At 41.2% G+C, this 63091-nt stretch overlaps 3 protein-coding genes across 4 annotated transcripts; all 3 read right to left on the bottom strand.

Annotated features, from left to right (window-relative positions):
- Positions 1-4270: 4270 nt before the first annotated feature.
- LOC309694836 (uncharacterized protein) lies at positions 4271-11612 on the bottom strand. Its single transcript, XM_082515079.1, has 6 exons — positions 11429-11612; positions 5813-8118; positions 5524-5729; positions 5288-5413; positions 5101-5205; positions 4271-4985 (listed from the first exon to the last, which is right to left on the bottom strand). Exons 2-6 carry the CDS (start codon positions 5931-5933, stop codon positions 4548-4550), a joined length of 996 nt encoding a protein of 331 aa, XP_082371205.1. The 5' UTR covers positions 5934-8118; positions 11429-11612; the 3' UTR covers positions 4271-4547.
- Positions 11613-23533: 11921 nt separating this feature from the next.
- Positions 23534-37892, bottom strand: LOC309695000 (uncharacterized protein). Its single transcript, XM_082515358.1, has 8 exons — positions 37797-37892; positions 31892-32097; positions 31656-31781; positions 31463-31567; positions 30983-31347; positions 23826-23967; positions 23681-23734; positions 23534-23600 (listed from the first exon to the last, which is right to left on the bottom strand). The coding sequence occupies exons 3-5, from the start codon at positions 31779-31781 to the stop codon at positions 31006-31008; spliced, it is 573 nt and encodes a 190-aa protein (XP_082371484.1). The 5' UTR covers positions 31892-32097; positions 37797-37892; the 3' UTR covers positions 23534-23600; positions 23681-23734; positions 23826-23967; positions 30983-31005.
- A 6590-nt stretch (positions 37893-44482) lies between these two features.
- Positions 44483-51827, bottom strand: LOC309695382 (uncharacterized protein). Of its 2 annotated transcripts, XM_082515992.1 has the most exons (6): positions 51610-51793; positions 46031-48336; positions 45742-45947; positions 45506-45631; positions 45313-45417; positions 44483-45197 (listed from the first exon to the last, which is right to left on the bottom strand). In XM_082515992.1, the coding sequence occupies exons 2-6, from the start codon at positions 46149-46151 to the stop codon at positions 44760-44762; spliced, it is 996 nt and encodes a 331-aa protein (XP_082372118.1). In that variant the 5' UTR covers positions 46152-48336; positions 51610-51793; the 3' UTR covers positions 44483-44759. The 2 variants fall into 2 exon arrangements, 1 of the variants encoding a protein (XP_082372118.1); XR_014273141.1 differs by lacking the exon at positions 46031-48336 and having other exon boundaries at positions 45313-45947; positions 51610-51827.
- Between the last annotated feature and the right edge of the window lie 11264 nt (positions 51828-63091).

Here is a 63091-nt window from a genome sequence, read left to right as displayed (position 1 = left end):
TTGAAGTGTTGATGATTGCTGTTGGTCATGGAATCTAGCTTAAAAATGCAAATAAGATAGCTAGCACATGTTTTCTTCAACTCTTGTTTTTTTTCTCTCAGAAGAAGAATGTGTATGATAGCACCCCCTGGTGATCACAAACCAAACACAGGTCGCTATGTTTGGTTTTTTTGGCAGAGTTGTACCAGTTTATCCTTAACAAGATCTAGTTCAAAATTCATTTGATCGGTATAAAAATGAATGTAGTCAATGTTCATAGCTCATCATCAAAATACTTGTAGATAAATCCGTGCACTGTTGAGATAAATCTGTGTCTGTGTCAATCCCACACATGTTTAATAGCCCACTCATTTAATAGCCTTTTGTGACCATGGCTACAGAAGTTTGACTCTTGCAAAAAATATAAATCGGCCCTTTCAGGTAACATTGACAGTTACCTAAGATTTACAGTTCTTCAGGCTGTTTGGAGCCTTTGAGTTCAGATTTGCTGAATCACTGAAGTGCACTCCTGTCCTGTGTATGTTAATTTTATACAACTTGCTCATGACAGCCCACATACAAATGACAGCACTTTTGTTAATATTACCATTTGACTTAAAAGCTACAGTTCACATATTATTAGGTTAATGTTTTAACAACCATTAGCATTTTAGCATAAACCCTGCTGGTAGCACACTAGATGGAGTAAGGTAATGTTAAGAAACATGGTAGTCAGTGATCCACAACCAGCTTATTGGCTCAAAACACCTTATCTAATTATAAACTGATACGCACCTACTGGCATGCCCCTTTAAATTTCTTCATAAATGTTATTTAATGTTATTATTACGGCAGCACGGTGGTTAGCACTGTTGCTGCACAGCAAGAAGGTCCTGAGTTCAATTCCACCATCACGCCAGGGTCTTTCTGTGTGGAGTTTGCAGGTTCTCCCCGTGTTTGCGTGGGTTCTCTCCAAAGACATGCAGCTTGTGGTGATAGGTTAATTGGTTAATCCGAATTGCCCATAGGTGTGAATGTGAGTGCGAATGGTTGTCTGTCCCTGTGTGTTGGCCCTGTGACAGACTGGCAACCTGTCCAGGATGTACCCCGCCTCTTTATCTTTAAAATAATAGCGCCACAAACAAAATTTTTTGCAGCACAAACCAGCACAAACATAGCACAAACCTGTGACATCAACTTTTGTTTGATTTGGGTGATGTGGGGGGCTGGTTGACCTTTTGACGTTTGCATTTTCATTAATATCTTTAAAACAGAGGCAGCACAAACGACAATTTTAGCAGCACAAACCAGCACAAACGTAGCACAAACTTTTGACGCCAGTTTTTTTTTTGATTCCATTAATGTGGGGGGCTGGTTGACCTCTGATGACCGCTAGAAATTTTTCTTGAATATCTTTAAAATGAAAACGGCAAAAAATAAACTTTTGCAGCATGCACAAACGTAGCACAAACGTTTGATACCACTTTTGTTGGATTTGAAGAAGGTGGGGGGGCCAACTTCACTCACATGCCGATCATGCAATAACCCAGCCCTCTGTGGTAGATCTCACTGACAATGAACATAATCGGGCCGCTGATGATCTGTTGGTGGAAAACATAAATTAAGAACCATCAAACCACTTTGTAAATAATGATGGAGCTTCCATAAGTGGATATTTGGAACTGAATGACACATTACCATGGGATGGTCTGCCAAATGTAGGTGAAAGTGAAGATTCTGTTGCAGTTGTTATTATTAGTGGGGATAACAGGGTGGATATTAGTGTGGTTGAACTAAACCCTGAAACACTGTTTACAGAAAAAGAGTCTGATCCACCTCATCACACATTGTCTCTCTCACCGGGGCTGACAGGAGAGGCCAATATTCCTGACCAAGCACCCCCTGAACCACGATCTTGTCCCGTAATACTGACTGTTAGAAGAGGTCATTGTCTTACTGATTTGATCAGTGCCATTCATCCGGCATGACTTTCAGTGTGAAGAATGGCAGGCTATAGCTAGAATGTTTGTTGTAGGGTGGAAACAAGCTGGTTACTTCCCAGTGAAGCTTGCAATACCCTTTCTGGAGGAGATACAGCTCGACAACCAGTAGTTTAAAAGATTCCTTTCTTTTGTATGTCTCACAAGAAGAGCGATCTGTTCTCCTGAAGGCTTTGGATGACTTCAATTCAGTGGATACAGATGAATTGCTGGAAGTACTTGATGCACATGAGTGCAAGCAGGTCCCTACCAAGGACACACTGCTCCCTGTTTTGGCACAGACAGGACAAAAAGTACTTATTGAGGCCCCAATGTTTGTAATCAAGTGCTGGCGTCCCATTGTGGGTTCTGTAGCTGGTTTACTCCCACCAGAAGGACTGCATCATTTCATTGAAGAAAAAAAACCAACTGTAAAAACAGTGAAGGAGCTTCTAGACTTTCCAGAGGAGATGACAGCTGCCCAGTCAACAGTTTCTCGTTACCTGAAAAGGTACATTGGAGAAATTGATTTCAATTATCTTCAGCTTTTCCTGCAGTTCTGTACAGGATCCAATCTGTTGGATAAAGCCATACTAATTGAGTTAATAGAAACTACAGATTTCCTCCACAGACCACAATCCCACACATGTGGATGTGTACTAAAGCTGCCACTTGGTTATCACAGCTATCCAGACTTTTGCAGTGAATTTTACAGCATTCTCGCAAGCTCTATGTGGGTGATGGATGTGGTGTAGGTCAGTGTTTTCCAACCTTGGTCCTCAAGGCACTCTGCCCTACACGTTTTAGGTTTTCCACCCTAACAGTTCATAAAAACACGGGTGTAGTTAACAGTAACATGAAGGAATGAATGTGAATGTTCAATAGACTGGGTGGTTAAGTTCTCTTAACAGTGCAGCCTTTTTTTTCCCCATCTGGTCAGTAAGTGCTTCCTTAGTCCCCCCCCCCCCCCAATTAAAATAGTAAGCTAAAGGGAATGTTCAGGTTTTTTGAAGTGGAGTTACCTGTAGTAGACAGCACTTAGCACTCTGACTTTGCAGAAGCAGCAGTGAGTGTTGGGGACAATATAAGGCAACAAATTGCTTGGGGAATGAGACCACAAAATAACACCAGTTGAAAATACATATACATATTTAAATAATATTTTCAGTGCTTCACCTGGTGGGAATCCTAAACATAGAAGTGCATCTGTTCCTGCTGCACACATTGTTACTGTGTTTCTGGTTAGTGCCAAAATAAATTACTAATTTTAACATTCTAATTCTAAAGCAATCTAGGATTGCTTTAATCTATTCCACAATAACAAAACTATATGCATCCCTGTCTGCAATTATTCGGGCTTGCAGTATAAAGAAAAAAAAGTCTACTGTTATAAAAACTGGTTAAAATATAAATAGTTGATAAAAGGTTTAAAAATCATATGCTTTGGTACAAATGTATTTCATTTACAGTTAAGAGTCCAATAATTAAAAGGGTTTCATGATTTAGAGTTATTTTCTGTGCACAATAAATATGTTGGGGTGTAACCTAAGCTTATTTACCCATCTAATGTCAGTTATCTCAATATTGTATTGTCATTGGTTGTTGTGCTGACGAGCCAGTCAATGTCATTCTTTTCTGCTATGGGGGCGGGACGAGTGGTAAGTTTGTGTGAATCTGTGGGAGCGGACACAGAAGCTAAGTCCGAAGAGAGAGATGTCGTAAGGCAAACGTGGTGTGGATTTTGCATCTAAGTGTATCATTGAGGTCGACTACCCGTGGTCCTGATATTACTTATTTGTGATCTGCAAGAGGTAAATGAGACTGTGTGCCTTGACATTTGTACTGTAACTATTCGTTATAGTGGTAAAATGGCGTGATATGTGATGCTAACTAGCGGCTTGCTAATTAGCGCAGCTTACCGCATTATGTGGTGTGATGCCATGCTGTATGTTTAGCTCTGTGATTTTCAGTCAAAGCATGCTAATGCTAAATCGTTATGTGATAGCATTTGGTATTGTAGCTCAAGTGTTTTAATATGTTTAGAAGCCGATGGACGCTCTGAAAGGAGAGGGAGAGAGAGGTTTCTGCCCGGATGGACCCTGCTGTTTTCTTACCCCTGACTGTCTACACTACTGGTGAACTAACTGCCCGTTTCTGATTGCCCCACTAACAAACTCATTGTAGTGTTGATGCATGTGTGTTCTAAGGTGCAACTAGAAAAATTTGCATTTCCTGCGAAAATGCTGTGTGGATGCCTTTACGCTGAGGATGTCTGCTGAAAAAAGCTGAAAAAGTTGAGAAAAAAAACAAAAAAAATATTGCCCGAGTGGGATTCGAACCTGGCCCTTCTGGTACTCAAGGGAGGTTCTCATCTCACTGCGCCACAGTCATTCTCTCAAAGAAGAGGTGGAGAGACTGACAATTGTGCTGAAATGAGCAGAAGAGGCTTAGAATTGTGCTGATAAGAGGTGGAAAGGCTGAAAATGTTTCAGAAGAGGTGAATAAGCAGAATTTGGGCAGAAAAGAGGTGAAAACTCTGAATATTTTGCTGAAAAGAGTTCAATCAGTAAAATTTCTTCTGAAAAGAGTTCAATCAGCAGAATTTTGCTGAAAAATGTTTTTTTCTGAAAACAGCAGAAAAAACTGAAAATTTTGCTGAAAAGAGTTGAATGAGCAGAATTCTGCTGAAAAGAGTTCAATGAGCAGAATTCTGCTTTGAATCATCTTTAGATTCATCTTGTGTGGGTCTGCTATCATGTGTCCCATCCTCTTCAGATGCTGCCACCATCTGTTTTCAGAGAAGACAACAATATGTTTGGTCATTTTTGATGGATTGATTGTGGAAGCACTGAAACTGAGGATGAATTTCACATCTCTTTGTGGCACAGGACACCCAGTTTTGTTTTTCATGGCTACCTTAGGAATCCTTTTACGTTCTTGTTCTTCCTCCTCTTCTGAATAGCCTTCAGATTCATCCTGTGTGGGTTTCCAGTCATCTGTCCCATCATCTTCAGATGAGCTCACAGACTGTTATTAGAACAGAAAAATATATATTTTACTCATTTTTCATGGATGTGTGGAAACAAAACACTTACATCTTTAACTGCAGGAGAAGAAACTCTGCTGGATTTTTCCTGCCCACCTTAGGAACCCATTCCCTCGCTTCATCCTCCTCCTCCTCTTCTGGATTGTCTTCTTGTGTGAGTTTCCCCACATCTGTCCTATCATTTTTGTAAAAGACCACCATCTGATTTTAGAAAAGTAAAAAGGTAAAAGATTAGTAATCAGTGAAAACACTAAAAACAAGCACAAGAACATACATTACATACTTTTCTCTTGCGCAACTGGTATGTCACTTTTTGTAGATGCTCCACCCCCTTTTTCAAATCCTGTTTAGTTTCTCTTATTGTGGCTCCGGCACTACAGGCAACCTCACCCTGACCTGGGCTCACCATCTGTTTATGGTACAAATTAAATATGTTTTGTTCATGATGGAGTAAATGATTATATATGAAAGAAGTGCAACCAATCAAAACTCTTACCAAGGGAATCAGGGCACACATACCTTGTTACTGCTACACTGGAAGAGCGTTCTGTCTAAAAGCTCCTCTGTTCCTGATGACTGCTGCTCTTCCTTGTCAGATCCTTCACTGTCCTCGTCCTGCACAGATCCTCTGTCCTCTCTCCTTTTCCTTTTATTTGCTGCATATGTTGCAATTGCATTGGTGGTCAGTGCTCGGCTCTGGAGTGTGTCCTCTGCAGGGTCCTCAGCTGTGCAAAGCAATATTACTAAATATGAATAAATGTAAGTGTATAGATAAATATATGACTTCACTTTAGCTTATTTAAATAACCTTGATAAAATCTTTTGGCTGTGATGGCATCATGGCACATAAATGTTGCCACTCTGTCGTAAGATTTACGTCCCAACTGTCGCTTGGCCTGAAAGAATAATGTTTTAAAAAGAAACCACATGAATAAAACCCATGACACTTTAACCTACTTCATTGTGTGTCAAAAAATAAAAATGAAAAGTTTTCTCACATACAGCGGGGAAAATAAGTATTTGACACATCAGCATTTTTATCAGTAAGGGGATTTCCAAGTGGACTATTGACACAACATTTCCACCAGATGTTGCCATCAAGCCAAATATTGAAGTCATACAATCAAATCAGAACATATAAGTATACAAGTTAAACCATAATAAATAAAGTGAAATGACACAGGGAATAAGTATTGAACACACTTTATTCAATACTTTGTAGAAAAGCCTTTGTTGGTGATTACAGCTTCTAGACGCCTCTTGTATGGATAGACCAGTCGTCTGCATTGCTCAGGAGTGATTCTGGCCCATTCTTCCACACAAACGGTCTTTAAATCTTGAAGGTTCCTTGGGCCTCTTTTATGAACTTTAATCTTCAGTTCTCTCCATAGATTTTCTATGGGATTTAGGTCAGGTGATTGACTGGGCCATTCAAGCAACTTGATTTTCTTTCTTTGAAACCACTTCATTGTTTCCTTGGCCTTGTGTTTGGGATCATTGTCTTGCTGAAATGTCCACCCTCTTTTCATTTTTAGCTTCCTGGTAGATGGCAGCAGATTTTTATCCAGAATGTCCCGGTACATCTCTCCATTCATCCTGCCTTCAATAATATGAAGTCTGCCAGTACCCCTTGCTGAAAAGCAGCCCCAAACCATGATGCTTCCACCCCCAAACTTGACTGTTGGTATGGTGTTCTTGGGGTGGTGAGCAGTGCCATTTCTTCTCCAAACATGGTGTGTAGAATGACTGCCAAAAAGTTCAATTTTGCTTTCATCTGACCATACTATAGTCGTCCAATAATCCACAGGCTTCTCCAAATGCTGTTGCGCAAATTTTAACCGAGCCTTGACATGCTTTTTGTTCAGCAATGGAGTCTTGCGTGGTGAGCGTGCATGGATGCCATGGCGGTTCAGTGCATTGCTTATAGTTTTCTTTGAAACAACAGTACCTGCTGATGCAAGGTCTTCCTGAAGTTCTGTCCGAGTGGTTCTTGGCTCTTGGAGAACCCTCCTGATTATTCTTTGGACTCCTCGGACAGGGATCTTGCGTGGAGCACCTGATCGTGGCAGGTTTATGGTGAACTGATGCACTTTCCATTTCCGGATAATGGCCCCCACAGTGCTCACAGGAACATTCAGCATTCTGGAAATGCACCTATAACCATTCCCATCAAAATGCTTTTCAACGATAAGATTACGAAGATCTTGAGAGAGTTCTTTGCTTTTACCCATCATGAAGTCTTTCCTGTGTGCCTTCTGGGTAATGAGGAGCCTTTATAGGCCATCAATTAGGACTAAAGCAGCTGATATCAATTAGTACTGATAGGGGACAGGATTTCTCTATCAATACTGACAGATTTCAGGTGATCTCCTGGCTTTCTATGTCATTTTGCCCCTTGTTATCTCCATGTATTCAATACTTATTCCCTGTGTCATTTCACTTTATTTATTGTGGTTTAACTTGTATACTTATATGTTCTGATTTGTTTGTATGACGTCAATATTTGGCTTGATGGCAACATCTGGTGGAAATGTTGTGTCAATGGTCCACTTGGAAATCCCCTTACTGATAAAAATGCTGATGTGTCAAATACTTATTTTCCCCGCTGTAAGTGCTACAGGAGGAACGTAGCATGTTGAAGGTGGGGGCAATCCCCAGATTCATCATCTCCCAGGCTGCCTTGAAAAATACCGGTAGTCTATGAAGAACACCTCCACTAGAACTGTGGAAAAAAGTCGGTGCCTCCGAACCGCCTTCAACATACTCTCTGATATGATTGTAACGCTGCAACCAGGTATACTCATTCTTGTACAGGGGGACAGCTGCTTGCCCATGATATCTTTGAGTTTTGTGCTGTTTAACCTAATACATGAAAAGACATGTTTATTCAGCTGAATAAAAAAATGTCTATGTATACTTAGATTTATATCGTTTTAGTACATACACGGATGATGCGGGCACCCTGCTTAGCTTTTTCTGCCATTTCAACCTCCTCAGTAGTCATGTTGATGATCACTCCCTTTCGGTGACCAGTTATGGCAATAATATATCCGCCCAACAGTCCAAAAAACAATTTCAATATTGTTCTGCTCTGGGGTTGCTTCTCGAGGTCATCTGTAAAAACACAAAGAGAACACTACATGTATTAATATGCTATGCTAACACATACACTGCATTTACATGTCCAGTCCCTTGTGCAGATTATAGAGGGATTTTACAAGCACCATGTCTCAAGGACCATGCAAGCACCACAAAGTATCAAACAAATTTTCCAGACCAACCATACAAAAAACCCAGTTTCCAATTACAAAACCCTGTAATGTGTCTTAAGATAGAAGATAGAAAGAGATAAAAGTCTCACGCCCCGTGCCGCCTCTACATATAGATAACAAATGCAAATGTGTTTGAGTAGTAGAAATGGCTGTTATAATGGCTGAGTGTGTGTGTGTGTGTGTGTGTGTGTGTGTGTGTGTGTGTGTGCGCGCGCGCGCGCGCGTCTGTGCGTCCAAAATATAACTCTAAATATTGAATGTAAATCTGTTCCAGATACCATAACTTGTAACTTGTTTTACTGAGGGTTAGTTATGCTCAGTTTCTGGCATGTTGAAAATAAATGAAACAAAGGAAAGAAAATGTGTAAGTTAACCAGTGTAATGAATCTGAGAATACAGGGAGTGCAGAATTATTAGGCAAGTTGTATTTTTGAGGAATAATTTTATTATTGAACAACAAACATGTTCTCAATGAACCCAAAAAATTCATTAATATCAAAGCTGAATGTTTTTGGAAGTAGTTTTTAGTTTGTTTTTAGTTTTAGCTATTTTAGGGGGATATCTGTGTGTGCAGGTGACTATTACTGTGCATAATTATTAGGCAACTTAACAAAAAACAAATATATACCCATTTCAATTATTTATTTTTACCAGTGACACCAATATAACATCTCCACATTCACAAATATACATTTCTGACATTCAAAAACAAAACAAAAACAAATCAGCGACCAACATAGCCACCTTTCTTTGCAAGGACACTCAAAAACCTGCCATCCATGGATTCTGTCAGTGTTTTGATCTGTTCACCATCAACATTGCGTGCAGCAGCAACCACAGCCTCCCAGACACTGTTCAGAGAGGTGTACTGTTTTCCCTCCTTGTAAATCTCACATTTGATGATGGACCACAGGTTCTCAATGGGGTTCAGATCAGGTGAACAAGGTGGCCATGTCATTAGTTTTTCTTCTTTTATACCCTTTCTTGCCAGCCACGCTGTGGAGTACTTGGACGCGTGTGATGGAGCATTGTCCTGCATGAAAATCATGTTTTTCTTGAAGGATGCAGACTTCTTCCTGTACCACTGCTTGAAGAAGGTGTCTTCCAGAAACTGGCAGTAGGACTGGGAGTTGAGCTTGACTCCATCCTCAACCCGAAAAGGCCCCTCAAGCTCATCTTTGATGATACCAGCCCAAACCAGTACTCCACCTCCACCTTGCTGGCGTCTGAGTCGGACTGGAGCTCTCTGCCCTTTACCAATCTAGCCACGGGCCCATCCATCTGGCCCATCAAGACTCACTTTCATTTCATCAGTCCATAAAACCTTAGAAAAACCAGTCTTGAGATATTTCTTGGCCCAGCCTTGACGTTTCAGCTTGTGTGTCTTGTTCAGTGGTGGTCGTCTTTCAGCCTTTCTTACCTTGGCCATGTCTCTGAGTACTGCACACCTTGCGCTTTTGGGCACTCCAGTGATGTTGCAGCTCTGAAATATGGCCAAACTGGTGGCAAGTGGCATCTTGGCAGCTGCACGCTTGACTTTTCTCAGTTCATGGGCAGTTATTTTGTGCCTTGGTTTTTCCACACGCTTCTTGCAACCCTGTTGACTATTTTGAATGAAACGCTTGATTGTTCGATGATCACGCTTCAGAAGCTTTGCAATTTTGAGACTGCTGCATCCCTCTGCAAGATATCTCACTATTCTTGACTTTTCTGAGCCTGTCAAGTCCTTCTTTTGATCCATTTTGCCAAAGGAAAGGACGTTGCCTAATAATTATGTACACCTGATATAGGGTGTTGATGTCATTAGACCACACCCCTTCTCATTACAGAGATGCACATCACCTAATATGCTTAATTGGTAGTAGGCTTTCGAGCCTATACAGCTTGGAGTAAGACAACATGCATGAAGAGGATGATGTAGACAAAATACTCATTTGCCTAATGATTCTGCACTCCCTGTAGAATAACAGTGATTCTAATAACAGGCCTCACAGAGTGTCTGACCTTGGTGTGTGTGTTTCTGTGTGTTGTGTATAATGTGACACAGTGGAGCTAATAATCTCAAAGAATATCTGACAAACAAAATGTATGTTTTCATTAAATCATAAAATAACTAGAGAAATAAATGGTAATTAACTGAGTTTTAAAGCATTCGAATTGGAAAGGGATTAAGTTACAATGGATGTTCTTGTGAAAATGTCCTAAAGACAAATCTAACTGAAGTAGAATCACATAAACTGAATGAAACATGAAGTGATTGAATATGAATTCTCTATGTTAAGAATAACAATGAAAATGTAATGAAGCATTCACAATTTTAAAAGCTACACATTGATAGATAAGGTGTGGGAAGATATGACGTCCAGTAGGAGAAGGGGGGGGGGGGGGGGGGTGAACAGGTGAGGTGAAGAAGAGATTTTGTGTTTTTCTTTTTTGTCTTCTGCAAGATGAGCAGCCCAAAAGATTGGATCGAAGAGGTTCACAGTTGAAAACCTGTCCAACCTGTGAATTCATTCCTTTTTGTCTGCTCATTGTTGCTGTGTTAGGCGGTTAATTTAGAAGGATTTTGATTTACATCCTTCCTCCAACCTCTCCTCACCAAAGAAAAGAACACACTTAGCATTAGCTTAGAGCATCTTAGTTAGATAAGTAGAGTTTAAGTAATCTGATTATTGTTTTGTGATTATTTTATTTTCCTTATTCTTATTTAATTAAATTTCCTGCAATTAAAGTTTAAATTGTGGACACCTTTTATGAAACAATAAAAGTAAAAGTCTTATTCTTTGTAAGTGCAAATACCTCTTACACTTTATTCTAGCCATAATAATGAAAATTATCTTTACAATCATCCCAGAAATAACAAGATCAAAATGTACAGGGCTCCATCTTAAGGCAGAGCTGCACATATTTCACTGCAATGGTGATGTGTTTTAGCTCTGGCTTCATGTGCATTACATTGACCAAGCTGCACATTATTCTTAAATTTAAACTGGACATTAGACAGAAAAGACATAAGCTCAGTTTCAGTGTGTGGGTCACTGTGATGTAAAGATCTGTAGGGGCTTTGTCTTAACCCAGATCTGAAGTCTGTATAATCCCTCTTAAGTAAAATGAACATTCAGTGTCATTGTGATCATTGCAGTGATCCATACCCAGTGCGGCAGCAATCTTCTGGGGAGCCTCATCAATGAACAAAGCATGTTTTTCTGCTTTGACAAGTCTTTCTAAAAAAAAATGTAAGCACAATACCTTAGACACTTTATTATTAACATCATGTCATTAAAGTAGGTAGAGGTATAGATGTGTATTATATACGTACTAGACTTAGATCTCCGCACATTCAGCTGGTGCACGACTACTTCACGGCCTACTTCCGATAACCATCTTGTGATTGCCTGGACATCATGTCTCTCTGACAACATTTGCACCATTGGGACGTGAGAGTTGTCCCTTCCTGTTAACACACCTTGATACAGGAAGATATTTCCAGACAAACCATTAGGCCTGAGAAGCTTTTTTACAACTGAGCCAGTCGCATCAAAGGCAACTATGGGGTGCTTTTCAATCTTGTACATCAGCATTTGAGTTTGACTCCAGTAGTGACAGAAGAACTTGTCTAATCCAATGTCCCAAATGCTTCCATTGTGAGGGGAACTGTATTTTAATGAGTGGAGAGACAGTATTGGGTTTTTATGAGCAACTTCTAGTTGATTTTGTTCATGTTTGGCTTTGCGCAGAGTTGTCAAATTTGGTAGATGGCTTGGCTCTGGATCACCAAAGTCCATCAGCTTTTCTGTCTCTGATGCTCTCCACACATGGGGCTGCAGTCTGCCTTCACAAAGTTCTTTTTTTACTTGTGCCCTCAGACTTCTGGACACGGCTCTCCTAGAAAAGCCAGTGTGCATGGATTCATCTGTGTTTGCCATTACACACTTCAGCACCATTGGGCAGTGATTTTCAGGTTCCTTTTCACATGTAATGTACAGCTGGCCACTACACTCTTTGCAAAAGCCTCTGATTTAATAAAACAAGATACAGTTCTGGGGTACACCTTGGCTCGTTTAAAAGTAATGGTGCATGTACTTGTAACCTCTTTCCAGATTCCCTGGTTTACAACATGAGTCCATGTACCTGGTTTCAAAATTGTGTATTCCCTTTTCTTGAAAGTATTCTTTTTGTATGTGACTTTATGTGGAATCATATGTATCCACTGTTCAAATGGGAGCTCCACATTGAAAGTCTTGCAGTCTTTGTTTTGAAAAGGAGAGCTGCTTTGTTCAAAATCATTATCATTGTCACTACTGTCTGTGTCAGTCAGTCTCTCTTCATCACTGTAATCCAGAGCAGCCCATACATTGTGTCTGTTTAATTTAACAAAAGTGTAAAGAGCTTTTGGTGTCATCTTTTCACCAAGTTGTTTGCATAGATTTTGCCATATGTCATCACTTGGAGTTGAAACTTTTCCATTTTTTATGACTGCTTCTTTAGAAGCACGAAGGACTTCAAATACTGCAATTTTGTCCACCACTGATTTCTTTGGCATCTGTCAAGCAAAAATTAAAAATGTGATATATTACTGCTATAATTTGATTATAACTTTAATTCTACATCTTTAAGTGGACATAAAATTACTTACTTTTATACACTGTTTTGACATAGTGAATTGAAGTGTTGATGATTGCTGTTGGTCATGGAATCTAGCTTAAAAATGCAAATAAGATAGCTAGCACATGTTTTCTTCAACTCTTGTTTTTTTTCTCTCAGAAGAAGAATGTGTATGATAGCACCCCCTGGTGATCACAAACCAAACACAGGTCGCTATGTTTGGTTTTTTTGGCAGAGTTGTACCAGTTTATCCTTAACAAGATCTAGTTCAAAATTCATTTGATCGGTATAAAAATGAATGTAGTCAATGTTCATAGCTCATCATCAAAATACTTGTAGATAAATCCGTGCACTGTTGAGATAAATCTGTGTCTGTGTCAATCCCACACATGTTTAATAGCCCACTCATTTAATAGCCTTTTGTGACCATGGCTACAGAAGTTTGACTCTTGCAAAAAATATAAATCGGCCCTTTCAGGTAACATTGACAGTTACCTAAGATTTACAGTTCTTCAGGCTGTTTGGAGCCTTTGAGTTCAGATTTGCTGAATCACTGAAGTGCACTCCTGTCCTGTGTATGTTAATTTTATACAACTTGCTCATGACAGCCCACATACAAATGACAGCACTTTTGTTAATATTACCATTTGACTTAAAAGCTACAGTTCACATATTATTAGGTTAATGTTTTAACAACCATTAGCATTTTAGCATAAACCCTGCTGGTAGCACACTAGATGGAGTAAGGTAATGTTAAGAAACATGGTAGTCAGTGATCCACAACCAGCTTATTGGCTCAAAACACCTTATCTAATTATAAACTGATACGCACCTACTGGCATGCCCCTTTAAATTTCTTCATAAATGTTATTTAATGTTATTATTACGGCAGCACGGTGGTTAGCACTGTTGCTGCACAGCAAGAAGGTCCTGAGTTCAATTCCACCATCACGCCAGGGTCTTTCTGTGTGGAGTTTGCAGGTTCTCCCCGTGTTTGCGTGGGTTCTCTCCAAAGACATGCAGCTTGTGGTGATAGGTTAATTGGTTAATCCGAATTGCCCATAGGTGTGAATGTGAGTGCGAATGGTTGTCTGTCCCTGTGTGTTGGCCCTGTGACAGACTGGCAACCTGTCCAGGATGTACCCCGCCTCTTTATCTTTAAAATAATAGCGCCACAAACAAAATTTTTTGCAGCACAAACCAGCACAAACATAGCACAAACCTGTGACATCAACTTTTGTTTGATTTGGGTGATGTGGGGGGCTGGTTGACCTTTTGACGTTTGCATTTTCATTAATATCTTTAAAACAGAGGCAGCACAAACGACAATTTTAGCAGCACAAACCAGCACAAACGTAGCACAAACTTTTGACGCCAGTTTTTTTTTTGATTCCATTAATGTGGGGGGCTGGTTGACCTCTGATGACCGCTAGAAATTTTTCTTGAATATCTTTAAAATGAAAACGGCAAAAAATAAACTTTTGCAGCATGCACAAACGTAGCACAAACGTTTGATACCACTTTTGTTGGATTTGAAGAAGGTGGGGGGGCCAACTTCACTCACATGCCGATCATGCAATAACCCAGCCCTCTGTGGTAGATCTCACTGACAATGAACATAATCGGGCCGCTGATGATCTGTTGGTGGAAAACATAAATTAAGAACCATCAAACCACTTTGTAAATAATGATGGAGCTTCCATAAGTGGATATTTGGAACTGAATGACACATTACCATGGGATGGTCTGCCAAATGTAGGTGAAAGTGAAGATTCTGTTGCAGTTGTTATTATTAGTGGGGATAACAGGGTGGATATTAGTGTGGTTGAACTAAACCCTGAAACACTGTTTACAGAAAAAGAGTCTGATCCACCTCATCACACATTGTCTCTCTCACCGGGGCTGACAGGAGAGGCCAATATTCCTGACCAAGCACCCCCTGAACCACGATCTTGTCCCGTAATACTGACTGTTAGAAGAGGTCATTGTCTTACTGATTTGATCAGTGCCATTCATCCGGCATGACTTTCAGTGTGAAGAATGGCAGGCTATAGCTAGAATGTTTGTTGTAGGGTGGAAACAAGCTGGTTACTTCCCAGTGAAGCTTGCAATACCCTTTCTGGAGGAGATACAGCTCGACAACCAGTAGTTTAAAAGATTCCTTTCTTTTGTATGTCTCACAAGAAGAGCGATCTGTTCTCCTGAAGGCTTTGGATGACTTCAATTCAGTGGATACAGATGAATTGCTGGAAGTACTTGATGCACATGAGTGCAAGCAGGTCCCTACCAAGGACACACTGCTCCCGTTGTTGCTGGGAGTTGGAACCCTATTAGTTAGGTTGCTTAATATTTCTGCTAAGTACTCTTTAAAATACCAGAATAGGGAGGATGGTGTAGGTTTAAGTTTATTAGATTGATCAGTATTGCTGAACTATGAAATATTTTTTTTTGCATACAGGTATAACAGAATAGCTTTAGTGTAGTTGTTGTTTTAAACTTGAGTATGAACTTATACAAAATGCAGCAAGATATTTAAAAAAAACAGTTTTGTTGATTAAAAAACACTATATCGGATTCATATCGGTATCGGCAGATATCCAAATTTATGATATCGGTATCGGACATAAAAAAGTGGTATCGTGCCATCTCTAGTTGAGACCCTCCGCAAGGTTCTCCAGGCACTCCAAGAACATGGAGTAAAATTGAGGCCGGAGAAATGTGACCTCTTCAAACAAGAAGTCCGATATGTGGGTCGGCTTGTGTCTGCTGAAGGAGTCAAAATAGACCCGGCAGACCTGGAGGCTGTCAAAACCCTGACATCTAAGACACCTCAAACAGTTGGTGATGTGAGGAAGCTGGCAGGCTTTCTAAGCTACTACCGCTCGTATATCCAGGATTTTTCCCGAATAGCTAAACCAATCTATGAACTCCTTCAGACCAAGCCAGGCAAAACTCAGTGTCCGAAATCTGTGAGAAACAGCAAACACCCACAGCTGTCCTCTCGAGAGCACGTTGAGTGGACCCTGAAACACCAGAGAGCGTTAGAACAGTTGGCGACCCTCCTCACCAACCCCCCTGTTCTGACATATCCCGATTTTAGCCTGCCTTTCACATTGCATACAGATGCATCTGACCAGGGCTTAGGAGCTGTCCTGTATCAGCGTCAACATGGGAAATTGAGAGTAATTGGCTATGGATCTAGGACTCTGACACAAGCAGAACGCAACTACCACCTGCATAGTGGAAAATTAGAGTTCCTTGCGTTGAAATGGGCTGTATGTGAAAAATTCCGTGACTACCTGTACTATGCCCCACACTTCACAGTTTATACAGATAACAACCCCCTAACCTATGTAATGAGTACCGCAAAGTTAAACGCAGTGGGACATAGGTGGGTTGGAGAGCTCTCGGATTTCCGGTTCGACATCAGATACAGGCCAGGAAAGTCAAATGTAGACGCAGACACTCTTTCGCGTCTCCCCTTGGATATAGAGAAATATGAAACTGCTTGCACAGAGGGATTTCCAGATGAGGCAGTGCAGGCAGTCTGGGATGGAAGCCAGGTGGCCAGACAGAAAGATGTTGCTTGGGTAGCTGTTACAGGAAAAATGATTGTTTCTTTACCTTCTTTTAAATGTACAAAGCATTGTTTGGATGCCCTTCGTCTATGGTTAGATTAGTTTAGAATTATCCTTTTAGACTTTCTCAGCAAAGACATACTGTTTTGGGACATATTGTTTTAGATTGTTTTATCTCTCACAGCTTTCTCCCAGCTCTCTGCTGACGAGACTAGCGCCACATATGGAGTTGTTTATTTTATCTGTTTTGTATTTTCTTATCCTGTTCTCACTGTCTTTCCTATAAAAAGTGCCAAGCCTCTGTACACGGTGTGAGTTGTTCTGAACAGCTTACCCGTGTGCACGTTAAAGCATAAAAAGTGATCTTGTCTCATTGTGTCTTTATTTCTCCTGGGTCTTTTACAGAGTTTTCCCCCAACAGTAGCCATGCTCAATATCTCTTCTCTGGACCCCCATCAGCAGCCTCATATCAACTCGCTGAGCATCAGCCATGATGATCTGGTTAAAGCTCAAAGAGAGGATCCAGCCATTGGCCAAATCCTCAAGCTGAAACTAGATGGAGCAAAACTGACAGATGAAATACGCAAGATGGTAAGAGGAACTGCCCATAAACTCCTCCATGAGTGGGGTAAGTTACATCTTGAAAATGACCTCTTGTATAGATGTACCAGTGACAGAAGACAATTAGTGCTTCCTGCCAAGTACAGGACTTTAGCATTAAGACATTTACATGACACGATGGGTCATGTTGGGACAGACCGAGTGCTACATCTCGCAAGGGACAGATTCTATTGGCCCTTTATGGCTAAGGACATTGAAGCCTATGTGACCCAGAAGTGTCCCTGTATCATGTCCAAGAAACCAGTAACACACGTCAGGGCTCCCATGGGTAGTATAAGATCGGACTACCCTTTAGAACTGGTGTGTATTGACTTTTTGCATTTGGAAGCCAGCCGTGGAGGGTATGAGTATATTCTCGTGGTAATTGACCATTTCACTAGATTTGCTCAAGCATACCCCACAAGGAACAAGAGTGGGAAAACAGCTGCTGAACGGATTTTCCAGGATTTCATACCCAGATTTGGATACCCATCCAAACTACATCACGACCAGGGTCGTGAATTTGAGAATGAACTGTTCAGGACACTACAGAAATTATCTGGTGTCGGACATTCCAGAACATCACCTTACCATCCTCAAAGTAACCCTTCAGAACGTCTCAACAGGACAATACTCCAAATGTTGAGAACATTAACAGAAAAGGAAAAAGTACAGTGGAAAGACCACCTCCCACATCTTGTACATGCGTACAACTGTACTCGACATGAGTCCACCGGCTACTCACCATTCTATCTCCTCTATGGACGACACCCGCATCTACCAGTCGATCTGCTGTTTGGATTGAAGGGGGAAAATGAAACATACTCACCTACAGGATATGCCAAGAAATGGGCCGAACGAATGTCGGAAGCTTATCGGATTGCTAGTGAAAATAGCAAGAAGTCTAGTGCAAGAGGCAAAATAACATATGATAAAAAGGCAAAAGGAGTCATGCTTCAGCCAGGAGACAGAGTTCTGGTCAGAAACCTCAGTGAGCAGGGAGGACCTGGCAAGTTGAGATCATATTGGGAGAGGACTATTTATATAGTAAAAGAGCAGCTAGCAGATAGCCCAGTTTACGTAGTCCATCCTGAAGCTGGAGACCCAAAAAGAACCCGAACATTGCATCGCAATCTACTGTTACTTGTAAATGACTTACCTGTTCAAGTCACTCCCCCCCTGGCAAAGCCTGCAATTGGAAAGACAACACGCAACAGACGAAGGATGGAAAGATCGGCAGATGCACAAAGACAAACAGACATGTGGGATATCTCTGACAGCGGTTCTGAGAGTGATTGCTCGGGGTACTGGCTAAGAGCACCTGTTGAAAGGACTGTGAGAAAGAACCTGGACCATGAGCAACACCCTGCATCTCAGTCATACCAGACCAAAGAACCTATTAGAGTGACAACAAACACAAAAAATGGACATTCACCTGTGCAGACGATGGAAGACATACTGACTATGCCTGAGCATTCACCATCCGTCAGCATTGAACAATTCGAAGAGGAAACTGGGAGAGAATGCTCACACCTGCCATGTTCTCTGAGAGAGGAGATGGAAGAAATGGAAGTGGGTAGTGACAACCTATCTGAATCCAGAGGGTCTGGTGAGGAGTGTGAAACTCATTTGCAGTCTAACGTACAGGTTCAACCACCGGGACATACTTGTACGGACATTAGAAGAGCTACCCGTCACAGGAAGCCACGACAGTTTCTGACTTATGAATCACTGGGTAAACCCTCAGTGCAGTCACATGCGGCAGTTAATCTAGTTGGGGAACGCACAGCACCACAGTTACCTGCCACAACCATACCATCATACACTGTATTTCCATACCCACCATTGGCAATTGTGCCGCCCGTGTGTATGTCACAGTCACCAATGTACTGCACCCCAATACCATACTCACCATACCAGTATCACGCATCACTGAACCCATCTGCATACACACCACCCCCACTGCTTGTTTCATAACTAGTTCTTGGACTGATTAGAGTTAATAAGAATTTGAGAAGCAAAAGTTAAAAATGTCATGATTTTGTGAATGTTGGGAGCCATTTTGTTTTTGTCAGGGAGTGTGTGATACCCACTAATGTGTGATCACATTTATGTGAATTAATTTAAGTAATTTCACTTTCAATGTAAGTGATATTTCCATTTGGAAATGCCCTAAATAACTACAGTAATTGTAACAGGAAACTTGGTAACTACCCTGGGATGTTTGTAGCGGACACTTCATTTTTATACCAATAGGTGGCAGTGTGAGACCATGGTTTGGCCTGTTGTTAGCAGCCTGAAGCGCATGTTCCGCGCTGTTTTCTCATAATGGCGGAGTATTCAGGAAACGGCAAGCCACGTCTCTCTGTCTGATCATTTCTTTCCTGTTTACAGGACACATATATAGCTGTCTACAGGTGCTGCCACCCGGTACCTGTAACACTGGCGTCTGAGTCGGACTGGAGCTCTCTGCCCTTTACCAATCCAGCCACGGGCCCATCCATCTGGCCCATCAAGACTCACTCTCATTTCATCAGTCCATAAAACCTTAGAAAAATCAGTCTTGAGATATTTCTTGGCCCAGTCTTGACGTTTCAGCTTGTGTGTCTTGTTCAGTGGTGGTCGTCTTTCAGCCTTTCTTACCTTGGCCATGTCTCTGAGTATTGCACACCTTGCGCTTTTGGGCACTCCAGTGATGTTGCAGCTCTGAAATATGGCCAAACTGGTGGCAAGTGGCATCTTGGCAGCTGCACGCTTGACTTTTCTCAGTTCATGGGCAGTTATGTTGCGCCTTGGTTTTTCCACACGCTTCTTGCGACCCTGTTGACTATTTTGAATGAAACGCTTGATTGTTCGATGATCACGCTTCAGAAGCTTTGCAATTTTGAGACTGCTGCATCCCTCTGCAAGATATCTCACTATTTTTGACTTTTCTGAGCCTGTCAAGTCCTTCTTTTGACCCATTTTGCCAAAGGAAAGGACGTTGCCTAATAATTATGCACAGCTGATATAGGGTGTTGATGTCATTAGACCACACCCCTTCTCATTACAGAGATGCACATCACCTAATATGCTTAATTGGTAGTAGGCTTTCGAGCCTATACAGCTTGGAGTAAGACAACATGCATGAAGAGGATGATGTGGACAAAATACTCATTTGCCTAATAATTCTGCACTCCCTGTATTGGCTTTCTTGTTGTCAACTCTTTCCTGAGGTCCTATAGGGCTTTTAACAGGTTTCAGACAAAACACTACATAGAATGCATATTAAATGCATACAAATGCAAGAAAAATGAGCACTATTTATAGAAGGAAATTCATTTGAAACAGCATGTAACAAATTCGTTTATGAGCCCTCAACTACAACAAGATAATGAATGCAAGATTATTATTTCACCTATATATGACAATCACTATTCAAAATAAGAAATTTTACCAGTGTCACCAGACATTGAAGGTGCTGGGTTCAACACTGTTTCTGTGGTTTCTCTGGGTTTATTGCACACCTTTGGGGCTAGGTACACAAAGAAAAGAATATACACACACAGATAGGAACAAATCCAAGGGGTCAAAATGTGGTCATAAATATTTTGTACTTGTAAATCAGTTTTGTATGTGTAAAAAGAATTTGTGTGTGTGTAAAAAAGATTTGTATTTGTGTGGTAGCGTTCTGGTCATAAGACAATGCATATACTTACCTACAACAGCTTGACCCAGTGCTGACAATGAGATATTGATCTTTCCAAGTCGACCATGTCGTAGCTGCCTCTCCAGAAGTTTCTTGTTGGTGACAGTGTTATAATGATGAGTTATATTTCTCATCAAAAACACATGTGTGGATGGACTCATATTACTTAAAAAGTAATTGCTTTTCCTCATGTTTGCAAAGAACTGTTCAACAACTTGACTGTTCAGCCAGCCTTTCAGCTCTGGGACAAGTTGAATTCTGCGGCATTGTCCTCAAAGGAAGAACTCTCCTGAGTCATCTGTGATGGGGTGCCTGATGATAGTGGTACAGTTGATTTGAAGATGTCTCTCTGTGTCTGGAAGAGATGCCATTTAGCTATGTTTTTATGAGGACATGATATTCGAGGCTTTGCACAAGCACAATGCCAGGTGTTCCTCAGAGCATTATAAGTCACAAATATTCTGCCAAGACGGCAGAAACTGTGTATTTCCGGCTCAAATACAGACAAACAGATCTGTGTTGAGGATCCACCAAAATCCACCCTCACACAAAGTGGAGCATATGCCATCTGGGCAGCTTTCTGTCTCTTTATGCATGTAGCAGCTTTGGCCTCTCCAAAAAATTTAAGGTCCACCATTTCCATCACGATGTGCTCTTGAAGAAAAACCTCCTTTACAGTTTCTCGGCAGTAATCTAGTGAGCGAAGGTGCTCACATAAACTGAAGCCTAGTCCGCTCCGCTGGGCCAGCAACTGGTATTGCTGACATTCCTCCAGCTCACATCTGATATTGTGAGACATCCCCCATGTTTTCCTCTGAACGTGAACTGGCACAGAGAACCCATGGCCAGTTCTCTGCACAGCAAATAACCCTGTAGTTTCATCTACACAAACACACTGCTCCGGCTCACTGAGCTGCAGCGGCGCTGGCTCCTCAGCTGGTGGCTCGCTGAGCTGCTCCGGCTCGCTGAGCTGCGCAGCTGGCGGCGCGGGCTTCTCCCGCTCTCCGAGCTCCTGCCCGCTGAGCTCCAGCTCCGGCTCCTGCTCGCTGAGGTGCTCCTGCTCCTCTTGCTGCCTCGCGGGCTCCTCCGGCTCGCCGAGCTCCTGCTCACGCAGGGCAGGTCCAGGTGGCGACATAGCAGCCGGTGAAGAAGATGGCAGAAGGGTGACTGCAGGCGGATGAGGTGACAGTGGCGCTACAGCTACAGATGGTGAAGCAGCAAGTGATGTGGAGAAAAACCCAAGTGAAATAAATAAATAATTAATTAAATGTGTCAATAATTAATTAATTACATGTGTCGTAAATATTTATGTAATTAATTATTTCTGATTTTAATTAATTATTGCCACATTTAATTAATTATTTAATGGTGTATTTAATTAATTCATTATGGCAGTCCTGGCGTTCCATAGGATCTTTGTTCCCTACAAGTGAGGAAACACTACACAATGTGTTACTCTTCTATCACTCCCAGTTTCAACATTTTGCCCATTTTCTTCTGAACAATTTGCCTGTTGTGCTCGAGTCAGGCTATGAGTGCATTATCACCCCAGGCTGTGTTTCAAAATAGCGCTCTTTGAGCAAAGTAAGTTTCTGGGGTGGCTGTAGCTCAGGTGGCAGAGCAGGTCAGCCACTAATCAGAAGGTCGGTGGTTCGATCCCAGGCTGCCTCCTGGCTGCATGCCAAATATACTTGGGCAAGATACTAACCCCATGTTTGCCTACTGGTGGTGGTCAGAGGGCCCGGTGGCGCCTGTGGCCGGCAGCCTCGCCTCTGTCAGTGCCCCCCAGGGCAGCTGTGGCTGCAATGTAGCTTGCCATTGCCAGTGTGTGAATGACTGAATGTAGTGTAAAGTACTTTGGGGTCCTTAAGGACTAGAAAAGCGCTATACAAATGCAGGCCATTTACCATTTAAAGTCGGGCAGGTGGGAGAACAAATCTGCAAACCGCTGCAAAATTGAGGTCACTTTTTCTTTTGTTAGATTAACAAGTTCAATGCGGCTCCCTATGTGGATGAGAGCAAGTGGTTCAGAAAATGTGGTAGATTGTGGTGCTTGGTCTTTCCCCCAGTGGTAGGACATCTATGTACATTCTGATTAAGTTATGAAGTTTATGTGAACTTATTAGCCTTGTGATTTTACAACTGAAATTTGTGTAGATATAGGACCAAATGGCATCAAATGGTTTGACTGTATAGTACAACATACCCCAAAACTTCAACATTTACATACTGAAAATATGTCTTAAGCTTGGACTTTTACTTCTTCAAGAAGCATGTCTCCTTTCTTAATTTGACTGATCTCACATATGGTGGAAATATATAATGTCAAGTCTGAGAGCACTTGTGATTCCAGAAAATAAACGTGACAGTAACTCATTGGACACAGTATTAGATGATCACTTTTTATTAACAACTCTTTTATGTAATAAAAAAGTGGGATCTTCAAAAACAAATACAATGCAAAAGCCCTCAAATAAGGCATTTCTTGGGCTTACTGGGAGCAATGGAATAAATTGCACCTTATTTTCAGAGTCCTTTTTCCCCCTTCACTCTTCATCTTCTCCAGAGGCTCCTGCTGTACTTTTTCTTTTCTCTCTCTTACTTTGGCTTCACTCTTCATCTTCTCCAGAGGTTCCTGCTGCACTTTTTCTTTTCTCTTTCCTACTTTGGCTTCACTCTTCATCTTCTTCAGAGGCTCCTGCTGTACTTTTTCTTTTCTCTCTCTTACTTTGGCTTCACTCTTCATCTTCTTAAGAGGCTCCTGCTGTACTTTTTCTTTTCTCTCTCCTACTTTGTCTTCACTCTTCATCTTCTCCAGAGACTCTTCTTGTATCTCTTTCTCCTCCAGTTGTTCTTTATTTTAAGAAAATAATCATTTACTTACTCATTAACTTAACATTGTTCATATTGTGCAATATAATGTTAATATTTACCTGAGGTTATTATTGCTGCAGATGACATTCCACTTTGGTCTTTCTTGTTGTTATCTAAGACCAAATGAGAAATAAATAAATACCACTTCACCTTAAAGTTCTTTGAACTTGTGTATTTTTACTACAGCTGCTGGTTTCCAGTTACCAGATCTGGGTATGGTGTCTTCAAAGAGAGTTGATTGATGAAAAGTGAGCCTCTTCAAGCATCTGGTTTGGTGAATCACCCTTTTTTCTGAACTCTTATTCACAGTCATTGCTTTGTCTTGGCTTACATAGGCCTGCTGCATCTGAAAAATGATGATTGACAAAGAAAAACAAGGTTACTTTAGCTCATCTAGATGTAATGTTCAGATTTGTTATGTAACAACTGGAATTTGGTGCTGTAATCGTAATGAGCTCATCGCCGTTTCTCTGTCCTGTACATATAACACACAGAAATGCAAGAAGACTATGGTGTGAAGACGTGTCTCCCGGGGCTCCGCAAAGCAATGACAAAAATATTGGTTTAAGACGCATCCGCATTTACTATATCAGCCCTGTAGGCTCTAAATAACCGTTCTTGCCGCCGAGCATCCGCTCGTTTATTTATTTTTTTTATTTTTTCACTCTCTGAGGTCGGGAAACCTACTTTTGACAACTTCTGGGAAAGGCCGTAGGAGCTTCTTTCCTGGTTGGCTGTGGTGACCGTAGCAGTTGCGTCCGGGCAATCAAGTTCTCCCACTAAAAGCCTCACCATTTGCTCTTCATTTTTCTTTTTGTACAATGGCAGATAAGAGGGAGCACCGTCGAAAACGGGGTCAAGCCGGCGCGGGTGGTTCTCAGAGCCCGGAGCTGGGCCGCGAATCCCAACGTGACGCGGCTATCACAGAGAGCAGCTACGAGCAGGGTGCGGGCGCACCGCTCGGTGAAGCCACATTTACCAGAGCATTGGAGGCTCTGAAACGGGACATCTGCGACAAGCTTGAATGCAAGATTGACACGGTTACCCATACACTGCGGTCAGAAATATCATCTGTGAAGGCTGAGTTTAAAGCTGCTATAACCACCCTACAGGCCACCGTTAATGCTCAAGGGACTACCATTAAAGATTTGGAGCTTTCAGCTACAACCTGCAGTGACGACCTGACTTCTCTTCAATCTGCTGTAAAGGTCCTAACGGAGGAGGTCAGACAACTCCAAGCTAAATGTGAGGATCTAGAAGGAAGATCAAGGCGTAACAATATTCGCCTTGTTGGCATCCCCGAGGGTTTGGAGTCTTCCAACCCTAGGGAGTTTATTTCCCATCTCCTGCAAGATCTTCTGAAACTGAATGAAGCACCCTTGTTAGATCGGGTTCACAGGTCCCTTGGGTCAAAGCCCAGAGAGGGAACGCCTCCTCGCCCACTTCTCATTAGAGTCCATTACTTCCATGTCAAGGAACAGCTGCTACGTCTTGCAGGGGCAAATTCTCCTCTACTTTACCAGGGCAGAAGGATTTCCATTTTTCCAGACTTTACACCTGCAGTGGCTAAAAAGCGTTCACAGTTTACTGGTGTCAAGCGCCTTCTGCATTCCTGTCCTGGGATCAAGTTCTGCCTGTTCTACCCTGCGGAACTGAGGGTGACACTTCCAGATGGAGTTATACGTAAGTTTACTGATCCTGCGTCTGCCACGGACTTTGCCAATAAGATCCTGGGGGGCCCAGCCTCTCAGGGTACATAAGTGTCTTAGTCCATGGGCTGATATGTCCATCTTGCTTAATTTCTTTGAAATAATTTTTTTTTTTTTTTTTTTTTTTTTTTAGGATGTGTCTCGTTCTAATATACTCTCATATAATCCTTGATTTGTCTTTGCCTTGTAATGCACGGAGCTTAAACTCAACTGGGACTTCGAATGGTTGGGAGGAAGTGCTCAGGGGTGTGTTTAGCGAGGGGTGCGCGCATCTTGTTAGGGAAGATGCTTCAGCATTTAGGGGGAAGTTTGGGTGTTTTTTGTTTTTATGTTGTACTGTTCTGTACACTGATTTTGTTTTTTGCGTGTTTTTCATTGGTCAGCTGTGGCTTTTCTCAACCTATGTTTTAATATGGCACCGCAATTAAATATTAATAATCAACAAGCAGGTTACTCATTTAAGTTCTGTAGCTGGAATTGTAAAGGCCTGAACCAACCTATTAAAAGGAGCAAGGTCCTTCATCATTTGCAATTTTTGGGCGCCCAGGTTGTGTTCTTACAAGAAACACACCTAAAAATTTCAGATCATTTTAGACTTCGCAAGGGGTGGGTGGGTCAACTCTATCACTCTACATTTAATTCCAAAGTTCGTGGTGCTGCTATTTTAATACACAAATCAGTGCCATTTGTTTCTTCTAAGGTTATAGTGGACCAGAATGGTAGATTCATTATTGTGAGTGGTAGTATTTGGAACACTAAATTTATTTTTGCCAATGTTTATGCTCCCAATTGGGACGATCCAAATTTTCTTAGTATTCTTTTCACTAAAATTTCTGATTTCTCTTCCCACTATTTGGTTCTTGGTGGCGATTTTAATTGCTGGCTCGGGCCGCTGGATCGATCCTCAAATAAGCCTGGTAGGCAATCCAACTCTTCCAAAATTATTAATACGTTCCTTAAAGAATTCTCTGTTATTGATGCCTGGCGTTTCCTCAACCCTACACGTAGAGAATACACCTTTTTCTCCCCTGTTCATCATACATACACTCGTATTGATTACTTCCTACTGGACAGTCGACTTACTTCACAGATTCGCTCTTGCTCTCATAGTGCTATTGTCATTTCAGATCATGCTCCGTTGACTCTAGATTTGGCAGTGGGCCAATGTTCTCCGCCAGCTCCATGGCGTTTGAATACACGCTCGCTGTCAGACGATAAGTTCACCACATTTCTGAATTCCAAGATAGACTTATTTATAGAGACAAATACTACACCCGGAATATCACCCTCTATTTTGTGGGAAACATTTAAGGCTTTTATCAGGGGACATATTATATCTTATGCTGGTTTTGAGGCAAACCAAAGGAAAGCAAAATTGTCCGAGCTCATAATACGCATATCGCAATTAGACGAGTTGTATGCCGTTTGCCCGGCACCAGAGGTCTATAATGATAGGCTGTCTTTGCAGACTGAGTTTGATCACCTGTCCTCTGCTCGGGCTGAAGAGATGTTGCTGAAATGTCAGTACTCCCAGTATGAATATGGGGATAAGGCCAGTAAACTGCTCTCTCATCAGCTCCGTAGTGCAGCAGCTGCACACTCCATTCCTCGGATTCAGACATTAAGTGGTGTCTCTATGGATCCTAGAATAATTAATGACCAATTTCGAGACTTTTATTCATCTCTCTATGCGTCTGAGTGTGCATTTAGTACGGAGGCTTTGGACTCATTTTTCAATCATCTTAAGCTCCCATCAATCGATCAGACACACAGCCTCCAGCTGGAGGGACCAGTAACTGTAGAAGAGATCATGCAAGCTATCAGCAAACTGCAGTGTTCTAAGTGTCCCGGACAGGACGGGTTTCCGGTTGAGTTCTATCGTAAATTCATGCCTAAACTGGCTCCGCTCATGATAAATATGTATAAGCACTCACTGGAAGTTGGATCCCTCCCACCCTCTCTACTGCAGGCATCTATATCCCTGATCCTAAAAAAGGATAAGGATCCACTACAATGTGGCTCATACCGTCCCATTTCTTTGTTAAATGTGGATTATAAAATCCTTGCTAAACTTCTAGCGAGGCGTGTAGAAGCAGTCTTACCATCTCTAATCAATCTGGACCAAACAGGCTTTATTAAAGGGAGATACGCCTTCTCTAACCTTAGACGTTTGTTTAATGTCCTTTACAATCCCTCAGACTCCAACAGCCCTGAGTTTGGGATCAGTTTAGATGCTGAGAAGGCTTTTGACAGGGTAGAGTGGGGATACCTCTTTTATGTTTTAGATAAATTCGGCTTTGGTAAAATATTCATCTCCTGGTTGAAACTTCTTTATACTTCCCCGCTTGCCGCTGTCAAAACAAATGGCACATGCTCTGACTTCTTTCCCCTGTTTAGGGGGACTAGGCAGGGCTGTCCTATGTCGCCATTGCTATTTGCAATCGTAATTGAGCCCCTAGCCATATCGCTAAGATCAAACCCAGGTATCACCGGGGTTTTTAGAAATGGTATAGAACAAAGAGTCTCCTTATATGCAGATGACTTGCTTCTTTATATCTCAGAGCCAGCATCCTCATTCCCTTTGGTACTTTCAATACTTGAACAGTTTAGCCTTATTTCTGGCTATAAACTGAATCTTGCTAATAGCGAACTGTTTCCCCTGAATGCTGCTGCACAGAAATATCAGTGCACAGCACTGCCTTTTCGAGTTGTATCAGACAACTTCACATATTTAGGGGTTAAAATTACAAGTCATTTTCATGCTCTTTTCAAGCTTAATTTCGACCCACTTGTGGAGAAAGTTAGGCAGGATTTGGACAGATGGTCTCTACTCCATCTGTCTGTAGCAGGGCGCATAAATACAATTAAAATGAATATCCTCCCCAGATTTTCTTTTCTTTTTCAGTGTGTCCCTGTATTTATTCCAATTTCCTTTTTTGTTAAATTAGACAAGATTCTATCTGGGTTCATCTGGAACAAAAAAAACCCCAGAATACGCAAGACATATCTTCAAAGACCGAAAAAGATGGGGGGGATGGCTTTACCAAACTTTATGTTCTATTATTGGGCATGTAATATTCGTATTCTCAGGTATTGGCTACAGGGGGAGGACACGAATAATGCCCCGGCCTGGCTCAGTTTGGAGACTTCTTCCTGTGTCTCAGCCTCTTTACCAGCCCTGATTTATGCCCAAAAGCAGCCTCCGAGTGCAGGTTCTTATAATAACTCTATTGTCAAAGTTACCTTGAAAATATGGTATCAATTTCGTCGTTACTTTAAGTTGACCTTTTTTCCCCTTCAATCACCCATTGTGAAAAATCCCTCTTTTCAGCCTTCGTTAGCTGATGGTGCTTTTTATTTGTGGGCCTCTTTGGGTATTAGGTCTTTTTCTGATCTGTACATTCAGAATACATTTGCCTCCTTTGAACAGCTCTCATTGAAATTTGGCCTTCCAAAAAGTCACTTTTTTCGCTATTTACAAATCCGGAGTTTTGTTAAGGAGAAATCCTCTCAGTTTCCATCTAGACCTTCTTATCATGACTTTGATAACCTTCTATCGCCTCCCCCTTCATTACAGGGCCTGATCTCCTGTTTGTATGGGAGAATATGCTCCTTTGGCAATTCTTCAATCTCGGCTATTAAATTGGCATGGGAGCAGGATCTGGGGTGTGTGATTCAGGATGACTCTTGGGATAAAATTCTTTACCGGGTCCATGGCTCCTCATTCTGTGCCAAACACGGGCTGATTCAATGTAAGATTCTGCACCGTATACATTGGACTAAGGCCAGACTAGCTCAAATATACCCCAATCTTAGCCCTGATTGCGACCGTTGTCATCAAACACCTGCCTCTTTAATGCATATGTTTTGGTCATGTTCATCCCTCAAACAATACTGGATTAATATTTTCTTGATTTTATCTAAGATCACCCAGCTAACCCTCCAACCTGTGCCCTTAACTGCTTTGTTTGGGGTTCTTCCTGATTCAGTTGCCTTGCCGACGCCTCAAGCGGATCTGGTAGCATTTTTCACCTTATTGGCAAGACGCAGAATATTGTTATGTTGGAAGTCCCCTTCCGTCCCATCCTGGGAAATCTGGATCAGAGACGTTTTGCACTTTAGCAAACTCGAAAAGATTAAATTCACCCTACGCGGGTCTACGGCCAAATTTTTTAAGACCTGGCAACCCTTTTTTGACCATGTTCAGACTTTGCGGTCTCGCAATGCTCCCAATTAGCCAGCTCAGACTCTATCATATTTTATTTTTTTCTTATCTTATGTTTAAGTAAGAGGCCTAAGTTTAAGTATATGGATTCTATTGTGCCTGCGCCCTAGTATTTATTTAACTACTTTATACATATTTTGTTTTCTCTAACAGAATTGACTTATCCCTATCACTAAGCTGACCACTTATCATCTGTGGTTTTTTTTTTTTTTTTTTTTTTTTTTTTTTGTGTGTTTTGGTTTTTATGTGTCTGTGTGGGGGTGTGGGTTCTGGATACTCTCCACATCTCCTTTGTACACTCAGGAACTGTTGTCTTGTACCCTTGGGTTTGTTACTAGTATTATTAGATTGGACTTTTTCCTTTTTCTGTTTGTACACCCACTGGTACTGCTATAATCATGAGGTGGGAATGTATGTTTTATATTGCTTTATGTTCTTTAAAAAGAAAACGGCATATTGTTCAATTTATCTTTTGTAAAAGTCGATGCAAAAACTTTAATAAAAAAAAAAAAAAAAGAAATGCAAGAACAAGAAAAAAATTATAAACCAGTTTCATGTTGGTATTGATTGTTTTAGAAACAAATCAAACTGCAAGGAATGAACTTTAGCCCCCTATTTGTGAGTAAAAGCATTTTGTAATAGTGCACCACTATAAGTGCCTGTGCTGATTTGTTAGCAAATAGTTTTTGGACCGTCCAAGTCCTCAGAACTCACTGCTGGTATTATACATACACGAGCACGATCATTAGATTTACTGCAGCTTTCTACTCCTCCTCATGACCTCACTAAAATGGACTGCAGCTAACTCACCTCTTCCTCAAACACATCTTTTCTGAATTGTCTTTGAATTTATCTGGTGGAGGTTTCCCATCATGTTCCATCCTCTTCGAATAAGCTGAGTTCTTCTTCTTCTTCTGGCTCCTCCCTTTAGGGGTCACTACAGTGGATCATCTGCCTCCATCTTATTCTATCCATAGCCGCCTCCTCGTTCATACCAACCCTATCTATATCCTCCATCACTATATCCTTGAACTCCCTCTAAGGGCTTGCTCTTTCCCTCCTGCCTGGCAACTCCATATGGAACAATATATTCACTATGCCTCTTCTACATATGTCCAAATCATGTCAGCTTTGCCTCTCTAACTTTGTCTCCAAACCGCTCAACATGAGCTGTCTCTCTGATGCACTCATTTCTAATCTTCTCCATTCTGGTCACTCCCAAACAAAATCTTAGCATCTTGAGCCCTGCCATCCCCTGCCTGGCCTTTTGCACTGCTTGTTGCTTTGGATGCTTGACTCCAGGTATTTAAACTCATGTACCTTCAATACCTTTACTCCTTGCATATTTCATATGAGCTGACCATCTGACGCAGAAGAATACAAAGACATATTTTGTTGAATGCACTGAAACAGAGGACAAATTTTACCTTTTCCATGGCCACTTTGTGAATCATTTGTCCCAAATGTTCTGCTTCATCCTTTGAATCATCTTTAGATTCATCTTGTGTGGGTCTGCTATCATGTGTCCCATCCTCTTCAGATGCTGCCACCATCTGTTTTCAGAGAAGACAACAATATGTTTGGTCATTTTTGATGGATTGATTGTGGAAGCACTGAAACTGAGGATGAATTTCACATCTCTTTGTGGCACAGGACACCCAGTTTTGTTTTTCATGGCTACCTTAGGAATCCTTTTACGTTCTTGTTCTTCCTCCTCTTCTGAATAGCCTTCAGATTCATCCTGTGTGGGTTTCCAGTCATCTGTCCCATCATCTTCAGATGAGCTCACAGACTGTTATTAGAACAGAAAAATATATATTTTACTCATTTTTCATGGATGTGTGGAAACAAAACACTTACATCTTTAACTGCAGGAGAAGAAACTCTGCTGGATTTTTCCTGCCCACCTTAGGAACCCATTCCCTCGCTTCATCCTCCTCCTCCTCTTCTGGATTGTCTTCTTGTGTGAGTTTCCCCACATCTGTCCTATCATTTTTGTAAAAGACCACCATCTGATTTTAGAAAAGTAAAAGTAAAAAGGTAAAAGATTAGTAATCAGTGAAAACACTAAAAACAAGCACAAGAACATACATTACATACTTTTCTCTTGCGCAACTGGTATGTCACTTTTTGTAGATGCTCCACCCCCTTTTTCAAATCCTGTTTAGTTTCTCTTATTGTGGCTCCGGCACTACAGGCAACCTCACCCTGACCTGGGCTCACCATCTGTTTATGGTACAAATTAAATATGTTTTGTTCATGATGGAGTAAATGATTATATATGAAAGAAGTGCAACCAATCAAAACTCTTACCAAGGGAATCAGGGCACACATACCTTGTTACTGCTACACTGGAAGAGCGTTCTGTCTAAAAGCTCCTCTGTTCCTGATGACTGCTGCTCTTCCTTGTCAGATCCTTCACTGTCCTCGTCCTGCACAGATCCTCTGTCCTCTCTCCTTTTCCTTTTATTTGCTGCATATGTTGCAATTGCATTGGTGGTCAGTGCTCGGCTCTGGAGTGTGTCCTCTGCAGGGTCCTCAGCTGTGCAAAGCAATATTACTAAATATGAATAAATGTAAGTGTATAGATAAATATATGACTTCACTTTAGCTTATTTAAATAACCTTGATAAAATCTTTTGGCTGTGATGGCATCATGGCACATAAATGTTGCCACTCTGTCATAAGATTTACGTCCCAACTGTCGCTTGGCCTGAAAGAATAATGTTTTAAAAAGAAACCACATGAATAAAACCCATGACACTTTAACCTACTTCATTGTGTGTCAAAAAATAAAAATGAAAAGTTTTCTCACATACAGCGGGGAAAATAAGTATTTGACACATCAGCATTTTTATCAGTAAGGGGATTTCCAAGTGGACTATTGACACAACATTTCCACCAGATGTTGCCATCAAGCCAAATATTGAAGTCATACAATCAAATCAGAACATATAAGTATACAAGTTAAACCATAATAAATAAAGTGAAATGACACAGGGAATAAGTATTGAACACACTTTATTCAATACTTTGTAGAAAAGCCTTTGTTGGTGATTACAGCTTCTAGACGCCTCTTGTATGGATAGACCAGTCGTCTGCATTGCTCAGGAGTGATTCTGGCCCATTCTTCCACACAAACGGTCTTTAAATCTTGAAGGTTCCTTGGGCCTCTTTTGAACTTTAATCTTCAGTTCTCTCCATAGATTTTCTATGGGATTTAGGTCAGGTGATTGACTGGGCCATTCAAGCAACTTGATTTTCTTTCTTTGAAACCACTTCATTGTTTCCTTGGCCTTGTGTTTGGGATCATTGTCTTGCTGAAATGTCCACCCTCTTTTCATTTTTAGCTTCCTGGTAGATGGCAGCAGATTTTTATCCAGAATGTCCCGGTACATCTCTCCATTCATCCTGCCTTCAATAATATGAAGTCTGCCAGTACCCCTTGCTGAAAAGCAGCCCCAAACCATGATGCTTCCACCCCCAAACTTGACTGTTGGTATGGTGTTCTTGGGGTGGTGAGCAGTGCCATTTCTTCTCCAAACATGGTGTGTAGAATGACTGCCAAAAAGTTCAATTTTGCTTTCATCTGACCATACTATAGTCGTCCAATAATCCACAGGCTTCTCCAAATGCTGTTGCGCAAATTTTAACCGAGCCTTGACATGCTTTTTGTTCAGCAATGGAGTCTTGCGTGGTGAGCGTGCATGGATGCCATGGCGGTTCAGTGCATTGCTTATAGTTTTCTTTGAAACAACAGTACCTGCTGATGCAAGGTCTTCCTGAAGTTCTGTCCGAGTGGTTCTTGGCTCTTGGAGAACCCTCCTGATTATTCTTTGGACTCCTCGGACAGGGATCTTGCGTGGAGCACCTGATCGTGGCAGGTTTATGGTGAACTGATGCACTTTCCATTTCCGGATAATGGCCCCCACAGTGCTCACAGGAACATTCAGCATTCTGGAAATGCACCTATAACCATTCCCATCAAAATGCTTTTCAACGATAAGATTACGAAGATCTTGAGAGAGTTCTTTGCTTTTACCCATCATGAAGTCTTTCCTGTGTGCCTTCTGGGTAATGAGGAGCCTTTATAGGCCATCAATTAGGACTAAAGCAGCTGATATCAATTAGTACTGATAGGGGACAGGATTTCTCTATCAATACTGACAGATTTCAGGTGATCTCCTGGCTTTCTATGTCATTTTGCCCCTTGTTATCTCCATGTATTCAATACTTATTCCCTGTGTCATTTCACTTTATTTATTGTGGTTTAACTTGTATACTTATATGTTCTGATTTGTTTGTATGACGTCAATATTTGGCTTGATGGCAACATCTGGTGGAAATGTTGTGTCAATGGTCCACTTGGAAATCCCCTTACTGATAAAAATGCTGATGTGTCAAATACTTATTTTCCCCGCTGTAAGTGCTACAGGAGGAACGTAGCATGTTGAAGGTGGGGGCAATCCCCAGATTCATCATCTCCCAGGCTGCCTTGAAAAATACCGGTAGTCTATGAAGAACACCTCCACTAGAACTGTGGAAAAAAGTCGGTGCCTCCGAACCGCCTTCAACATACTCTCTGATATGATTGTAACGCTGCAACCAGGTATACTCATTCTTGTACAGGGGGACAGCTGCTTGCCCATGATATCTTTGAGTTTTGTGCTGTTTAACCTAATACATGAAAAGACATGTTTATTCAGCTGAATAAAAAAATGTCTATGTATACTTAGATTTATATCGTTTTAGTACATACACGGATGATGCGGGCACCCTGCTTAGCTTTTTCTGCCATTTCAACCTCCTCAGTAGTCATGTTGATGATCACTCCCTTTCGGTGACCAGTTATGGCAATAATATATCCGCCCAACAGTCCAAAAAACAATTTCAATATTGTTCTGCTCTGGGGTTGCTTCTCGAGGTCATCTGTAAAAACACAAAGAGAACACTACATGTATTAATATGCTATGCTAACACATACACTGCATTTACATGTCCAGTCCCTTGTGCAGATTATAGAGGGATTTTACAAGCACCATGTCTCAAGGACCATGCAAGCACCACAAAGTATCAAACAAATTTTCCAGACCAACCATACAAAAAACCCAGTTTCCAATTACAAAACCCTGTAATGTGTCTTAAGATAGAAGATAGAAAGAGATAAAAGTCTCACGCCCCGTGCCGCCTCTACATATAGATAACAAATGCAAATGTGTTTGAGTAGTAGAAATGGCTGTTATAATGGCTGAGTGTGTGTGTGTGTGTGTGTGTGTGTGTGTGTGTGTGTGTGTGTGTGTGTGTGCGCGCGCGCGCGTCTGTGCGTCCAAAATATAACTCTAAATATTGAATGTAAATCTGTTCCAGATACCATAACTTGTAACTTGTTTTACTGAGGGTTAGTTATGCTCAGTTTCTGGCATGTTGAAAATAAATGAAACAAAGGAAAGAAAATGTGTAAGTTAACCAGTGTAATGAATCTGAGAATACAGGGAGTGCAGAATTATTAGGCAAGTTGTATTTTTGAGGAATAATTTTATTATTGAACAACAAACATGTTCTCAATGAACCCAAAAAATTCATTAATATCAAAGCTGAATGTTTTTGGAAGTAGTTTTTAGTTTGTTTTTAGTTTTAGCTATTTTAGGGGGATATCTGTGTGTGCAGGTGACTATTACTGTGCATAATTATTAGGCAACTTAACAAAAAACAAATATATACCCATTTCAATTATTTATTTTTACCAGTGACACCAATATAACATCTCCACATTCACAAATATACATTTCTGACATTCAAAAACAAAACAAAAACAAATCAGCGACCAACATAGCCACCTTTCTTTGCAAGGACACTCAAAAACCTGCCATCCATGGATTCTGTCAGTGTTTTGATCTGTTCACCATCAACATTGCGTGCAGCAGCAACCACAGCCTCCCAGACACTGTTCAGAGAGGTGTACTGTTTTCCCTCCTTGTAAATCTCACATTTGATGATGGACCACAGGTTCTCAATGGGGTTCAGATCAGGTGAACAAGGTGGCCATGTCATTAGTTTTTCTTCTTTTATACCCTTTCTTGCCAGCCACGCTGTGGAGTACTTGGACGCGTGTGATGGAGCATTGTCCTGCATGAAAATCATGTTTTTCTTGAAGGATGCAGACTTCTTCCTGTACCACTGCTTGAAGAAGGTGTCTTCCAGAAACTGGCAGTAGGACTGGGAGTTGAGCTTGACTCCATCCTCAACCCGAAAAGGCCCCTCAAGCTCATCTTTGATGATACCAGCCCAAACCAGTACTCCACCTCCACCTTGCTGGCGTCTGAGTCGGACTGGAGCTCTCTGCCCTTTACCAATCTAGCCACGGGCCCATCCATCTGGCCCATCAAGACTCACTTTCATTTCATCAGTCCATAAAACCTTAGAAAAACCAGTCTTGAGATATTTCTTGGCCCAGCCTTGACGTTTCAGCTTGTGTGTCTTGTTCAGTGGTGGTCGTCTTTCAGCCTTTCTTACCTTGGCCATGTCTCTGAGTACTGCACACCTTGCGCTTTTGGGCACTCCAGTGATGTTGCAGCTCTGAAATATGGCCAAACTGGTGGCAAGTGGCATCTTGGCAGCTGCACGCTTGACTTTTCTCAGTTCATGGGCAGTTATTTTGTGCCTTGGTTTTTCCACACGCTTCTTGCAACCCTGTTGACTATTTTGAATGAAACGCTTGATTGTTCGATGATCACGCTTCAGAAGCTTTGCAATTTTGAGACTGCTGCATCCCTCTGCAAGATATCTCACTATTCTTGACTTTTCTGAGCCTGTCAAGTCCTTCTTTTGATCCATTTTGCCAAAGGAAAGGACGTTGCCTAATAATTATGTACACCTGATATAGGGTGTTGATGTCATTAGACCACACCCCTTCTCATTACAGAGATGCACATCACCTAATATGCTTAATTGGTAGTAGGCTTTCGAGCCTATACAGCTTGGAGTAAGACAACATGCATGAAGAGGATGATGTAGACAAAATACTCATTTGCCTAATGATTCTGCACTCCCTGTAGAATAACAGTGATTCTAATAACAGGCCTCACAGAGTGTCTGACCTTGGTGTGTGTGTTTCTGTGTGTTGTGTATAATGTGACACAGTGGAGCTAATAATCTCAAAGAATATCTGACAAACAAAATGTATGTTTTCATTAAATCATAAAATAACTAGAGAAATAAATGGTAATTAACTGAGTTTTAAAGCATTCGAATTGGAAAGGGATTAAGTTACAATGGATGTTCTTGTGAAAATGTCCTAAAGACAAATCTAACTGAAGTAGAATCACATAAACTGAATGAAACATGAAGTGATTGAATATGAATTCTCTATGTTAAGAATAACAATGAAAATGTAATGAAGCATTCACAATTTTAAAAGCTACACATTGATAGATAAGGTGTGGGAAGATATGACGTCCAGTAGGAGAAGGGGGGGGGGGGGGTGAACAGGTGAGGTGAAGAAGAGATTTTGTGTTTTTCTTTTTTGTCTTCTGCAAGATGAGCAGCCCAAAAGATTGGATCGAAGAGGTTCACAGTTGAAAACCTGTCCAACCTGTGAATTCATTCCTTTTTGTCTGCTCATTGTTGCTGTGTTAGGCGGTTAATTTAGAAGGATTTTGATTTACATCCTTCCTCCAACCTCTCCTCACCAAAGAAAAGAACACACTTAGCATTAGCTTAGAGCATCTTAGTTAGATAAGTAGAGTTTAAGTAATCTGATTATTGTTTTGTGATTATTTTATTTTCCTTATTCTTATTTAATTAAATTTCCTGCAATTAAAGTTTAAATTGTGGACACCTTTTATGAAACAATAAAAGTAAAAGTCTTATTCTTTGTAAGTGCAAATACCTCTTACACTTTATTCTAGCCATAATAATGAAAATTATCTTTACAATCATCCCAGAAATAACAAGATCAAAATGTACAGGGCTCCATCTTAAGGCAGAGCTGCACATATTTCACTGCAATGGTGATGTGTTTTAGCTCTGGCTTCATGTGCATTACATTGACCAAGCTGCACATTATTCTTAAATTTAAACTGGACATTAGACAGAAAAGACATAAGCTCAGTTTCAGTGTGTGGGTCACTGTGATGTAAAGATCTGTAGGGGCTTTGTCTTAACCCAGATCTGAAGTCTGTATAATCCCTCTTAAGTAAAATGAACATTCAGTGTCATTGTGATCATTGCAGTGATCCATACCCAGTGCGGCAGCAATCTTCTGGGGAGCCTCATCAATGAACAAAGCATGTTTTTCTGCTTTGACAAGTCTTTCTAAAAAAAAATGTAAGCACAATACCTTAGACACTTTATTATTAACATCATGTCATTAAAGTAGGTAGAGGTATAGATGTGTATTATATACGTACTAGACTTAGATCTCCGCACATTCAGCTGGTGCACGACTACTTCACGGCCTACTTCCGATAACCATCTTGTGATTGCCTGGACATCATGTCTCTCTGACAACATTTGCACCATTGGGACGTGAGAGTTGTCCCTTCCTGTTAACACACCTTGATACAGGAAGATATTTCCAGACAAACCATTAGGCCTGAGAAGCTTTTTTACAACTGAGCCAGTCGCATCAAAGGCAACTATGGGGTGCTTTTCAATCTTGTACATCAGCATTTGAGTTTGACTCCAGTAGTGACAGAAGAACTTGTCTAATCCAATGTCCCAAATGCTTCCATTGTGAGGGGAACTGTATTTTAATGAGTGGAGAGACAGTATTGGGTTTTTATGAGCAACTTCTAGTTGATTTTGTTCATGTTTGGCTTTGCGCAGAGTTGTCAAATTTGGTAGATGGCTTGGCTCTGGATCACCAAAGTCCATCAGCTTTTCTGTCTCTGATGCTCTCCACACATGGGGCTGCAGTCTGCCTTCACAAAGTTCTTTTTTTACTTGTGCCCTCAGACTTCTGGACACGGCTCTCCTAGAAAAGCCAGTGTGCATGGATTCATCTGTGTTTGCCATTACACACTTCAGCACCATTGGGCAGTGATTTTCAGGTTCCTTTTCACATGTAATGTACAGCTGGCCACTACACTCTTTGCAAAAGCCTCTGATTTAATAAAACAAGATACAGTTCTGGGGTACACCTTGGCTCGTTTAAAAGTAATGGTGCATGTACTTGTAACCTCTTTCCAGATTCCCTGGTTTACAACATGAGTCCATGTACCTGGTTTCAAAATTGTGTATTCCCTTTTCTTGAAAGTATTCTTTTTGTATGTGACTTTATGTGGAATCATATGTATCCACTGTTCAAATGGGAGCTCCACATTGAAAGTCTTGCAGTCTTTGTTTTGAAAAGGAGAGCTGCTTTGTTCAAAATCATTATCATTGTCACTACTGTCTGTGTCAGTCAGTCTCTCTTCATCACTGTAATCCAGAGCAGCCCATACATTGTGTCTGTTTAATTTAACAAAAGTGTAAAGAGCTTTTGGTGTCATCTTTTCACCAAGTTGTTTGCATAGATTTTGCCATATGTCATCACTTGGAGTTGAAACTTTTCCATTTTTTATGACTGCTTCTTTAGAAGCACGAAGGACTTCAAATACTGCAATTTTGTCCACCACTGATTTCTTTGGCATCTGTCAAGCAAAAATTAAAAATGTGATATATTACTGCTATAATTTGATTATAACTTTAATTCTACATCTTTAAGTGGACATAAAATTACTTACTTTTATACACTGTTTTGACATAGTGAATTGAAGTGTTGATGATTGCTGTTGGTCATGGAATCTAGCTTAAAAATGCAAATAAGATAGCTAGCACATGTTTTCTTCAACTCTTGTTTTTTTTCTCTCAGAAGAAGAATGTGTATGATAGCACCCCCTGGTGATCACAAACCAAACACAGGTCGCTATGTTTGGTTTTTTTGGCAGAGTTGTACCAGTTTATCCTTAACAAGATCTAGTTCAAAATTCATTTGATCGGTATAAAAATGAATGTAGTCAATGTTCATAGCTCATCATCAAAATACTTGTAGATAAATCCGTGCACTGTTGAGATAAATCTGTGTCTGTGTCAATCCCACACATGTTTAATAGCCCACTCATTTAATAGCCTTTTGTGACCATGGCTACAGAAGTTTGACTCTTGCAAAAAATATAAATCGGCCCTTTCAGGTAACATTGACAGTTACCTAAGATTTACAGTTCTTCAGGCTGTTTGGAGCCTTTGAGTTCAGATTTGCTGAATCACTGAAGTGCACTCCTGTCCTGTGTATGTTAATTTTATACAACTTGCTCATGACAGCCCACATACAAATGACAGCACTTTTGTTAATATTACCATTTGACTTAAAAGCTACAGTTCACATATTATTAGGTTAATGTTTTAACAACCATTAGCATTTTAGCATAAACCCTGCTGGTAGCACACTAGATGGAGTAAGGTAATGTTAAGAAACATGGTAGTCAGTGATCCACAACCAGCTTATTGGCTCAAAACACCTTATCTAATTATAAACTGATACGCACCTACTGGCATGCCCCTTTAAATTTCTTCATAAATGTTATTTAATGTTATTATTACGGCAGCACGGTGGTTAGCACTGTTGCTGCACAGCAAGAAGGTCCTGAGTTCAATTCCACCATCACGCCAGGGTCTTTCTGTGTGGAGTTTGCAGGTTCTCCCCGTGTTTGCGTGGGTTCTCTCCAAAGACATGCAGCTTGTGGTGATAGGTTAATTGGTTAATCCGAATTGCCCATAGGTGTGAATGTGAGTGCGAATGGTTGTCTGTCCCTGTGTGTTGGCCCTGTGACAGACTGGCAACCTGTCCAGGATGTACCCCGCCTCTTTATCTTTAAAATAATAGCGCCACAAACAAAATTTTTTGCAGCACAAACCAGCACAAACATAGCACAAACCTGTGACATCAACTTTTGTTTGATTTGGGTGATGTGGGGGGCTGGTTGACCTTTTGACGTTTGCATTTTCATTAATATCTTTAAAACAGAGGCAGCACAAACGACAATTTTAGCAGCACAAACCAGCACAAACGTAGCACAAACTTTTGACGCCAGTTTTTTTTTGATTCCATTAATGTGGGGGGCTGGTTGACCTCTGATGACCGCTAGAAATTTTTCTTGAATATCTTTAAAATGAAAACGGCAAAAAATAAACTTTTGCAGCATGCACAAACGTAGCACAAACGTTTGATACCACTTTTGTTGGATTTGAAGAAGGTGGGGGGGCCAACTTCACTCACATGCCGATCATGCAATAACCCAGCCCTCTGTGGTAGATCTCACTGACAATGAACATAATCGGGCCGCTGATGATCTGTTGGTGGAAAACATAAATTAAGAACCATCAAACCACTTTGTAAATAATGATGGAGCTTCCATAAGTGGATATTTGGAACTGAATGACACATTACCATGGGATGGTCTGCCAAATGTAGGTGAAAGTGAAGATTCTGTTGCAGTTGTTATTATTAGTGGGGATAACAGGGTGGATATTAGTGTGGTTGAACTAAACCCTGAAACACTGTTTACAGAAAAAGAGTCTGATCCACCTCATCACACATTGTCTCTCTCACCGGGGCTGACAGGAGAGGCCAATATTCCTGACCAAGCACCCCCTGAACCACGATCTTGTCCCGTAATACTGACTGTTAGAAGAGGTCATTGTCTTACTGATTTGATCAGTGCCATTCATCCGGCATGACTTTCAGTGTGAAGAATGGCAGGCTATAGCTAGAATGTTTGTTGTAGGGTGGAAACAAGCTGGTTACTTCCCAGTGAAGCTTGCAATACCCTTTCTGGAGGAGATACAGCTCGACAACCAGTAGTTTAAAAGATTCCTTTCTTTTGTATGTCTCACAAGAAGAGCGATCTTTTTGTAAAAGACCACCATCTGATTTTAGAAAAGTAAAAGTAAAAAGGTAAAAGATTAGTAATCAGTGAAAACACTAAAAACAAGCACAAGAACATACATTACATACTTTTCTCTTGCGCAACTGGTATGTCACTTTTTGTAGATGCTCCACCCCCTTTTTCAAATCCTGTTTAGTTTCTCTTATTGTGGCTCCGGCACTACAGGCAACCTCACCCTGACCTGGGCTCACCATCTGTTTATGGTACAAATTAAATATGTTTTGTTCATGATGGAGTAAATGATTATATATGAAAGAAGTGCAACCAATCAAAACTCTTACCAAGGGAATCAGGGCACACATACCTTGTTACTGCTACACTGGAAGAGCGTTCTGTCTAAAAGCTCCTCTGTTCCTGATGACTGCTGCTCTTCCTTGTCAGATCCTTCACTGTCCTCGTCCTGCACAGATCCTCTGTCCTCTCTCCTTTTCCTTTTATTTGCTGCATATGTTGCAATTGCATTGGTGGTCAGTGCTCGGCTCTGGAGTGTGTCCTCTGCAGGGTCCTCAGCTGTGCAAAGCAATATTACTAAATATGAATAAATGTAAGTGTATAGATAAATATATGACTTCACTTTAGCTTATTTAAATAACCTTGATAAAATCTTTTGGCTGTGATGGCATCATGGCACATAAATGTTGCCACTCTGTCGTAAGATTTACGTCCCAACTGTCGCTTGGCCTGAAAGAATAATGTTTTAAAAAGAAACCACATGAATAAAACCCATGACACTTTAACCTACTTCATTGTGTGTCAAAAAATAAAAATGAAAAGTTTTCTCACATACAGCGGGGAAAATAAGTATTTGACACATCAGCATTTTTATCAGTAAGGGGATTTCCAAGTGGACTATTGACACAACATCTGTTCTCCTGAAGGCTTTGGATGACTTCAATTCAGTGGATACAGATGAATTGCTGGAAGTACTTGATGCACATGAGTGCAAGCAGGTCCCTACCAAGGACACACTGCTCCCTGTTTTGGCACAGATAGGACAAAAAGTACTTATTGAGGCCCCAATGTTTGTAATCAAGTGCTGGCGTCCCATTGTGGGTTCTGTAGCTGGTTTACTCCCACCAGAAGGACTGCATCATTTCATTGAAGAAAAAAAACCAACTGTAAAAACAGTGAAGGAGCTTCTAGACTTTCCAGAGGAGATGACAGCTGCCCAGTCAACAGTTTCTCGTTACCTGAAAAGGTACATTGGAGAAATTGATTTCAATTATCTTCAGCTTTTCCTGCAGTTCTGTACAGGATCCAATCTGTTGGATAAAGCCATACTAATTGAGTTAATAGAAACTACAGATTTCCTCCACAGACCACAATCCCACACATGTGGATGTGTACTAAAGCTGCCACTTGGTTATCACAGCTATCCAGACTTTTGCAGTGAATTTTACAGCATTCTCGCAAGCTCTATGTGGGTGATGGATGTGGTGTAGGTCAGTGTTTTCCAACCTTGGTCCTCAAGGCACTCTGCCCTACACGTTTTAGGTTTTCCACCCTAACAGTTCATAAAAACACGGGTGTAGTTAACAGTAACATGAAGGAATGAATGTGAATATTCAATAGACTGGGTGGTTAAGTTCTCTTAACAGTGCAGCCTTTTTTTTCCCCATCTGGTCAGTAAGTGCTTCCTTAGTCTCCCCCCCCCCCCCAATTAAAATAGTAAGCTAAAGGGAATGTTCAGGTTTTTTGAAGTGGAGTTACCTGTAGTAGACAGCACTTAGCACTCTGACTTTGCAGAAGCAGCAGTGAGTGTTGGGGACAATATAAGGCAACAAATTGCTTGGGGAATGAGACCACAAAATAACACCAGTTGAAAATACATATACATATTTAAATAATATTTTCAGTGCTTCACCTGGTGGGAATCCTAAACATAGAAGTGCATCTGTTCCTGCTGCACACATTGTTACTGTGTTTCTGGTTAGTGCCAAAATAAATTACTAATTTTAACATTCTAATTCTAAAGCAATCTAGGATTGCTTTAATCTATTCCACAATAACAAAACTATATGCATCCCTGTCTGCAATTATTCGGGCTTGCAGTATAAAGAAAAAAAAGTCTACTGTTATAAAAACTGGTTAAAATATAAATAGTTGATAAAAGGTTTAAAAATCATATGCTTTGGTACAAATGTATTTCATTTACAGTTAAGAGTCCAATAATTAAAAGGGTTTCATGATTTAGAGTTATTTTCTGTGCACAATAAATATGTTGGGGTGTAACCTAAGCTTATTTACCCATCTAATGTCAGTTATCTCAATATTGTATTGTCATTGGTTGTTGTGCTGACGAGCCAGTCAATGTCATTCTTTTCTGCTATGGGGGCGGGACGAGTGGTAAGTTTGTGTGAATCTGTGGGAGCGGACACAGAAGCTAAGTCCGAAGAGAGAGATGTCGTAAGGCAAACGTGGTGTGGATTTTGCATCTAAGTGTATCATTGAGGTCGACTACCCGTGGTCCTGATATTACTTATTTGTGATCTGCAAGAGGTAAATGAGACTGTGTGCCTTGACATTTGTACTGTAACTATTCGTTATAGTGGTAAAATGGCGTGATATGTGATGCTAACTAGCGGCTTGCTAATTAGCGCAGCTTACCGCATTATGTGGTGTGATGCCATGCTGTATGTTTAGCTCTGTGATTTTCAGTCAAAGCATGCTAATGCTAAATCGTTATGTGATAGCATTTGGTATTGTAGCTCAAGTGTTTTAATATGTTTAGAAGCCGATGGACGCTCTGAAAGGAGAGGGAGAGAGAGGTTTCTGCCCGGATGGACCCTGCTGTTTTCTTACCCCTGACTGTCTACACTACTGGTGAACTAACTGCCCGTTTCTGATTGCCCCACTAACAAACTCATTGTAGTGTTGATGCATGTGTGTTCTAAGGTGCAACTAGAAAAATTTGCATTTCCTGCGAAAATGCTGTGTGGATGCCTTTACGCTGAGGATGTCTGCTGAAAAAAGCTGAAAAAGTTGAGAAAAAAAACAAAAAAAATATTGCCCGAGTGGGATTCGAACCTGGCCCTTCTGGTACTCAAGGGAGGTTCTCATCTCACTGCGCCACAGTCATTCTCTCAAAGAAGAGGTGGAGAGACTGACAATTGTGCTGAAATGAGCAGAAGAGGCTTAGAATTGTGCTGATAAGAGGTGGAAAGGCTGAAAATGTTTCAGAAGAGGTGAATAAGCAGAATTTGGGCAGAAAAGAGGTGAAAACTCTGAATATTTTGCTGAAAAGAGTTCAATCAGTAAAATTTCTTCTGAAAAGAGTTCAATCAGCAGAATTTTGCTGAAAAATGTTTTTTTCTGAAAACAGCAGAAAAAACTGAAAATTTTGCTGAAAAGAGTTGAATGAGCAGAATTCTGCTGAAAAGAGTTCAATGAGCAGAATTCTGCTTTGAATCATCTTTAGATTCATCTTGTGTGGGTCTGCTATCATGTGTCCCATCCTCTTCAGATGCTGCCACCATCTGTTTTCAGAGAAGACAACAATATGTTTGGTCATTTTTGATGGATTGATTGTGGAAGCACTGAAACTGAGGATGAATTTCACATCTCTTTGTGGCACAGGACACCCAGTTTTGTTTTTCATGGCTACCTTAGGAATCCTTTTACGTTCTTGTTCTTCCTCCTCTTCTGAATAGCCTTCAGATTCATCCTGTGTGGGTTTCCAGTCATCTGTCCCATCATCTTCAGATGAGCTCACAGACTGTTATTAGAACAGAAAAATATATATTTTACTCATTTTTCATGGATGTGTGGAAACAAAACACTTACATCTTTAACTGCAGGAGAAGAAACTCTGCTGGATTTTTCCTGCCCACCTTAGGAACCCATTCCCTCGCTTCATCCTCCTCCTCCTCTTCTGGATTGTCTTCTTGTGTGAGTTTCCCCACATCTGTCCTATCATTTTTGTAAAAGACCACCATCTGATTTTAGAAAAGTAAAAGTAAAAAGGTAAAAGATTAGTAATCAGTGAAAACACTAAAAACAAGCACAAGAACATACATTACATACTTTTCTCTTGCGCAACTGGTATGTCACTTTTTGTAGATGCTCCACCCCCTTTTTCAAATCCTGTTTAGTTTCTCTTATTGTGGCTCCGGCACTACAGGCAACCTCACCCTGACCTGGGCTCACCATCTGTTTATGGTACAAATTAAATATGTTTTGTTCATGATGGAGTAAATGATTATATATGAAAGAAGTGCAACCAATCAAAACTCTTACCAAGGGAATCAGGGCACACATACCTTGTTACTGCTACACTGGAAGAGCGTTCTGTCTAAAAGCTCCTCTGTTCCTGATGACTGCTGCTCTTCCTTGTCAGATCCTTCACTGTCCTCGTCCTGCACAGATCCTCTGTCCTCTCTCCTTTTCCTTTTATTTGCTGCATATGTTGCAATTGCATTGGTGGTCAGTGCTCGGCTCTGGAGTGTGTCCTCTGCAGGGTCCTCAGCTGTGCAAAGCAATATTACTAAATATGAATAAATGTAAGTGTATAGATAAATATATGACTTCACTTTAGCTTATTTAAATAACCTTGATAAAATCTTTTGGCTGTGATGGCATCATGGCACATAAATGTTGCCACTCTGTCGTAAGATTTACGTCCCAACTGTCGCTTGGCCTGAAAGAATAATGTTTTAAAAAGAAACCACATGAATAAAACCCATGACACTTTAACCTACTTCATTGTGTGTCAAAAAATAAAAATGAAAAGTTTTCTCACATACAGCGGGGAAAATAAGTATTTGACACATCAGCATTTTTATCAGTAAGGGGATTTCCAAGTGGACTATTGACACAACATTTCCACCAGATGTTGCCATCAAGCCAAATATTGAAGTCATACAATCAAATCAGAACATATAAGTATACAAGTTAAACCATAATAAATAAAGTGAAATGACACAGGGAATAAGTATTGAACACACTTTATTCAATACTTTGTAGAAAAGCCTTTGTTGGTGATTACAGCTTCTAGACGCCTCTTGTATGGATAGACCAGTCGTCTGCATTGCTCAGGAGTGATTCTGGCCCATTCTTCCACACAAACGGTCTTTAAATCTTGAAGGTTCCTTGGGCCTCTTTTATGAACTTTAATCTTCAGTTCTCTCCATAGATTTTCTATGGGATTTAGGTCAGGTGATTGACTGGGCCATTCAAGCAACTTGATTTTCTTTCTTTGAAACCACTTCATTGTTTCCTTGGCCTTGTGTTTGGGATCATTGTCTTGCTGAAATGTCCACCCTCTTTTCATTTTTAGCTTCCTGGTAGATGGCAGCAGATTTTTATCCAGAATGTCCCGGTACATCTCTCCATTCATCCTGCCTTCAATAATATGAAGTCTGCCAGTACCCCTTGCTGAAAAGCAGCCCCAAACCATGATGCTTCCACCCCCAAACTTGACTGTTGGTATGGTGTTCTTGGGGTGGTGAGCAGTGCCATTTCTTCTCCAAACATGGTGTGTAGAATGACTGCCAAAAAGTTCAATTTTGCTTTCATCTGACCATACTATAGTCGTCCAATAATCCACAGGCTTCTCCAAATGCTGTTGCGCAAATTTTAACCGAGCCTTGACATGCTTTTTGTTCAGCAATGGAGTCTTGCGTGGTGAGCGTGCATGGATGCCATGGCGGTTCAGTGCATTGCTTATAGTTTTCTTTGAAACAACAGTACCTGCTGATGCAAGGTCTTCCTGAAGTTCTGTCCGAGTGGTTCTTGGCTCTTGGAGAACCCTCCTGATTATTCTTTGGACTCCTCGGACAGGGATCTTGCGTGGAGCACCTGATCGTGGCAGGTTTATGGTGAACTGATGCACTTTCCATTTCCGGATAATGGCCCCCACAGTGCTCACAGGAACATTCAGCATTCTGGAAATGCACCTATAACCATTCCCATCAAAATGCTTTTCAACGATAAGATTACGAAGATCTTGAGAGAGTTCTTTGCTTTTACCCATCATGAAGTCTTTCCTGTGTGCCTTCTGGGTAATGAGGAGCCTTTATAGGCCATCAATTAGGACTAAAGCAGCTGATATCAATTAGTACTGATAGGGGACAGGATTTCTCTATCAATACTGACAGATTTCAGGTGATCTCCTGGCTTTCTATGTCATTTTGCCCCTTGTTATCTCCATGTATTCAATACTTATTCCCTGTGTCATTTCACTTTATTTATTGTGGTTTAACTTGTATACTTATATGTTCTGATTTGTTTGTATGACGTCAATATTTGGCTTGATGGCAACATCTGGTGGAAATGTTGTGTCAATGGTCCACTTGGAAATCCCCTTACTGATAAAAATGCTGATGTGTCAAATACTTATTTTCCCCGCTGTAAGTGCTACAGGAGGAACGTAGCATGTTGAAGGTGGGGGCAATCCCCAGATTCATCATCTCCCAGGCTGCCTTGAAAAATACCGGTAGTCTATGAAGAACACCTCCACTAGAACTGTGGAAAAAAGTCGGTGCCTCCGAACCGCCTTCAACATACTCTCTGATATGATTGTAACGCTGCAACCAGGTATACTCATTCTTGTACAGGGGGACAGCTGCTTGCCCATGATATCTTTGAGTTTTGTGCTGTTTAACCTAATACATGAAAAGACATGTTTATTCAGCTGAATAAAAAAATGTCTATGTATACTTAGATTTATATCGTTTTAGTACATACACGGATGATGCGGGCACCCTGCTTAGCTTTTTCTGCCATTTCAACCTCCTCAGTAGTCATGTTGATGATCACTCCCTTTCGGTGACCAGTTATGGCAATAATATATCCGCCCAACAGTCCAAAAAACAATTTCAATATTGTTCTGCTCTGGGGTTGCTTCTCGAGGTCATCTGTAAAAACACAAAGAGAACACTACATGTATTAATATGCTATGCTAACACATACACTGCATTTACATGTCCAGTCCCTTGTGCAGATTATAGAGGGATTTTACAAGCACCATGTCTCAAGGACCATGCAAGCACCACAAAGTATCAAACAAATTTTCCAGACCAACCATACAAAAAACCCAGTTTCCAATTACAAAACCCTGTAATGTGTCTTAAGATAGAAGATAGAAAGAGATAAAAGTCTCACGCCCCGTGCCGCCTCTACATATAGATAACAAATGCAAATGTGTTTGAGTAGTAGAAATGGCTGTTATAATGGCTGAGTGTGTGTGTGTGTGTGTGTGTGCGCGTCTGTGCGTCCAAAATATAACTCTAAATATTGAATGTAAATCTGTTCCAGATACCATAACTTGTAACTTGTTTTACTGAGGGTTAGTTATGCTCAGTTTCTGGCATGTTGAAAATAAATGAAACAAAGGAAAGAAAATGTGTAAGTTAACCAGTGTAATGAATCTGAGAATACAGGGAGTGCAGAATTATTAGGCAAGTTGTATTTTTGAGGAATAATTTTATTATTGAACAACAAACATGTTCTCAATGAACCCAAAAAATTCATTAATATCAAAGCTGAATGTTTTTGGAAGTAGTTTTTAGTTTGTTTTTAGTTTTAGCTATTTTAGGGGGATATCTGTGTGTGCAGGTGACTATTACTGTGCATAATTATTAGGCAACTTAACAAAAAACAAATATATACCCATTTCAATTATTTATTTTTACCAGTGACACCAATATAACATCTCCACATTCACAAATATACATTTCTGACATTCAAAAACAAAACAAAAACAAATCAGCGACCAACATAGCCACCTTTCTTTGCAAGGACACTCAAAAACCTGCCATCCATGGATTCTGTCAGTGTTTTGATCTGTTCACCATCAACATTGCGTGCAGCAGCAACCACAGCCTCCCAGACACTGTTCAGAGAGGTGTACTGTTTTCCCTCCTTGTAAATCTCACATTTGATGATGGACCACAGGTTCTCAATGGGGTTCAGATCAGGTGAACAAGGTGGCCATGTCATTAGTTTTTCTTCTTTTATACCCTTTCTTGCCAGCCACGCTGTGGAGTACTTGGACGCGTGTGATGGAGCATTGTCCTGCATGAAAATCATGTTTTTCTTGAAGGATGCAGACTTCTTCCTGTACCACTGCTTGAAGAAGGTGTCTTCCAGAAACTGGCAGTAGGACTGGGAGTTGAGCTTGACTCCATCCTCAACCCGAAAAGGCCCCACAAGCTCATCTTTGATGATACCAGCCCAAACCAGTACTCCACCTCCACCTTGCTGGCGTCTGAGTCGGACTGGAGCTCTCTGCCCTTTACCAATCTAGCCACGGGCCCATCCATCTGGCCCATCAAGACTCACTTTCATTTCATCAGTCCATAAAACCTTAGAAAAACCAGTCTTGAGATATTTCTTGGCCCAGCCTTGACGTTTCAGCTTGTGTGTCTTGTTCAGTGGTGGTCGTCTTTCAGCCTTTCTTACCTTGGCCATGTCTCTGAGTACTGCACACCTTGCGCTTTTGGGCACTCCAGTGATGTTGCAGCTCTGAAATATGGCCAAACTGGTGGCAAGTGGCATCTTGGCAGCTGCACGCTTGACTTTTCTCAGTTCATGGGCAGTTATTTTGTGCCTTGGTTTTTCCACACGCTTCTTGCAACCCTGTTGACTATTTTGAATGAAACGCTTGATTGTTCGATGATCACGCTTCAGAAGCTTTGCAATTTTGAGACTGCTGCATCCCTCTGCAAGATATCTCACTATTCTTGACTTTTCTGAGCCTGTCAAGTCCTTCTTTTGATCCATTTTGCCAAAGGAAAGGACGTTGCCTAATAATTATGTACACCTGATATAGGGTGTTGATGTCATTAGACCACACCCCTTCTCATTACAGAGATGCACATCACCTAATATGCTTAATTGGTAGTAGGCTTTCGAGCCTATACAGCTTGGAGTAAGACAACATGCATGAAGAGGATGATGTAGACAAAATACTCATTTGCCTAATGATTCTGCACTCCCTGTAGAATAACAGTGATTCTAATAACAGGCCTCACAGAGTGTCTGACCTTGGTGTGTGTGTTTCTGTGTGTTGTGTATAATGTGACACAGTGGAGCTAATAATCTCAAAGAATATCTGACAAACAAAATGTATGTTTTCATTAAATCATAAAATAACTAGAGAAATAAATGGTAATTAACTGAGTTTTAAAGCATTCGAATTGGAAAGGGATTAAGTTACAATGGATGTTCTTGTGAAAATGTCCTAAAGACAAATCTAACTGAAGTAGAATCACATAAACTGAATGAAACATGAAGTGATTGAATATGAATTCTCTATGTTAAGAATAACAATGAAAATGTAATGAAGCATTCACAATTTTAAAAGCTACACATTGATAGATAAGGTGTGGGAAGATATGACGTCCAGTAGGAGAAGGGGGGGGGGGGGTGAACAGGTGAGGTGAAGAAGAGATTTTGTGTTTTTCTTTTTTGTCTTCTGCAAGATGAGCAGCCCAAAAGATTGGATCGAAGAGGTTCACAGTTGAAAACCTGTCCAACCTGTGAATTCATTCCTTTTTGTCTGCTCATTGTTGCTGTGTTAGGCGGTTAATTTAGAAGGATTTTGATTTACATCCTTCCTCCAACCTCTCCTCACCAAAGAAAAGAACACACTTAGCATTAGCTTAGAGCATCTTAGTTAGATAAGTAGAGTTTAAGTAATCTGATTATTGTTTTGTGATTATTTTATTTTCCTTATTCTTATTTAATTAAATTTCCTGCAATTAAAGTTTAAATTGTGGACACCTTTTATGAAACAATAAAAGTAAAAGTCTTATTCTTTGTAAGTGCAAATACCTCTTACACTTTATTCTAGCCATAATAATGAAAATTATCTTTACAATCATCCCAGAAATAACAAGATCAAAATGTACAGGGCTCCATCTTAAGGCAGAGCTGCACATATTTCACTGCAATGGTGATGTGTTTTAGCTCTGGCTTCATGTGCATTACATTGACCAAGCTGCACATTATTCTTAAATTTAAACTGGACATTAGACAGAAAAGACATAAGCTCAGTTTCAGTGTGTGGGTCACTGTGATGTAAAGATCTGTAGGGGCTTTGTCTTAACCCAGATCTGAAGTCTGTATAATCCCTCTTAAGTAAAATGAACATTCAGTGTCATTGTGATCATTGCAGTGATCCATACCCAGTGCGGCAGCAATCTTCTGGGGAGCCTCATCAATGAACAAAGCATGTTTTTCTGCTTTGACAAGTCTTTCTAAAAAAAAATGTAAGCACAATACCTTAGACACTTTATTATTAACATCATGTCATTAAAGTAGGTAGAGGTATAGATGTGTATTATATACGTACTAGACTTAGATCTCCGCACATTCAGCTGGTGCACGACTACTTCACGGCCTACTTCCGATAACCATCTTGTGATTGCCTGGACATCATGTCTCTCTGACAACATTTGCACCATTGGGACGTGAGAGTTGTCCCTTCCTGTTAACACACCTTGATACAGGAAGATATTTCCAGACAAACCATTAGGCCTGAGAAGCTTTTTTACAACTGAGCCAGTCGCATCAAAGGCAACTATGGGGTGCTTTTCAATCTTGTACATCAGCATTTGAGTTTGACTCCAGTAGTGACAGAAGAACTTGTCTAATCCAATGTCCCAAATGCTTCCATTGTGAGGGGAACTGTATTTTAATGAGTGGAGAGACAGTATTGGGTTTTTATGAGCAACTTCTAGTTGATTTTGTTCATGTTTGGCTTTGCGCAGAGTTGTCAAATTTGGTAGATGGCTTGGCTCTGGATCACCAAAGTCCATCAGCTTTTCTGTCTCTGATGCTCTCCACACATGGGGCTGCAGTCTGCCTTCACAAAGTTCTTTTTTTACTTGTGCCCTCAGACTTCTGGACACGGCTCTCCTAGAAAAGCCAGTGTGCATGGATTCATCTGTGTTTGCCATTACACACTTCAGCACCATTGGGCAGTGATTTTCAGGTTCCTTTTCACATGTAATGTACAGCTGGCCACTACACTCTTTGCAAAAGCCTCTGATTTAATAAAACAAGATACAGTTCTGGGGTACACCTTGGCTCGTTTAAAAGTAATGGTGCATGTACTTGTAACCTCTTTCCAGATTCCCTGGTTTACAACATGAGTCCATGTACCTGGTTTCAAAATTGTGTATTCCCTTTTCTTGAAAGTATTCTTTTTGTATGTGACTTTATGTGGAATCATATGTATCCACTGTTCAAATGGGAGCTCCACATTGAAAGTCTTGCAGTCTTTGTTTTGAAAAGGAGAGCTGCTTTGTTCAAAATCATTATCATTGTCACTACTGTCTGTGTCAGTCAGTCTCTCTTCATCACTGTAATCCAGAGCAGCCCATACATTGTGTCTGTTTAATTTAACAAAAGTGTAAAGAGCTTTTGGTGTCATCTTTTCACCAAGTTGTTTGCATAGATTTTGCCATATGTCATCACTTGGAGTTGAAACTTTTCCATTTTTTATGACTGCTTCTTTAGAAGCACGAAGGACTTCAAATACTGCAATTTTGTCCACCACTGATTTCTTTGGCATCTGTCAAGCAAAAATTAAAAATGTGATATATTACTGCTATAATTTGATTATAACTTTAATTCTACATCTTTAAGTGGACATAAAATTACTTACTTTTATACACTGTTTTGACATAGTGAATTGAAGTGTTGATGATTGCTGTTGGTCATGGAATCTAGCTTAAAAATGCAAATAAGATAGCTAGCACATGTTTTCTTCAACTCTTGTTTTTTTTCTCTCAGAAGAAGAATGTGTATGATAGCACCCCCTGGTGATCACAAACCAAACACAGGTCGCTATGTTTGGTTTTTTTGGCAGAGTTGTACCAGTTTATCCTTAACAAGATCTAGTTCAAAATTCATTTGATCGGTATAAAAATGAATGTAGTCAATGTTCATAGCTCATCATCAAAATACTTGTAGATAAATCCGTGCACTGTTGAGATAAATCTGTGTCTGTGTCAATCCCACACATGTTTAATAGCCCACTCATTTAATAGCCTTTTGTGACCATGGCTACAGAAGTTTGACTCTTGCAAAAAATATAAATCGGCCCTTTCAGGTAACATTGACAGTTACCTAAGATTTACAGTTCTTCAGGCTGTTTGGAGCCTTTGAGTTCAGATTTGCTGAATCACTGAAGTGCACTCCTGTCCTGTGTATGTTAATTTTATACAACTTGCTCATGACAGCCCACATACAAATGACAGCACTTTTGTTAATATTACCATTTGACTTAAAAGCTACAGTTCACATATTATTAGGTTAATGTTTTAACAACCATTAGCATTTTAGCATAAACCCTGCTGGTAGCACACTAGATGGAGTAAGGTAATGTTAAGAAACATGGTAGTCAGTGATCCACAACCAGCTTATTGGCTCAAAACACCTTATCTAATTATAAACTGATACGCACCTACTGGCATGCCCCTTTAAATTTCTTCATAAATGTTATTTAATGTTATTATTACGGCAGCACGGTGGTTAGCACTGTTGCTGCACAGCAAGAAGGTCCTGAGTTCAATTCCACCATCACGCCAGGGTCTTTCTGTGTGGAGTTTGCAGGTTCTCCCCGTGTTTGCGTGGGTTCTCTCCAAAGACATGCAGCTTGTGGTGATAGGTTAATTGGTTAATCCGAATTGCCCATAGGTGTGAATGTGAGTGCGAATGGTTGTCTGTCCCTGTGTGTTGGCCCTGTGACAGACTGGCAACCTGTCCAGGATGTACCCCGCCTCTTTATCTTTAAAATAATAGCGCCACAAACAAAATTTTTTGCAGCACAAACCAGCACAAACATAGCACAAACCTGTGACATCAACTTTTGTTTGATTTGGGTGATGTGGGGGGCTGGTTGACCTTTTGACGTTTGCATTTTCATTAATATCTTTAAAACAGAGGCAGCACAAACGACAATTTTAGCAGCACAAACCAGCACAAACGTAGCACAAACTTTTGACGCCAGTTTTTTTTTTGATTCCATTAATGTGGGGGGCTGGTTGACCTCTGATGACCGCTAGAAATTTTTCTTGAATATCTTTAAAATGAAAACGGCAAAAAATAAACTTTTGCAGCATGCACAAACGTAGCACAAACGTTTGATACCACTTTTGTTGGATTTGAAGAAGGTGGGGGGGCCAACTTCACTCACATGCCGATCATGCAATAACCCAGCCCTCTGTGGTAGATCTCACTGACAATGAACATAATCGGGCCGCTGATGATCTGTTGGTGGAAAACATAAATTAAGAACCATCAAACCACTTTGTAAATAATGATGGAGCTTCCATAAGTGGATATTTGGAACTGAATGACACATTACCATGGGATGGTCTGCCAAATGTAGGTGAAAGTGAAGATTCTGTTGCAGTTGTTATTATTAGTGGGGATAACAGGGTGGATATTAGTGTGGTTGAACTAAACCCTGAAACACTGTTTACAGAAAAAGAGTCTGATCCACCTCATCACACATTGTCTCTCTCACCGGGGCTGACAGGAGAGGCCAATATTCCTGACCAAGCACCCCCTGAACCACGATCTTGTCCCGTAATACTGACTGTTAGAAGAGGTCATTGTCTTACTGATTTGATCAGTGCCATTCATCCGGCATGACTTTCAGTGTGAAGAATGGCAGGCTATAGCTAGAATGTTTGTTGTAGGGTGGAAACAAGCTGGTTACTTCCCAGTGAAGCTTGCAATACCCTTTCTGGAGGAGATACAGCTCGACAACCAGTAGTTTAAAAGATTCCTTTCTTTTGTATGTCTCACAAGAAGAGCGATCTGTTCTCCTGAAGGCTTTGGATGACTTCAATTCAGTGGATACAGATGAATTGCTGGAAGTACTTGATGCACATGAGTGCAAGCAGGTCCCTACCAAGGACACACTGCTCCCGTTGTTGCTGGGAGTTGGAACCCTATTAGTTAGGTTGCTTAATATTTCTGCTAAGTACTCTTTAAAATACCAGAATAGGGAGGATGGTGTAGGTTTAAGTTTATTAGATTGATCAGTATTGCTGAACTATGAAATATTTTTTTTTGCATACAGGTATAACAGAATAGCTTTAGTGTAGTTGTTGTTTTAAACTTGAGTATGAACTTATACAAAATGCAGCAAGATATTTAAAAAAAACAGTTTTGTTGATTAAAAAACACTATATCGGATTCATATCGGTATCGGCAGATATCCAAATTTATGATATCGGTATCGGACATAAAAAAGTGGTATCGTGCCATCTCTAGTTGAGACCCTCCGCAAGGTTCTCCAGGCACTCCAAGAACATGGAGTAAAATTGAGGCCGGAGAAATGTGACCTCTTCAAACAAGAAGTCCGATATGTGGGTCGGCTTGTGTCTGCTGAAGGAGTCAAAATAGACCCGGCAGACCTGGAGGCTGTCAAAACCCTGACATCTAAGACACCTCAAACAGTTGGTGATGTGAGGAAGCTGGCAGGCTTTCTAAGCTACTACCGCTCGTATATCCAGGATTTTTCCCGAATAGCTAAACCAATCTATGAACTCCTTCAGACCAAGCCAGGCAAAACTCAGTGTCCGAAATCTGTGAGAAACAGCAAACACCCACAGCTGTCCTCTCGAGAGCACGTTGAGTGGACCCTGAAACACCAGAGAGCGTTAGAACAGTTGGCGACCCTCCTCACCAACCCCCCTGTTCTGACATATCCCGATTTTAGCCTGCCTTTCACATTGCATACAGATGCATCTGACCAGGGCTTAGGAGCTGTCCTGTATCAGCGTCAACATGGGAAATTGAGAGTAATTGGCTATGGATCTAGGACTCTGACACAAGCAGAACGCAACTACCACCTGCATAGTGGAAAATTAGAGTTCCTTGCGTTGAAATGGGCTGTATGTGAAAAATTCCGTGACTACCTGTACTATGCCCCACACTTCACAGTTTATACAGATAACAACCCCCTAACCTATGTAATGAGTACCGCAAAGTTAAACGCAGTGGGACATAGGTGGGTTGGAGAGCTCTCGGATTTCCGGTTCGACATCAGATACAGGCCAGGAAAGTCAAATGTAGACGCAGACACTCTTTCGCGTCTCCCCTTGGATATAGAGAAATATGAAACTGCTTGCACAGAGGGATTTCCAGATGAGGCAGTGCAGGCAGTCTGGGATGGAAGCCAGGTGGCCAGACAGAAAGATGTTGCTTGGGTAGCTGTTACAGGAAAAATGATTGTTTCTTTACCTTCTTTTAAATGTACAAAGCATTGTTTGGATGCCCTTCGTCTATGGTTAGATTAGTTTAGAATTATCCTTTTAGACTTTCTCAGCAAAGACATACTGTTTTGGGACATATTGTTTTAGATTGTTTTATCTCTCACAGCTTTCTCCCAGCTCTCTGCTGACGAGACTAGCGCCACATATGGAGTTGTTTATTTTATCTGTTTTGTATTTTCTTATCCTGTTCTCACTGTCTTTCCTATAAAAAGTGCCAAGCCTCTGTACACGGTGTGAGTTGTTCTGAACAGCTTACCCGTGTGCACGTTAAAGCATAAAAAGTGATCTTGTCTCATTGTGTCTTTATTTCTCCTGGGTCTTTTACAGAGTTTTCCCCCAACAGTAGCCATGCTCAATATCTCTTCTCTGGACCCCCATCAGCAGCCTCATATCAACTCGCTGAGCATCAGCCATGATGATCTGGTTAAAGCTCAAAGAGAGGATCCAGCCATTGGCCAAATCCTCAAGCTGAAACTAGATGGAGCAAAACTGACAGATGAAATACGCAAGATGGTAAGAGGAACTGCCCATAAACTCCTCCATGAGTGGGGTAAGTTACATCTTGAAAATGACCTCTTGTATAGATGTACCAGTGACAGAAGACAATTAGTGCTTCCTGCCAAGTACAGGACTTTAGCATTAAGACATTTACATGACACGATGGGTCATGTTGGGACAGACCGAGTGCTACATCTCGCAAGGGACAGATTCTATTGGCCCTTTATGGCTAAGGACATTGAAGCCTATGTGACCCAGAAGTGTCCCTGTATCATGTCCAAGAAACCAGTAACACACGTCAGGGCTCCCATGGGTAGTATAAGATCGGACTACCCTTTAGAACTGGTGTGTATTGACTTTTTGCATTTGGAAGCCAGCCGTGGAGGGTATGAGTATATTCTCGTGGTAATTGACCATTTCACTAGATTTGCTCAAGCATACCCCACAAGGAACAAGAGTGGGAAAACAGCTGCTGAACGGATTTTCCAGGATTTCATACCCAGATTTGGATACCCATCCAAACTACATCACGACCAGGGTCGTGAATTTGAGAATGAACTGTTCAGGACACTACAGAAATTATCTGGTGTCGGACATTCCAGAACATCACCTTACCATCCTCAAAGTAACCCTTCAGAACGTCTCAACAGGACAATACTCCAAATGTTGAGAACATTAACAGAAAAGGAAAAAGTACAGTGGAAAGACCACCTCCCACATCTTGTACATGCGTACAACTGTACTCGACATGAGTCCACCGGCTACTCACCATTCTATCTCCTCTATGGACGACACCCGCATCTACCAGTCGATCTGCTGTTTGGATTGAAGGGGGAAAATGAAACATACTCACCTACAGGATATGCCAAGAAATGGGCCGAACGAATGTCGGAAGCTTATCGGATTGCTAGTGAAAATAGCAAGAAGTCTAGTGCAAGAGGCAAAATAACATATGATAAAAAGGCAAAAGGAGTCATGCTTCAGCCAGGAGACAGAGTTCTGGTCAGAAACCTCAGTGAGCAGGGAGGACCTGGCAAGTTGAGATCATATTGGGAGAGGACTATTTATATAGTAAAAGAGCAGCTAGCAGATAGCCCAGTTTACGTAGTCCATCCTGAAGCTGGAGACCCAAAAAGAACCCGAACATTGCATCGCAATCTACTGTTACTTGTAAATGACTTACCTGTTCAAGTCACTCCCCCCCTGGCAAAGCCTGCAATTGGAAAGACAACACGCAACAGACGAAGGATGGAAAGATCGGCAGATGCACAAAGACAAACAGACATGTGGGATATCTCTGACAGCGGTTCTGAGAGTGATTGCTCGGGGTACTGGCTAAGAGCACCTGTTGAAAGGACTGTGAGAAAGAACCTGGACCATGAGCAACACCCTGCATCTCAGTCATACCAGACCAAAGAACCTATTAGAGTGACAACAAACACAAAAAATGGACATTCACCTGTGCAGACGATGGAAGACATACTGACTATGCCTGAGCATTCACCATCCGTCAGCATTGAACAATTCGAAGAGGAAACTGGGAGAGAATGCTCACACCTGCCATGTTCTCTGAGAGAGGAGATGGAAGAAATGGAAGTGGGTAGTGACAACCTATCTGAATCCAGAGGGTCTGGTGAGGAGTGTGAAACTCATTTGCAGTCTAACGTACAGGTTCAACCACCGGGACATACTTGTACGGACATTAGAAGAGCTACCCGTCACAGGAAGCCACGACAGTTTCTGACTTATGAATCACTGGGTAAACCCTCAGTGCAGTCACATGCGGCAGTTAATCTAGTTGGGGAACGCACAGCACCACAGTTACCTGCCACAACCATACCATCATACACTGTATTTCCATACCCACCATTGGCAATTGTGCCGCCCGTGTGTATGTCACAGTCACCAATGTACTGCACCCCAATACCATACTCACCATACCAGTATCACGCATCACTGAACCCATCTGCATACACACCACCCCCACTGCTTGTTTCATAACTAGTTCTTGGACTGATTAGAGTTAATAAGAATTTGAGAAGCAAAAGTTAAAAATGTCATGATTTTGTGAATGTTGGGAGCCATTTTGTTTTTGTCAGGGAGTGTGTGATACCCACTAATGTGTGATCACATTTATGTGAATTAATTTAAGTAATTTCACTTTCAATGTAAGTGATATTTCCATTTGGAAATGCCCTAAATAACTACAGTAATTGTAACAGGAAACTTGGTAACTACCCTGGGATGTTTGTAGCGGACACTTCATTTTTATACCAATAGGTGGCAGTGTGAGACCATGGTTTGGCCTGTTGTTAGCAGCCTGAAGCGCATGTTCCGCGCTGTTTTCTCATAATGGCGGAGTATTCAGGAAACGGCAAGCCACGTCTCTCTGTCTGATCATTTCTTTCCTGTTTACAGGACACATATATAGCTGTCTACAGGTGCTGCCACCCGGTACCTGTAACACTGGCGTCTGAGTCGGACTGGAGCTCTCTGCCCTTTACCAATCCAGCCACGGGCCCATCCATCTGGCCCATCAAGACTCACTCTCATTTCATCAGTCCATAAAACCTTAGAAAAATCAGTCTTGAGATATTTCTTGGCCCAGTCTTGACGTTTCAGCTTGTGTGTCTTGTTCAGTGGTGGTCGTCTTTCAGCCTTTCTTACCTTGGCCATGTCTCTGAGTATTGCACACCTTGCGCTTTTGGGCACTCCAGTGATGTTGCAGCTCTGAAATATGGCCAAACTGGTGGCAAGTGGCATCTTGGCAGCTGCACGCTTGACTTTTCTCAGTTCATGGGCAGTTATGTTGCGCCTTGGTTTTTCCACACGCTTCTTGCGACCCTGTTGACTATTTTGAATGAAACGCTTGATTGTTCGATGATCACGCTTCAGAAGCTTTGCAATTTTGAGACTGCTGCATCCCTCTGCAAGATATCTCACTATTTTTGACTTTTCTGAGCCTGTCAAGTCCTTCTTTTGACCCATTTTGCCAAAGGAAAGGACGTTGCCTAATAATTATGCACAGCTGATATAGGGTGTTGATGTCATTAGACCACACCCCTTCTCATTACAGAGATGCACATCACCTAATATGCTTAATTGGTAGTAGGCTTTCGAGCCTATACAGCTTGGAGTAAGACAACATGCATGAAGAGGATGATGTGGACAAAATACTCATTTGCCTAATAATTCTGCACTCCCTGTATTGGCTTTCTTGTTGTCAACTCTTTCCTGAGGTCCTATAGGGCTTTTAACAGGTTTCAGACAAAACACTACATAGAATGCATATTAAATGCATACAAATGCAAGAAAAATGAGCACTATTTATAGAAGGAAATTCATTTGAAACAGCATGTAACAAATTCGTTTATGAGCCCTCAACTACAACAAGATAATGAATGCAAGATTATTATTTCACCTATATATGACAATCACTATTCAAAATAAGAAATTTTACCAGTGTCACCAGACATTGAAGGTGCTGGGTTCAACACTGTTTCTGTGGTTTCTCTGGGTTTATTGCACACCTTTGGGGCTAGGTACACAAAGAAAAGAATATACACACACAGATAGGAACAAATCCAAGGGGTCAAAATGTGGTCATAAATATTTTGTACTTGTAAATCAGTTTTGTATGTGTAAAAAGAATTTGTGTGTGTGTAAAAAAGATTTGTATTTGTGTGGTAGCGTTCTGGTCATAAGACAATGCATATACTTACCTACAACAGCTTGACCCAGTGCTGACAATGAGATATTGATCTTTCCAAGTCGACCATGTCGTAGCTGCCTCTCCAGAAGTTTCTTGTTGGTGACAGTGTTATAATGATGAGTTATATTTCTCATCAAAAACACATGTGTGGATGGACTCATATTACTTAAAAAGTAATTGCTTTTCCTCATGTTTGCAAAGAACTGTTCAACAACTTGACTGTTCAGCCAGCCTTTCAGCTCTGGGACAAGTTGAATTCTGCGGCATTGTCCTCAAAGGAAGAACTCTCCTGAGTCATCTGTGATGGGGTGCCTGATGATAGTGGTACAGTTGATTTGAAGATGTCTCTCTGTGTCTGGAAGAGATGCCATTTAGCTATGTTTTTATGAGGACATGATATTCGAGGCTTTGCACAAGCACAATGCCAGGTGTTCCTCAGAGCATTATAAGTCACAAATATTCTGCCAAGACGGCAGAAACTGTGTATTTCCGGCTCAAATACAGACAAACAGATCTGTGTTGAGGATCCACCAAAATCCACCCTCACACAAAGTGGAGCATATGCCATCTGGGCAGCTTTCTGTCTCTTTATGCATGTAGCAGCTTTGGCCTCTCCAAAAAATTTAAGGTCCACCATTTCCATCACGATGTGCTCTTGAAGAAAAACCTCCTTTACAGTTTCTCGGCAGTAATCTAGTGAGCGAAGGTGCTCACATAAACTGAAGCCTAGTCCGCTCCGCTGGGCCAGCAACTGGTATTGCTGACATTCCTCCAGCTCACATCTGATATTGTGAGACATCCCCCATGTTTTCCTCTGAACGTGAACTGGCACAGAGAACCCATGGCCAGTTCTCTGCACAGCAAATAACCCTGTAGTTTCATCTACACAAACACACTGCTCCGGCTCACTGAGCTGCAGCGGCGCTGGCTCCTCAGCTGGTGGCTCGCTGAGCTGCTCCGGCTCGCTGAGCTGCGCAGCTGGCGGCGCGGGCTTCTCCCGCTCTCCGAGCTCCTGCCCGCTGAGCTCCAGCTCCGGCTCCTGCTCGCTGAGGTGCTCCTGCTCCTCTTGCTGCCTCGCGGGCTCCTCCGGCTCGCCGAGCTCCTGCTCACGCAGGGCAGGTCCAGGTGGCGACATAGCAGCCGGTGAAGAAGATGGCAGAAGGGTGACTGCAGGCGGATGAGGTGACAGTGGCGCTACAGCTACAGATGGTGAAGCAGCAAGTGATGTGGAGAAAAACCCAAGTGAAATAAATAAATAATTAATTAAATGTGTCAATAATTAATTAATTACATGTGTCGTAAATATTTATGTAATTAATTATTTCTGATTTTAATTAATTATTGCCACATTTAATTAATTATTTAATGGTGTATTTAATTAATTCATTATGGCAGTCCTGGCGTTCCATAGGATCTTTGTTCCCTACAAGTGAGGAAACACTACACAATGTGTTACTCTTCTATCACTCCCAGTTTCAACATTTTGCCCATTTTCTTCTGAACAATTTGCCTGTTGTGCTCGAGTCAGGCTATGAGTGCATTATCACCCCAGGCTGTGTTTCAAAATAGCGCTCTTTGAGCAAAGTAAGTTTCTGGGGTGGCTGTAGCTCAGGTGGCAGAGCAGGTCAGCCACTAATCAGAAGGTCGGTGGTTCGATCCCAGGCTGCCTCCTGGCTGCATGCCAAATATACTTGGGCAAGATACTAACCCCATGTTTGCCTACTGGTGGTGGTCAGAGGGCCCGGTGGCGCCTGTGGCCGGCAGCCTCGCCTCTGTCAGTGCCCCCCAGGGCAGCTGTGGCTGCAATGTAGCTTGCCATTGCCAGTGTGTGAATGACTGAATGTAGTGTAAAGTACTTTGGGGTCCTTAAGGACTAGAAAAGCGCTATACAAATGCAGGCCATTTACCATTTAAAGTCGGGCAGGTGGGAGAACAAATCTGCAAACCGCTGCAAAATTGAGGTCACTTTTTCTTTTGTTAGATTAACAAGTTCAATGCGGCTCCCTATGTGGATGAGAGCAAGTGGTTCAGAAAATGTGGTAGATTGTGGTGCTTGGTCTTTCCCCCAGTGGTAGGACATCTATGTACATTCTGATTAAGTTATGAAGTTTATGTGAACTTATTAGCCTTGTGATTTTACAACTGAAATTTGTGTAGATATAG

This window comes from Aulonocara stuartgranti (assembly GCF_965226115.1).
Source record: "Aulonocara stuartgranti genome assembly, chromosome: 19".
NCBI classification, from domain to species: Eukaryota; Metazoa; Chordata; class Actinopteri; order Cichliformes; family Cichlidae; genus Aulonocara; species Aulonocara stuartgranti.
Note: the sequence above shows the minus strand (reverse complement) of the source record. Positions and strands in the feature narration are given on the sequence as shown.

What these genes read in the sequence shown, in the direction of transcription:
- LOC309694836 (XM_082515079.1), bottom strand. Translation starts at nt 5,933, where the DNA reads ATGTGGTTTCTTTTTAAAACATTATTCTTTCAGGCCAAGCGACAGTTG. An exon ending in AGCCAAAAGATTTTATCAAG is followed by an intron (nt 5,730 to 5,812) that starts GTTATTTAAATA and finishes TGCTTTGCACAG; the next exon opens with CTGAGGACCCTGCAGAGGAC. An exon ending in TCCAGTGTAGCAGTAACAAG is followed by an intron (nt 5,414 to 5,523) that starts GTATGTGTGCCC and finishes TACCATAAACAG; the next exon opens with ATGGTGAGCCCAGGTCAGGG.
- LOC309695000 (XM_082515358.1), bottom strand. Translation starts at nt 31,781, where the DNA reads ATGGTGAGCCCAGGTCAGGGTGAGGTTGCCTGTAGTGCCGGAGCCACA. An exon ending in ACCAGTTGCGCAAGAGAAAA is followed by an intron (nt 31,568 to 31,655) that starts GTATGTAATGTA and finishes TTCTAAAATCAG; the next exon opens with ATGGTGGTCTTTTACAAAAA. An exon ending in CGAGGGAATGGGTTCCTAAG is followed by an intron (nt 31,348 to 31,462) that starts GTGGGCAGGAAA and finishes TTCTAATAACAG; the next exon opens with TCTGTGAGCTCATCTGAAGA.
- LOC309695382 (XM_082515992.1), bottom strand. Translation starts at nt 46,151, where the DNA reads ATGTGGTTTCTTTTTAAAACATTATTCTTTCAGGCCAAGCGACAGTTG. An exon ending in AGCCAAAAGATTTTATCAAG is followed by an intron (nt 45,948 to 46,030) that starts GTTATTTAAATA and finishes TGCTTTGCACAG; the next exon opens with CTGAGGACCCTGCAGAGGAC. An exon ending in TCCAGTGTAGCAGTAACAAG is followed by an intron (nt 45,632 to 45,741) that starts GTATGTGTGCCC and finishes TACCATAAACAG; the next exon opens with ATGGTGAGCCCAGGTCAGGG.